We start from the raw sequence: 72,089 nt of genomic DNA on the forward strand, positions 1-72,089 counted from the left end.
CCTATTAAAGGCCAGATGTAAAAGCGATATTTGCAGGTAATTTAAGCGAATGGAGACGTTTTTCTGTGGCTGCCTCCATCCACGTCAGGTAGGCGGGGAGCGATAAAAAGGCTGCAGGTCGATGCGAGTGTGAGGGGCTTTAGCTGCCACACGGTGGAGCAGCGAATAACCGCCCCCCTCCTACTCCAAGCCACTTTGTACCCATTTGTATGCTAATAAACTTCATTTAGTGACAAACTAAGTGTATAACAGTCCAATCTGTGGGGAGTGAAATGGATGTTTAACAGATATCTGGTGTTTTTCTCTCTAAAAAGAGAGAGTCTGTCAGGTTAGGAAAACTTGATGGATCACTCCGCCACAGACACGCTCAGCAAAGTGAAAAGTTAGCAAAGTAGAGTTTTTCCTGTAAACAACACTAACAACTCCACTAAAGCGATTTTGGACTACACCGGGTGGCTCACGGCAATGCTCGTGTCCAACGTGAGCCTGAGCTGCGCGGGCTGCTCCGCCGGCGGCGGTGACGGTGGCGGTGGCACCGGGCGCCTGGGGGGCCCAGCGGCGCCGCCCCACACACTCAGCCCCACCGGCCACCTCGTGGTCGCCGTGTGCCTCGGCTTCATCGGCACCTTCGGCTTCGTGAACAACGCGCTCGTCCTCGTGCTCTTCTGCCGCTACCGGCTGCTGCGCTCGCCCATCAACTGCCTCCTCGTCAGCATCTCGGTGAGCGACCTGCTGGTGTGTGTGCTCGGGACGCCGTTCAGCTTCGCTGCCAGTACGCGCGGACGGTGGCTGATCGGCGGAGCTGGCTGCGTGTGGTACGGCTTCGTCAACTCCTTCTTGGGTGAGTGGGCGGCTTTGAACGCCACGGAGCTGTGAAGTTGTAGCTACAGCAGTCGGTTTGGGTTGGTTCCTGAGGAACGGCTAAGACAACCTCGTTAACTTTCTCTTAAACTGGATTTCGTGTTTCAATTACTTAGCTACGCCGTTTGCCTCCGTGTTATCCGGCTCTCGTACCGGTGCTTAGTGACGGCACATCAAATGTAATGTGAAGAAAATGTCTATTTTTAACGTACGTTTATCTCAAGTTGGACTTCGTATCTAAATCGCTCGTGTTAGTTGATTCGTGTTTTTCAGTTTTTGTACCCTCATTCTGTGAATGTGTTTTATTTAGGACGCGTCTTTTCCGTCTGTATCTCGAACTGGACCATCTAAAGACGTCTGTTCTGCTTTTGTGCCTTCATTTAGCTTCTCAAACCCAGATTATCGCCTAATAAAAATAATAATAATAAAAAATATTTACTTTGTAACTGTGCATATTTTGACGTTTTCTTTTATTAAAATGTTCGGAAGTGGAAAGTTCGCCAAACTCCGCCACACTAAAGCAGGCTGTGTTTTTTTTAGCATTATAGTCAGAAATTTGGACGCAACCGAAGTTGGCATCTTTATTTCCAAGATGTTTATCCGAATTTTCCGTTCCACCTTAAATAGCACAACTGAACGGGCGCCAGACTGTAACTGCTGCACCATTTAAGGTGGAACGGACAATTCCAATAAGCAGGAGGTGAACATGGTAATGTGAGAACCTCTATGGTTTGTCGGGCTGAAAAATGCTTGGCAACATTGCCTTGTTGTAGCTTTACTAATGTGCTCTTCTGGGCAGGATATGCAGTATAAAACTCGCTGTTATGCAGATGCAGGTATGACTTTTCCTGGCAAGATGAACTTCAGGTAGACTGACTCGGTCAGTTAACTACTAATAAGGTTGCCAAAGTCAGCATCATAAAGAATGAGGACCATGTTTTGGAAAGGTGCACTATTTTAGGATCCAAACTCAAAATACATGGATCAGCCATAACATAAGTACCGCTGACAGGTGATTTGAGAAACATTGATTATCCTCATCTACAGTGGCATCTGTCAAGGGGTGGGATATATAATTAGTAGAAAGTGAACAGTCAGTTCTTGAGGGTGGTGTGTTAAAAAGCAGGACAAATGGGCAAACATAAGGATCTGAGCCACTTTGACAAGGGACACATTGTGATGATTTGACAACTGGTTCAGAACATCTCCAAAACATCAGGCAGGTCTTGTTTGTGAGTTTTTTTTCTAGTATGCAGTTCTCTGTACCTTTCAAAAGTGGTCCAAGGAAGGACAGCCGGTGAACTGGCGACAGAGTCATGGGCACCTCATGGGCTGATTGATGTGATCCAAGGAGGCTCTACATCACAACATACAGGACTTAAAGGATCTTGGTGCCAGATGCCACAGAACACTGTTCATGCCTTTGTTGTGGCATCAAGGCACAAGGGGAACCTACTCAATATTTGGTACTTATGTTATGGTTGATCGGTTTGGTGGATGGTTGTACCGTTGGTCTCATAGAAACTCCCTCATCTCCTGATCTATAAGCAGAATTATTCAAAAACGTATGCAGTAGCATGTTTAGGAATTAGCAGTTGTTAAAGAGCTAAATCTCTTTGCTCAGTGTCTGTAACTGAGTTTGATTATAAAGTGAAAGCCTTTAACACTTCATTATGTTGTAGACATTGGCAGATAGAGATTGTCTAGTGAGCATTATTACTTGAAGTGGTCTTTACATATTTTAAGTGCAGAGTGCAGAGATACTTTTCCATTCGCTCCAATCAGTGAGAGACCAGTGAGACTAATAGACAGTGGCTCTCTTGTTCTAAAGAGGCACTTTAACTTGTTTCACTGATTGGCTGTGATTTACCCTTTGTGGTGTAAACTGGACTTAAATCCCTAATCAGTGCTTTGCCTTTTCTAGAATAGTCATGAAATACATGTCAAATTAAGTTAATGTAAGCTTATATAGTCTTCATGTAGGAAACATGTCTCCATTACCTGTTTTATAGAAAAAAGGAGCAAAAATCTGCATAATTCAATCTGGTTGTGTACACAGAGGGGGGGGGGGGGGGGGGGCTTTATGTGAAATGGCTAAATGGCTAAAAGAAGCGTATAGACTTACTGATTTACTTTACAGTGATGGGTGGGTGGTGGGGATGTAGACCAGGGTCATAATGTCTAAAGCTTTAGTCCAAAACCTCATTTCAGAAACTGTCAGAAAACAATGTCACAGGCATCAGATATCTGTGACCTCACTTTCTTCCAATCTTCCAATGTATCATCAAATGAGAATAGACATTCTTTCATGAGTGGGTCAAGCACATCAGCTCAAGAAGGTTTTTTACATGAATGCCGTTAAAAAAGTAAACTGAAACCAATTTGGCCCATTTTCCAATTACATTGAGTGATGTGTTTTCATCAGAATTACAGTTATGCGTCATGGCAGGTCTGCTTGTAGGCTCCTTATATGACTTATATCACAAAAAACAAAGTGCTGCATGATTGACTTATTAGTCAATTATAGGAATGGAAGGAATAGAAGTCTGTGAATGTTAAGGGCTAAACATAAAGTGTATCTGAAGAATAAAGTGTCATTCAGTTACACACAGTCATGGCTTATAATACTGGACCAAACTGCCAGAGGAGTGAAGGACTTTAAGAAGTCAAACAACACTGAAGCGACAAGGCATGAAGCCTCTGGCCCAAAATTGCATTCAAAAAACACAGGTACGGTTTTATATAGAACAAAAACCGAGAACGCTGCTTTGGATTCTTGTTCCTTTTAAATTGCACTATGTGAATAGGCTCTCCGCTCTACAGTGCATCACAGTACAGTGAAAATGTACTGGTACTGGCCATCAAAATCAAGGGCGCATCTCTGTATTATTCCCAAAGCACCTGTGAGTGCTAGAAAATAGGCATTACGTCCATCTGCAAATTGCTGTTCTTTGCATCTTTACAGCAATGAACAAGAGACTGACAAGTGTCTGAGAATCAGAAGTCTGAGAAGTCATATTCCACTACTCCCTGGGTGCTGTTCAGCTTGATGACTGGAATCAAGCTATGGTCACAGTTCAGCAGACATGCTTCTTGTCAGTGTAAGGAGCTACTCAATGAGCCATTCATGAAAGATATATTATTGTAAGCTATCAGCATTGATGTGAATCCCAGACCTGATTCACATTAGTATTTACAATGACTAAAGCATATTCAATCTACCACAGAAACTAGCAGTATGGGTATAAGTGGTTCTTGGTTTGGACATACTGTTCTAGAGGAAAAAAATACTTCATACTTTATACATTCTTCATCTTATTTACACATCTATTGTTTGCATTCACATTTGCACTTTTATTCAGAACAACTTACTATGAATGTAGTGTTAAGAGTCTTGTCCGAGGACTTTTATTGTTATAGCACTTTGTAATTACCCAGGTGTAAACTAAAACCCTTCACTTGGATCACAGTGAAATGCTATACATAATTCTAGGGGTAGGCCATATGACAATTCTTTTCCCTTATTGTGATCAATTTTGTTATGGTGACACAATATGCTTTTCTAAGCGCATTGAGAATATCGTCAGTGCTTAAATAACACTGATCAACTGCATGTTTCTTTACAAACAGTGTATTTAGTCTGGGTTAACTGGATGAAGTGCTGCACATATGCATAAAAATCACTTTGAGTACAGGACAATCTTTTTTCAAATATCTGTGGCTACTGGTGTTTGGCTGTGATCAGGTACATCACAGTAAACAGTGTGTATTGTGGAAATGTCTTTAACATTGTGATTGTGTTGGACTGTAATATATTGTGTAATATCACCCACCTCTACATAAGTCTTCTGAGAAAGACCACCATTCTTTTGACTGCATTGTTGACAGGAGGTTTATGAAGAGAAACATGTAGTGCCTGGGAATTGAACCCTATCCTGCCTATCCTTTAGGTTACTGGTGACCTAAAGCTGCAGAAAGAGCCGCAAAATATTGCAAAAATTCAGTGGGTCAGTGGAGCTGTCTAGGTGCTTACATTCCCAATCTATTATGAATAGTCTCACCAATATTAATCTGGACCTACATTGTAATCATACTAAGATGACAGTAAGATCCAGTAAGAACAGTCTATCCACGATCATATCTTAGACAAAGTCATTAGTGTATAGCATTGTAAATAATGACTGAAGAGTATCAGTAAGCCAAATTTACTCGCAGATCTGACCAGTTCATTTCCTAGGCCTGATGGGGCTGTACATTCGTGTACTATGGTAGCAGCTGTTAAGCATCATGTGCTCTGTTGTACGTGACGTGGATCATTTTCTATATATGAGATCTGGAATTGGGGTCATAGCCACACACAACAGTCTAACGGGACAGAAAGCTAAACGAGAGAGCAGCCAGACGTGCTCGGATACAGGAGCATATTAAGAGCCCCCTTGTGCTTCACACCCCTCAGCTCTCTAAGAGGAGTTCCCATTGAGCTTAATTATTAATGTGTTGATATTATATCTCACATGAGCTCTCAGGTTTTTCAGTGTGAAAATCTAGCTGTGCCGAGTGCTCATAATGTGAGATTATTCCTGCTGTTATTAGATAGTTTGAGTGCTTAGGGAGAACATTAAATAAGTCTAGAGTATTTACTTTTGCTCTGAGAAAGAAAAGAGAGAGAGAGAGTGCGAGCACAAGAAATTACAGGGCCTACGAGATGATGTGCTTTCTGTGTATTTAATTCAACAATGTGCTGCAGCTGATATAGGCCTGTATTGCTACCAGAATCAAGCTTGGAGGCTTCTTTGTCTATAACCTTCAATCTAGGGCAGGAATAGGAGCAGGCATATCTGTCTCACCAGTAACCTACTTCTAGTTAAAGTAGTCCAAATTAACTCTGTGCCAAGCTATTTCAATTTGGCCTTCATGGAATGTTCCTGACGGGCTCTCAACTTCTTTACCATTCATTATGTGGGTTTGGGCAAATTCATGGGTCTGTGTCTGCCCAACTGTTTTACACTCCACAGAAATAGAGCTAGGCACAATGTGCATGGACACACACACACACAAACTGAAACATACATTACTTATGAATTTCCTTTTTAAAGTGGTACTAGAACACTTCAGAAGACCTTTTTAAAGAATAAATTGTGAAAACAACAGGACTATAATTTATTACCTCAAGAGTTGCAACAAGTCCATTTCTTGTTACGATACCATGTTAAAATATATATGGTGGCTGTTACTGATGATATAAAGGCCCTGTTTTATCTCTGGAAACAGCCAGGGTCAGAACGCAGGTTTCATCACCCCTGGAGCAAAATGGGTTAAGTGCCTTGCTCGAGGGCCCAACAGTTGCAGCTCAATGGACCTGGGTAATAAACTCACACTAAAATGTACACTGATCAATATTGAGTCTGTCCTCCTTGTGTCACCACAGCAGATCTGACCATTTGAGGCATGGACTCCACAAGACCAAGACCAAGACGTTAGCAGCAGATCCAATAAGTCCTGTTGTTCGGGGGGGATCCATGGATCCATGAATAACAGAAACCCCTGTCTGAGTTACATTCATGAAGTTCCAGTCAGAATTGGTTTTGGGGGATTGTGTGAATGAAATGCACAACGCAAAAGGAATTTGTTAACAAAAAAATTGTTTGTAGAGCTCTGTTAAATGCATTTCTGGATACGTGGCTCACTCTAATAATAGCTCTGTATATTGATAGAATAGAGTGACTTGCTGTTGAGACAAGGAAGCAGAACGTGCTATACTGCAAGGTGTTATGAGGCTGTAATTCCTCGTTTCATACTCGCTGGGTTTATGTGTATCTCTCCAACAGCCACAGTTTTATTGCATTTCAGTGTATTTCCAGCTCCCGAGCGGCCTCCCTCTATAAGTATGCTGACAGCGTAGGTTTTGCTTTGCACGTAGGCTAGAGCCTGCTTTTATGCACAGCCACAATGCTGAGTTCCAGGAGGCAAAGTGCACTCATGTCTGTGGTGTTCTGTCTTGTTGGCACAGGTATAGTGTCTCTGATCTCCCTGGCAGTGCTGTCCTATGAGCGCTACTGCACTATGATGGGGGCCACTCAGGCTGACGCCACCAACTACAGAAAAGTGACCATGGGCATCACTTTCTCCTGGATTTATTCCATGCTCTGGACTGTGCCCCCACTGTTCGGCTGGAGCCGCTACGGCCCAGAGGGGCCAGGCACAACCTGCAGTGTCAACTGGGCCGCTAAAACAGCCAACAATGTGTCTTACATCATCTGCCTCTTCTTCTTCTGCCTCATCCTTCCCTTTATCGTAATTGTCTACAGCTATGGTAAGCTGCTACAAGCCATCAAGCAGGTAGGTGTTGAGACTGTTTTTCTTCAGTCATGTCATAGCTTAAATGTTTCTTATCCACTTATGACATGTTGGTAGATCTACTTAAAACAGTCATAATACTGGTTTGTGTAAATGAAATATGTGCTTTATTGGCGGACTTGCATTGGGCAGAATAAAAAAAAGTGTCTGAAATATGTAAATAACCTTGTATTCTGTATTTATTTAAAAAACAGTTAAAAAGCAAATTCATAATAACTTTATTGTGAACTTGTTTCTACATTCATTGTCCATTATATGAGCGTCACTTAAAACATAGGACCCCACAAGGCAGGCTTAATTTAGGTGGTAGGTGATTCCCAGCACTGCAGTGATACTAAGGTATTTAAAAACTCCAGCAGCACTGCTGTGTTTGATCCATGCCATGTTACCACCACCTAGCATGAATCAAACACAGCAGTGCTGCTGGGGTTTTTAAACACCTTAGTATCACTGCAGTGGTGAGAATAGCCCACCAACCAGAAATATCCAGCCAGCAGCTTCCTGTTGGCAGTATCCTGTGACACTACATCTACAAGGTGGAGCAACTACGTAGGCGTGTCTAGGAGAGTGGACAGTGACTTTAAAAAAGACAATAATACAGTCAGTAGTACAATAGTTCAGCTTTGCTCATTGGTCATGCTAAATTAGAAATGTTAATAGTAAAGGAAGGCATTCTTATGCTGGTATTGGGAAGTTTTAGCCCTGAACTGCCTGCCAGTGGACATCTTTTAATCCTCCAGATAGACAAAATGAACTGTGTGCACGGTGGTTAACAACAAATATACCACCGCGCTAATTGGGTTAACTGTTCATTTTAGCACAATCCTATCATTGATAAGCTCCTAAATCTGTGAATCCAAGATTTCGAGGGACAGGCTAGTTACCTAAAAATGTGACTACTGGACACAAACTTTTCTTGCTTATGTATGACTTAGACTAATGCACTCCTTTCATTCAAGCAGATGAACTAGCTAAATGGCCTTCTGAATTGCTTTGCCAGCAAGCATACAGTAATTTATGTACTGGCCTAGGCTTCCAGCTGTTAAGAGTCTGGAGCAGTGATGTTAGTAAGGAGGAACAGGAAACAGTTACAGGAAATGAGAAATGGTAGCACTTTTTGTCTGTGAATAATTAATTAGAATTCCACACTTTCGTTTCCAATTCATCCCTTTTTTTGATTCATGCTAAGTGGGAGGTCGTGCTACTTGATGTACTTATTACAACAAGTACCTCCTCTTGTGATAATGAGTAATCCTGATGATTAAAAGATCTTTCCTCACAAATTTGTTAAGGGAATAGTTAGGTGGAAAACATGAATAAATCAAACGAACATGATTTTCCACTTACCCCAAATACAATCAGTCAATGAAGGCATTTGTATCTGAAGTTTGCTTCTTTAGTTTAGATCAGGAGATGTTTCTTTGTTTTCTAAACAGAAGGTATGTGACTTTGGTTTATGCCCCCAGAATGAAACAGATTGTTTTATTTCTAGGGTGGGATTGTGAATAATTTGATGAACTCTGCTCTGATTGGCTGCTTTACACCACTGCATGCACTCACACAGAATTTAAGCATAGCATAGCTTTATTAGCTCAGTAACAAAAATGATGTATTTATCCACGAGTCCTACCAGATAGTGTTGCTTTCCTCTATGATATGATGAGATGTTAAACCCGGTTGACCAGAGTTCTTGTCTAGAATCTTTTAGCCAAATGCTGTGGCACTTCCCTAAGGGGTGCTTTTACGGGCTGTGCTTCCATGAATGGCACCTCCCTGAGCGCTGCTTTCTCAAGAGGCGTGTCCCCGGCAGATGCATTCCCTGAGCTGTGCTTCCAAAAGCGGAACTTTCCCAGCAGCACTTTTCTTGAGCAGTGGTTTCCCTGACTATGCTTCCCGAAGCAGCGCTTCCCTGACAACAATTTTCTTTGTCTTTCCTGAGTGATGGGAACCCCTAGGGTTAGCTTTTAGCCTGGCACCTGCTTGCTTTCCTAGCTTCCTGGCTTACAGAGTTTAATCTCCCCTTCTTTGGACACTGGCACAGGTGAATCCATTGTCACAAGACCTGGTTCATGTGGCAGCTTGTTATCTGATATTGAGTCTAGAAATTATATGCTGTTCTTCTGCGTCACCATATTCTCCCAACATGGAAAAGAACCTTCACGTCCTCTTTTAAAATGTTCTTCAAACACATCTCTGTTAGAAAAATGGCTCTTTATGGAACCAAAAATGGCATTTTTATATTAAGGAACCCATTGTAGCACATTTATTTACAAATTATGGGGACATAAATAAAATCAGGCAAGTCTATTATGTAACAATCTTGGAATTGGTCCAACTGTTTTGGCTAAGCAAGACTTCCTTTGAAAGTGGTCACAACAATGTTTGAGGTTCACGGTATGGCAGGTCCATTCCTTGCTTTTTTTTGCCTTTGCCTTTGCTGTGGTTCTGTAGTAGTGAATGTAAATCTCCCAGGTTTCATATTTACAGAAGCCCATTTCACTGTGCACAGCTAAGCTCCATGTTGGCAGCATATTGCCCAGCGTTACTAGGCCAAATTAAATCCACATCACGCACTGAGATTTAAACCCGCTGCCAGAATCACAGTGAAAAACCTAACATTCAGTCAGCTGGGTTTGGAGTTCAAAACCGTGCTGTATGGATCACAGAGTCAGAGCTGTTTTACAGGAAATGCAGTAAATGCACAGTTTGTGAAGGCAATTCTGGCTCTTTTCAGTGAATCAGATCAATAGACTCGCCAAAGAATAGAGCTCTTTCTGCTCTGTCATTTAATCTAAAAAAAAAAAACATGAACACGAAAATGACTGAAAATGATGATCTTGTTCAGACTGTTCCTTTTAGGATTTGGACAGTGTAGGGAAATCTGGTTGCTGTAATGGACACCCTCTCTTTACTGAGGAAAGGATTCAAGAAAAAATGGAATAAAAAATGAAATGATATGAAATGTGTTCTTCTAACTTTTTGTTTTGCCCAAAATGAGATTCAGCAAGGCTCCATACCATACTGGAGCTGCTTTTCAGAGTCAATAAAGAGATGACTGACTTGTCTCATGCTCCATTCCAAAACCAGTCCAGGGTGAAACTCCATATAATTTTAGTGTGAATGGGTGGGGCTAATAAACTAAATCAGAGAGTTTGTAAACACACAGGTTTCCAGTACTTTTTGGTGGATAACTCAGATGTCCACTCTTGACTCTTGACTTGATATCCCCTCTCTGATTAGTAACAATTGCTATAAAAGCTGCACATCTGTCCAATCCTTTATATGTATGCCAACAGATACCACACAACACTGGCAAAATTAGGGTAAGTGCTTCCCATTTTTCTGCTTCTGAAACCAGTAGCGCTGCGGTAGTGGTGAACCCAGTTAGAGAAAGTGGAAGCACCAGACTTGCTCAACGGCAATGAGTTAAAGGAGCAACTTTAGTTTGTCAAAATGGCAATACTTAGAGGTCCAATATCTCAATGATTTACTATTTACTCAAAAAATCACTAAAAAATATATTGTTTAAAAAAACTCTTGGATTGGTAGAGTTTCCTGTTGTATTACAGCAGTGCTAAGAGTGTGTTCTTTTAAGTAACACCTTTTTTTCATGCGCCCTAACTCACTGAAGCAAGCAAATGATTGACCTGTGTACAATAAAAATCCAGTTAGGGGCTACTTGCATCATATCTACTGAAATACTAATAGCTCTTTCATCTTCAGTTGAAATGTTTTGGATTACAGAATAACATACTTTGTGATTAGAGGGAAAGGGAGAGTCATCCTACCTAGCCAAAGAGAGAGAGAGCAAAGTCAGTTATGCCGCTTCTGTCTCTAGATCACAAATGGCTGTGGCATCACCAGGGATGGGACTTGCGGTCTTCTGATGATAGGGCCAATGCTTAGACAGCCAAGAGCCTTATATAGCAGAGCTGGGCAATATGATGATATTTTATTGTATAGTGATACATTTTGTTATTGTGATAACAATATGCTTTTCTAAGCATACCAAGGATACTGTTAGTGCTTAATACACACTGATCAGCTACAGGTTTCATTACTAACAGTGTAATTAGACTGGTTTAATTAGATGAAGTGCAGCAGATGTTGAATAAAAATCATTCTGTTCAGTACAGGAGAGTATCTGAAAAGTAGTTTGTAAAAATGTGTCGCTACTGATGTTTTTTGCTGGGATTACATATATTGTGATAAAATAAAAAAGTCTTTAAATATCTTGATGTAGTATTAATACTACCGCCCAGTATCGCCCAGCTCTACTATATAGCACATTTCTTAATACACAGTGTAGTTCAAAATGCTTTGCAAAAAGCTAAACATTACATTACATTACGTTACAATTGTAAAATTAATGGTAAAATTTTATATAGAACAAATAAAAGTAAATTAAATAAAGAATGAATAATAAAGTTTAATGACTTAGTCATAAGTCTTGGCTGACTGTTCAGACTATTAAAATATGATGTGGAAACCAAATGAATGTGTTTTGTTTCATTATATAAAAAAATAGGCAAAATCCCTCTGCAAAGTAGGACATTAGTTTTGCACTGTGGTGATGTTTGTGTGGTTAGACTGGATTCAGCCCTAATATAAAGAATAAGCCTGAACACTTGAACCGTGGAAACGATTGACCTGTCCACAATACATGACCAGTTAGGGGCTGCTCACAGCTTAAATACTGAAGCACCAGTAGAGAATTTCATCTTCAGAATGAAAAGCTATTCATATACAAGCACATGGTACAGTAATGTGTATGGAGGTCGGTTTTTGTTCTTGTGAAAGGAAAGTGCTGGAAATAGCGAGCGGACTGGCTCAGGTCTCTTTATTAACCCTGAAAAGCTGCTCCAGTATGGAGCCTCGCTGGATCTCATTTTGGGCAGAAGGTCATCTATAGATGAAGGCACAGTGAGAGCGGCATGTTGAAACGACCCCAAAGCAGCGAAATCAGCTGAAGGCTCATTTGAATGCCTGGTGCCTCCGTTGTGAGCATATTGATCTAGTATGTGTGCCTGAATGTCTGCAGAACAATCGAGCACACTGCAAGGCCACATACTTTAGAAGAATCCCATTACTGTTCTTTACATCACCTTGCTCTCCCTCTCTGAGGAGTCCTCTGAGTTGTTAGGAGAAGAATTCAGCCCATGGTGGTGGACTGAGGTGGAATGCAAAATTAGGATGAGTGCCCAGCATGGATAAGCGTAGCGAACTAAAAGTGAGTGCAGAAAGCATGAATTCTTTTATTAATTACAGGGTTTCAGTAATATGCTTTTCATTGCTTTCATAAAGGACTATATTCCTCATATTTCTGACAATTTTTCAACCTTCAAACACTAATTGTTATGTGTATGTTTGCAGTTTATTCCTATCACATACATTCATTGAAGCTTTTATTAGAAGGGCCTGTACATCTACTCATTCATGTAATTGTCTAAGCAGTTCAGTGCATGAAATCAGGTAGATACAGTCCAACAGTTTCTGGTAATGTTCATTTCCACCACCAGAATCAGGAAAAAGTGACCTCAGTGATTTTGAGCATGGTATGATTATTGGTGCCAGATAGCCTGCTTTGAGTATTTCTAATGCAAGGAAAACCTATAGAACATAATAAAAGATATTCACTGTTACATGTCAAAGAACCCCTTTTCCAGTACTATGTAGTACGTAATGTACTTTTAGATGATTTTAGAAATATTTTAAATATCTGTACAGTAATTTAAACATTCTGTACACATTGACAATGTCTTTTAGAAATCATCTACAGCTCTGTTTATCATTGTGTATACATTTTAAAACTAGATTCAGTACTCATCTTAACTACAGCTTATTTGCATCCTATTCATTATTTGAAAGCTATGATTACACATAGGGTTGCTCCGATATATCGTTGTTAGGAATACCATGCTATGAAAAGAAATGGTTATATATATTGCTGTACATATCCTTAATACTGGTATTGATAAAAGAATCCCACCAATTTCTTACAATTTTAGAGATTAAAACCAAAAAAAAACAAAAAAACTAAACCAAACAACCAATCAATTAATGGAAAAAAAAATAGTCAGCATATTCAAATAAGCTTCACCTCACTTGCAGCTTTCTTATTTGTTTTTTTTTAAAAGGGAGATATTTTACCTTCACCTCCATTAATAAATAGTTTCAAGCTTTAACTATAGAAAAGTAACTTTTGTTTATCCAAAAAACATGTTTTCATTCCTTTAGGGGTCAGTGTATAGTAATAATAATGACAAGCAGAAGAAGAACAACAACAACAAGAGGAAGGATAGTGAAACTGTGTACTGTGTAGAACCATATTGTTATAGAATCAATATTGTAAAACCATGATGTTTTATGAGCCAGTTATAGTGCAGAGCAACATGACCTCAAATCAACATCACAAACATTTTACCTCGATTACGATGAACATAATATAAGCTGTTGGAGTTAATCAATTGGCTCAGTGTTAGAATTCTGTGGTGTGTAGTATGTTTTACAGTGACAGTACATGAACACACATAGTAGAGAAAGTACAGAATTTCAGAATATCAGTACAGTATCAGAATTTTTTATCATTTTAAAAAGAAACAAAATAATCAACATGGGCAAGATTATGTTGATTAGAGGCTCTGAATGTTGGCTATAATTGTCTATTAATTTAATTCATTAAGTCTATTATTAACCTAATACCCTTGCAACTCCACAAGACTAACATATTCATATCTTTTTATACATGTATCTGCAACCAGATTGATTCTATGTATGTAAAGCATTGATTCCAAACTCTTGATTGGCAGCTGTGAATCTGTGTAAAACAAAATAATAATTGATTACAATTTAAATGAGGAATTACTTTTAATGGCTTAGTTGTAACTACTTGAATCTGTAACTATATAAACTCTATATAAACATTTGCCCTGCATTAGATTGTGCTCCACTCTCTCCTACAGTTTGAAACTCTAACCATGTTTAGATTTTACTTCATTAAATTCATCTATTTCAAAAAAGCTAAGACAGTTCTGAGACCTTAATTCCTTTCCGTTTAATCGTCTTAATAGTGTACAATATTAAGACTTCCAGGGTTTATATTTGTTCAAACCCTTTAATCAGAGGCCATGTTTCCTCCCAGTGTCACACTTTATTACCTTTTAATTTTTGTTTTCCATTTTCTGTTTAGGGAAAGCTTAAATGTTGTATAATTTCCTATTATCTAATGCCCATACTCCTTTAAATATTTGAATGTAATCCTGCAAGTAATCACCTCATTTCCATCTCTCTGATTACTGTTTATTTTTGTAACTGTAATGAAATATCATTCCTTATGTTTCATCTTTTAAATAACCTACATAATCCTCTTACATGCCTTCTGTTACACCCCAACCTCATCATTTGGTGCTGGGAAGACTGCTGGAGAAATGGAATATTGCTAACTGTGGCTTTGTTAAGAGCTGGATACACTGTGGTACTGCGGTAGTGTGTCAGTCTACATAAAACTGAAAACCCCAAAAAGCTTTTGCTGTTAGAGTATTGAAAAGCCAGTTACAGTGAGAGAGGGCAGTGTGCTTTGGATCTGGATTCAGGCAGATAACCTTGATCCTGGGGGCCAATCAATAGAGGCAGAGACGAAGGGGGCACTATTAGAGTCAAATGAATGCTCTGGGAGTGGAAATCATTTCCAATTAATGAGGTACAATCAGACACAGGGGCAGAGGAGGAGGACATGGGAGTCTTTAGATTGAGCTCTGATCTAGACCCCTAAGATTTATCACCTGGAGGGTAGATGAAAGATTACACACACATATACACTCTTTTTAGACAACGTTAGGAGGTGAGGTGAGGTGAGGTACGAAAGCCCACATATATTATATGTACACAGGGGTGGACAAAACATAGCTCTTGTACTTGAAGTAGAGATACCCTTTGTGAAAGATCACTTTAGTTGATGTCTTCCATCTGTTTTTGTACTTGAGTAAAAAATACAAAAATACTTAAGCAGTACTCAAACAGGATCTTTCTCAACACCCAGCCTTTTGGTCTTTTGCTTCCACCTGCCTGTACTGTTGACAGAAGGCAGGTTGGCTTCATGGATTTAAGTTGTTGGCACTAAATTCCTGTACACTGAAAATTTGATTTATCAGATCAGGTTACGTTTCTCCAGTCTTCAGCTATCCAGTTTTGGTAAGCATATGCCCACTGCAGCCTCAGCTTTCTATTCGTGACTGACAGAAACTGGAACTGACGTGAGCTTTTGCTGTTGTAGCCCATTCGCCTTTATGGCTTGACATGTACATTCTGAGATGCTTTTCAGCTCACCACAATTGTGACTGAAAGTATAAGATCCTTGAAGAACTGTTTGAGAAACTTCTTAAGGTGCTTTGTGAAACCTTCAAGCAACCTTCTTCTTCTAAAAACCTTTTTTGAAGGGTCCTCAAAGCACCTTAAGAGGTTCATCTACAATGAAGAACCTTCTGAAGAACCTTCAAAATGTCCTCAAGGATCTTATACTTTTAACAGTGTGTCAGCTTGAACCAGTCTGGCCATTCTCAGTTGTGTTCATCAGCAAGGCATTTCAGCCTGCAGAACTGCTTCTTACTGGATGTTTCTTTCTTTAATGCACCATTCTCCACAGACTGTGGTGCTAAAAATCCTGTCTGATGACAACAATGCCACGCTCAGGATCACTGAGATCACCCCCCCCCCCCCCCCCCCAATTCTGATGATTGATGTGAACATTATCTGAAGCTGCTGACCCATGTCTGAATTGCTCTTGCATATAACAGCTATGATCAAAGAAAGAAAGTTCGGCATGTAAGTCCTGGTTTAGGATTTAGTGAAATCTGTGATGTTATCAATTTGCTTCAATTTCCCACTTCAGAGTAAGCAAAAGTGACACTGCAGAATGTAGTGAAGTAAAAATGAGGTGAGTCTTCAGTCTGTGTTTGAAGACAGCAAGCGACTCTGCTGTTCCGACACCCAGGGGAGGTTCGTTCCACCACTTCGGCCCCAGCACAGAAAAAAGGTCTGGAATCTTGCCTTCTGTGGATTCTGTAAATTCACTATTATTTACATTTACGGCATTTAGCAGACGCTCTTATCCAGAGCGACTTACAAAAGTGCTTTGCTATTTACTCAAGAATAACCTCAGCTATTTTAAATAGACTAAAAATTCAAAGATACACTACTGCTCAAAAGTTTGGGATCACAGTGGAATTTTCTTGTTTTCAATGGAAACACACTTAAGATTATGACATAAAGCAAATAAACAGGACATGCAGACATTGTCAGAGTAAGAAATATTGATTTTAATGAAAATGATGACTGTGTACTTCAAATTGTGCCTTCATCAAAGAAGTCACCTTTTGCAGCAGTTACAGTCTGGCAGACTCTAGGCATTCTAGCTGTCAACTTTTCGAGGTAATCTGATGTGATTTCACCCCATACTTTCTGTAGCAAGTCTCATGTTATGACACTTAGGGAAGGTTTGTTCCACCACTTCGGCCCCAGCACAGCAAAACGCCTGGACACTTGGCTTCAAACTCTCTTGCTCACACACCCAAGGGAGTTTTTTTTACATTAATTATATTTGCTGAGTGTGTACAAGCATTCATCTGTTAAGGGTGTTTGTGTGCAAAGTATGCTGTTGGTGAACTTGCAAGGCCTGTTTCTGAACAGAATAATGCTTTCTGCAGGGAGCTCACAGGAATAAGTGCTGCTTTGAATATACAGGATTCAAATGTGTATACGTCATTTCCATATGAATAAAATATACTGCATCAACACAATTTTGTCTTTTTTTAGTTTCCTTGCTGTTGGCCAAAACTGCAGAAAAATATCCATGTGGAAATAATGTACACGAATCAATTTTAGTGCACCACTTTTATTCAGTGCATGTTACTTCTTCTTGTGCCCCTTTTCCTCTGGAAGACACAGCAACACTTTTTAAATAACTTTTTTATATTTTTATATAGTTTTATAAATATTTAAGACATCCTGCTTCAGAAAGAAACGTGTTGTATGTGTTATTATTGTTAGTGTGGTATGTTAGTTGACCCATGGTCCTCAAGATCCATGGTTCTCAAAGTGGGCTCTATGATGTCCATATTGGAAGCACTACTGGAAGATGCTGTGACCAGTAACACACTACCACTGCTGTGCAAACATGACAGAAATGGGACCACAGTGTGTTAGTGTAGTAAAACCAGAGATGCTCTGGTGAACCCACAAATTGTTTGACTAGTTAATTATAATTGTTGCCATTATACTTTTACGATTTCATCGTTCTCTTCACATATCCCAGCTTAGAAAGATGAGATCATCCATACTAAGGTGCCTGTGGGACAGAAAGTGTTCGAGGCCTTTCTCGAGGGTCCAACAGTGGCAGCTTAGCAAACCGGAGAATTGAATCCACATGCCCGTGATATAACCCAGTGCCTAACCACTGGCTGGACCATGCAGTGACCGCATTTTAACTTGTCCACAAAAACAATATTTTGCATGTTCAATATTGTTGCATACTTTATTATTATTGTGGTTTGTCTGAATATTGATTTTATATATACATGATCATCTGCTTACATCTGCTTAAGAGTTCTATTCTGTTGACAGTACTTTCCTATTGGGACTAGCTAAAAGCATTCATTGGAAGGGATGTCTGTGAACATATATGTGCCTTGTGTTGTGTTGAAAGACAGGCATACATGATGACAGACATACAGGCATACATGATGTACATTTATATACACTGGAGTGGATGATGCCACTTTGCATATGCTGTTTACACTCATTACTTGAGTGCAGCGCAACCATTCATGCAGTGCGGTAATGGAGCCCCTCACTGAGCATCAGCTTTAAATTGCAGGAGCCACTTAATGCTATTAAATATTTCACATTGAAAGTCTTTCACAAACAAGTCAGAGAGGACAGATTGTAAGCCACTCTTGGTATTTGTGCATCAATAGAGCACATAAGCCTTCAGAAGTAACAGCTCTCCATGGATTCCAGGGGAGTTTGCAGCAGTGCGCTTTGCCAGTTCCTCATTTTGTTGCAGTCCACCTTTTAGAGAGAGAGGCCACCCTGAGTGCTAATTTGAGTAGACGATCATACGGCATTCTGCACATACTCATATTTATAACTATCCTCTAAAAGGAATTAAATTATTTAATCAGATTTAAAACATGACATTTTGTATCTACAATCTCACTTTTACGATGAATGTGTTCATTAATTATTGGAATTATGTATAGGAAAATTATAGGAGGTATATGATTAATTATAGGAAAATCCTAGCATGAGATCAATTTGAGAACAGAAAACTGCTTCCTCTTGCCTAGTGATAATGGTTTGTCATTTGTAGGGTAATTTTAATTTAATTTAAGTCCACTCAAAATACGCTGCAAAGACAGTGCTGGAATTCTGATGGGCATTGCAATGTGCCTATGAAAACAGCAATGAGGCCTGTATATTTCACTGAGGATTTGCAGATGTAACTCTCCTGCTGCTCGATGCCTAGGGGAGACTGAGACTCTGATTTTGTTCCCCTCACTGCTCCATACGCAAAATGATCTTGGCCATACATGAGGAATGTGTTGCTATGAAAATTTCATGCTGTCAGAAACTCAATGTGGTATGCAGTAGGAGGGCAGTAGTGCTGTAGAAATCTTTAGTGTTGTAAGTCTGTAAAGTCTCAACCCAAGTTTTTTTTTCTGACTCTGACTTGTTTTAGACTTGGCAGTGCTAGTAATCGGACTTCTCTTGGTCTCGGTCATTGGTCTCGCCAAATGAAGTATCTGGTTTAACAAAGAGCAGCCACTGTTAATTAAAAGCTTATTTGTATTTTCTTTCTTTTTGCCTTGTACTCAACTTACAGCTTAAATTCCCAAAGTGTTTTTGTATTAGCCAGTTACCATGTGATCTGCTGTGGCTTTAAGTTAGTGGATTACTGTCAAAATGCTGCGTGGTGCGTTGTGACTCACTGAGAAATTGAAAAGTCCTAGAAGTCTTTCTTATTTATTTATATTGCCAAATCACCCACCTGTACCACTCACATAAAATGACAAACTGAAAATGCTCACACTTGTCAACATACTAGGGAACTTTTAGCATGAAGTCAGTTTACTGACCTCACTGCTGACCACAGCCTGTCCTCCGTCTCTACATTCCGTCTAACTACTACCCATCACCTCATTACCAAGCTTGCTCTGACACGGTAGCATGGGTTCTGCAGTATGACTGTACTTTCCTCTCCTCCTTCTGAAAGTCTTTAAATTCATCCTTCAGATAATGCGGATTACTCTATAGTTTTAACCAGCAGCCCTCTTTATCCTGCAGTTACTCCTATAAATACTCCCTATTTGTTTTTGTGTCTTATCCTGTCCTTCCTATTAACCTTCATCCGATTATCAACTCTCCATTTCTGTATAACCTTCCTCGATGACTGCTGTTTACACTTTTGCTTATCTACAATTTCTAAACAGTTCATTCAGAGCAGCTCTTAACATACTTTTTCACTTTGGATATAAGCAAAATATTAATAAGCCTGTGTACAATTTTATGTGCAATCAGGGTTATCAGCAATTTCAGGGTTTCCAATCTTCCTGATGGGCGCAGTTGCTGCAGGGGATGGACAGAATATGCAAAACAGCATATTGTCGCTGTCTAAAAACAAAATCCACATCTCAGTTTTTTTTTTCTACATCATTTAAATGCAGCACCTGTCCTTCACAGTGTGTGAACATTTCAGAAAATGTGTGCCCCAACAGAAAAGCTCTAAAGCTACTTGGAATAACCTCTATTTATATTTAAAGTTTAGCATGCTTTGCATTTTCAAGTAAAGTTTTATTTTTGAGATTTTTTTTTTTGGACTGTTAAGGTATAGAGGGCGATGATAAAAACGTAGATGTGCAATATTTGTTGAAGTTTTGATCAAATATTTGATCTTCCGGCACAAAGGTGACGCAAATATATAGCCAGTATAGCCATGTGGCCCCATGTATGGTTATCTAACTGTGCTGAGAAAAGCAGGCCCAGCCTGGGCTGTAAGCGTTCCCTGCCGAACTGTGTCTGTGTGGAAAAGCCACCAGGACGGTTACCCTCTGTGTTTAGGACCGTTCGGCCCTGCAGTGGAAAAGCGGCCTATGAATCTCTATACATGCGGCAGTGAGGGAGAGAGACGAGAGAAAAGCAGGTGGGGGTAGTTGATACATAATACCATGCAAAGCCAATGACTTACAGCTTAAGGTTTCTGGGTGGCATGCGTGTTTGTAAAATTATTGTATTTACCGTTACACCACATTACATACTGTTACACCCCTAAATTTGACAATGGATGCCCAAACAGCCATTATACATACAGTTGAAACCAAACGTTTACATACACTATATAAAAAGACACATATGCATTTCTTTCTCACTGTCTGACATAAAATCAGAATAAACTTTTCCTGTTTAAGGTCAATTAGGATGACCAAAATGCCAGAATATTGAGAATATTTTTTAAGGCAATTTCTTTTACTTTCTTTAAAGTCAAAAGTTTAAATACACTAAGATTACTATGCCTTTAATCTTTTTGGGACAGCCCATATAATGATGTCATGTCTTTGAAAACTGATTTATTGGCTAATTAATTAATTAATTAGAGACACACTTGTGGATGTATTTTAAGGCACAACTGAAACACACTGCTTCTTTTTGTAACATCATGGGAAAGTCCAGACCAGGTATCAGGAAAAAATTGTGGACTTGCACAAGTCCAGCTCATCCTTGGGTGCAATTTCCAGATGCCTGAAGGCGCCTCGTTCATCTGTTCAAACAATTACACGCAAGTACAAACAAGATGAAAATGTCCAGCCATCATAGCGCTCAGGAAGGAGACAGGTTCTGTGTCCCAGAGATGAACGTGCTTTGGTACGAAATGCGCAGTTGTAAACTTGCACTATGAAAAACTAAGGATCAGTAAAGTGTTGGAATAACTTACAAGGCCATACTTCTGAATGCTGCATTGCAGTGGTCCCCAACCTTGGTCCTGGAGGCTCACTTCCTAAGACAATTTAGTGCTTTCACTCCTTTCAACTCAAAGCAGGGGATACACCAACATGTGCAAGGCAGTGGGCCCTTAGTTGGGGTACTGCTGTACTGCAAATTATTCTATAGTCATTTCTATACCTCTGATTCAGCTCTTCTGCATGCTCAGCGTGATTTGTCCTTGTAAGCCAGACTGTTTATCTCTCGTAACTCGCTCGGTAAATGTCTGTGGACACTGAAGCTGCTGGCTTAGCATATGGACACTGAAGTGACTGTATGTTGTGTTAGGTTCATGCTGCCCTTTTATCTGAATCTTGTTTCAACAGTCTGTCCCACATAACATTAATTGGCCAATTATCTCCATTGTTCAGATTTGTAGTGCTGCAAAAAATGCAGCCATGCAAATAAACAATTATTTAAACTAGGCAGTGGACTTGGAGATCGAGAGCAGGAATTTCAGTTAGTGAGAAAGTGAGACAGAGTGTGAGAGAGAGGTGTTTCAGTCTGGCAAATGGTGGACAACTGTGTAGGAGTCTCTATCAAATGTTGCTAAATGCCTGTCTGATCTACCTGGCCTAGTGTAATGATGCTCATTATCAGGTATTGTGATTATGAACAGCCACAGACAGACATGCACAGTTACTAGTGAGCCACTGTGAAATGTAGACTGTTATAATTAAATTGAATGTAAATTTTTTTAAGCCCAAGACAAAAAAGGGCCTTTTTTGTCATTTAGCGTACTCTTCTTCTATGATCTATTTGACACATCAGTGCTGTTTTGGCATGAACCTGATATGCAAACAGTGTTAATGTTAATGAAATAATTATTTGTGTCAACAGAATAATTTTCATATTCAGTAAACACATGAATAGGAATACATTTCAGATGTTGCTTGCATTTTATTGTTACGCTGATTAACCTAATTGGCAATAAGCTCGGATCTGGAATTTGGCATCCACATATAAAAGAAAGGCTTATGCTCCTTTTATAAGTGATAGAAAACTGAGCAGAACACAAATTTCCAGTTCTACATGCTGGTACATTATACTTTACTAGTGTGCACATAACTCCCTTGGCATCCTACTGAAATAAGGTAAGGACAAAGACTGTGCATGTAAACTGTATGGCCAAAGGTTGCTGATGCTTGGCTTTGAGCTCTGATGCTGGAGATCATATAAATAGTGTGTGTAGGAAATGAACATTAATGCAGCTGAATTCATCACATAGTACCATCATTCCAGAGAACACTTCCACTGCTCCACAGCTCAATGCAGGGGGGTGGGCGTTTTACCCCTCAAGCCCACACCTAGCATTAGGCATTGGTCACAATAGGTTTATGTTGTTCTGCTTCAGCAGAACTGCTCCAGTCTTATTATATTGGCAGTACTTCTATTCAGGGACTAGATAAGCTGTGAGCAATGGGTGGATATTAAAGTAGCTGAATGTATTCCTTTAGAAGATGTGTCCACAAACATTTGGACATGCATTTGCCATTGAAAATACATGTCAGACACTTTTATTTTTCTGATTTGATAACTTGAAATAGACGGGACATGTGCCAATGTTTAATTATAAGGTATACTGTGATATTCAGCACTCAGTATTCAGTGTGTGATTATCCACACTTTGATTTGTCATCAGTTTTCTGAATGGGTGTGTGTGTGTGTGTGAGGGCCTGTGCGAGAGAGAGAGAGAGAGAGAGAGAGAGAGAGAGAGAGTGTGTGTGTTTGTGCATGCGGAAAAAGGAGAGAGAGTGTGTGTGGGTCTGTGCAGGCTCACACAAGAGAGGGGGAGAAAGAGAGAGGCTGCATCCAGAAACTTTTTCTATGGCTCCTGTCCTCCCACTCATTTCCTACTACTCCCTTCCTACCATGGAAGAATGTGGAGGAGAGGAGCCGGAGGAATGGAGAGAGTGAGCAGTAATTGGGATATTGGGACAGCTGATTCATGTCATTGTCATTAAATATGACAAATATTAATTTTCTCAGCCAGTCACAACATTTGTTTGAAAGCACCCCCCTGCACTATCGGTAGCCAATCACAGTTACTGCACAGGTGCAGCATGATACAGTTATCTTTTAAATTTCATTGTATTATTTTACATCAAGTACAAAACACAAAACACCTCCTCCTTGTCGCTCAACTCTCAAAAGGACTTCCAGGGTAGCGTACACTCATGTCCTCAACTGAAAGCCCCTTAAGTAGCAGTTTGAAACCACTTTTCAACACTCTTGGCTTTTCCAGTGTTTGGACAGCCAACAAGATTGTGTCACAAATTTGTTTTTTGGGGGGGTCACAGAGTAGAGGATGGGAGATTGGTAAGAAAAAGCAGTAACTTGTAGACTTTCTCGATGGAGCCAGAAGGTATGTGCTTGTGGGTGTGATTGTGCACAATGATGCAAGAAGAGGCAGATCCTATCATCTGTAGATCACAAGTTAAGTCTCCTGCAATGCCACTGCTTTCCATTACTGGAAGTCTAAGAGAGCATAATTGGCCTTGTTCACCCCCACCGCTTGTCACTATTTAGTGTGGCCATTTGTTAGCAAACATAAGAATGGTAGAATTGTGTGATGAAGGGAATTCTAGCTGGTTGGTGGGAATTAGCAGTGACAACATTGGGAGTAATTGATGATTTAAACCCTTAACTCACAAGAATAAAGTGTAATCCTAAAAAGCTAAGTCATAAGACTCTTGAGTGGCCCAGCTGTCAAAGCGATGGCTCTGTCATTGGGAAAGTGCAGGTTCGATCCTTCATGATGCCACAGCCATCTGTGGCTGGGAGTTCCAGGGAGTTCTATTAGCTGATGTAACTATCCAGTGTCTGTCCATCTGCCCAGTGACATTGCCTTAGGAGCAAAAAGATGTGTTTTGGATGCTGATAGTGTTGCATAATGGGGGTCTTAATTATTGGTTGGAAATTAGAAATGATAATGAGGAGGGAAAAACTGCACCATAGAGTGTTTCTGTTATTTTTGGTTATTTTAAAAAAATATGTAGTTTATTATTGTGATGATTTCCACAGTTTAAAAGAGCATAGGACTGGACAGTGCCACAGTATAAAATCCAGTATCACAATATCAGATTATATGATGTTCTTCTTTTCTAGTACTAAATGACAAATCTAACATAGTTTTCTTTGATTAGACTGTTTAAATGTTACTAACTAGGCCAGTCCTAGTCCTTGACTGAGGCTAAGTTAGTGTAAGCAGTCAGGCCTGTGCCTGTGCTAATGAAATAATGTAGCACCTGCAGGGAGCGTCATACGTTTTCTCTCTTATATATGCCACTTTAAACAGTCCACTGTTTTCAGCCAGTGGAAGTCTGGAAGAAGTCTAATGTTTTCGAGAATGTGAGACCCTATGAGATCATATGACATCTAGAAAATGATTCACTGCGAAGACTATGTTCAGGTGGCATTTTTATTGGCTTTGATGTTCACACACTGTCTGTGTGGTCCGCCTTATTCCAGTTATGCATAATGACCAAGTAAAGTAAAGTAAAGGAAAAGTTCTTTCTCAGACTGAGCTTTTCAGGCTTTACCACATGTTAATGAACACGTGTATACCCATGGTCTTGTTCGGCTGTTTCTTTCTGCACTGACATCACCTTGATCCTTAACCTATTCACATCATCTCTAAAGGTAAATGTGGCTACCCAAGAACACCCTGTGGAGCTCTCAACCAATTAATGTCATCAATAATGTCACTATAAGAGTATCTGCTCTTAAAGAGTATCTGCTCTAAAGTCTAAAGTCTAAAGAAAATATGAACACCTTCTATGATGCCTTGAAAACTAGTACCTGCGAGGCGGCATTCACTAGGGTATTATTGCTTTTTTTGGCAGTTTTGGCAATTTGAACATAAATAAATTCCAATCCAGAATCAATTTTAAATAGATTTCTATTTTTTTGATAATATTTGTGTATTATGCATTAATTATAGTAAAACATGTCATATCCTCTTGGGTTAATTGAAAATTCCTTTAAATGTGTATACTGAAATTGACTAAATAATTTAGGTGATTCATATTATTTGACTTCAAACAACTGCTGTTAAAAAGTCATAGTATGATGACTTTCATTCCACATTTATTGCACTGAATCCAGTTAAACAGGACTAATGATGCTATTTGTAATGAAATGTTGGTCAGTTTTTTAAAGGAATAGTTTGGCACAATAAACTATTGATCACTCAGATGCATTTGATCAGCTAAGACATTTGATATCAGATTTTAAAATGGGTGATGCTAGGCTAACATTGCTAAGAAACTCTTTAAATATGTACCCAAATTCCTAATTGAATTACAAATATACCAAAAGACTGCTAAAACAAACGTTAAAAAATGGAAACATTTAGGCTAACACTGATTTACTCTGAGAAGTGTATTTTTGTTTTCATAAAATAAATAAAGTAATATTATTTTCTATACTTCATCGATCTGTCTATGTAAATCAAACAAGGAAGATCAAATTAGATTTCAGACCTGTGCTGGCTGGTCGACTGCATCTGGGGTCAGTGATCTGTCTTGTTAATTCGATTTTTCACCAAACTTTGTCCAATGCTTGTGTTGATTGTCTACTTACAATGTACTGTGAATTGCAACACCCCTCCTTACATACAGGTTTTTTATACCTGGTTAAGCAAAAGTTGTTATCAGCATGATCCCGAAGGGAAGTGCCCTGAAGGAGCATCAGGTCAAAATCTTCTGTTGTTCTGAGTGGACCATGGTATGCTGAGTGTAGTGTTACGTAGGTCTAAACAAAGGTGTCACAGAGTGCAGTCCATACGATCTGGAGCATCCCCTCTGTCTTCTCTCTTCATATTCTTTAAGACCCTCCAAAGTGTCACCCAGTTGGAGCTTGACTGCTTGTGTAAAGCACTTCCTCTTTCACCTGGACACAACCTGTCTTGTGTGAAGTTATGCCGGTATATTGTGGCAATGGAGCAAGACATAACACTGAAACAAATCATAGGGTTTGCGGGGATGACAGTGGATTTGCAGAGTTTCTGCCAGCCTTGGAGAGCAAGCAGCTTCCTCAAGGGAAAAATGACTGTTGGGGAAACTGAAATATAGCTACACGGACTGGGGAACATATTTCACATCCAGAACACCTGTGTTTGGCCAGATGCACATTTCTAGGTGATTAATTTTACTGTTGCTTGCAACGGCATGAAATATGTTTAATCAGTTGTGGCAGTTTTACCTTGAAGCTATATAAAACTGCTTCCCCTCATGTTTCTGAGGTCTTAATGGTGTCCATTCCAAATTGCCTGAAGGGTAGCTGCAGTGAGTCACTAATTCTTACGAGTTGTTGTAGTTTGAAAAGGTTGCAATTGACAAGAACTGTGCACAGTTTATTAGTTTGCTCTTAATTTGACAACACATCTTAATTGGGAGCTGTGGCCTTGCATTCATCATAATGAAAGGCCACATCACTCTGAATATGGATTTTCCAAAGCCATTCGGCTTCATTGTCTAACCCAATTCACACCCATGTGTCCATAGTGTAGCATAAGGGGCGTGCAGGAGCCTCTGTGGTTCCAGCTCACACTGCTTCAAACTAACCTCTGTTAGATTGCTGCTTTAAGAAGGAATAAACATGACAGCAGAAATGGATCTGTTTTTTTTTTTAAATAAGTTGATACTGTGGGGTAGCTGCTTTTCAACTACCAGGCCACCCAAATCATAACATTTTAGTAAATTGATGGTTCTTGTCATGGCATGTACGGCCAGACTTAAAGGAATGAACACTCGCAGAGATGGAGATTAAAGCAAGACAGTTTATTAACAAAACCAAATACCAAGCAAAGGGATGAGAAATGTGAAGTGCAGCAACAAAGGGAAAAACCGTGAACAGAATCAGAACATGACAAACAAGACAGCAAACAAAACAAACCTGGTACTGGGAGGAGCAGGGAGTTGGACAGGATGATACAAAACTATGGACAGAGCCGTGCTCTGTGTACAAAAGGGGGGAGGCTGGGGAACCAGCCGCTAGACCAAAAGGCAAGGCCGACCTAACTTGACTTTGCAGCATACTGCCTTGAATGTGGGTTGCCTTGGAACCTGAGCCAGAAGCAAAGGAACCTCGCTTGTCTCTAGAGTAAGGGGGGAGACCTTCTCCCGAACGTGGACCGCAATCTTGAGCCGACCTGAACACGGCGGTAATGCATAAGGAATCTCTGAGCGTCTCAGAGATCCCAATGGAGTCAATTCACGGCAGTGAACAAAGGGGGTAAAGCTCCTTAAGCACTCCCAGTCCCAGGTGAAACACATGAACAGACAATGAATCATGAATCAACACAACGAAACATGAATCAACAGAAATGAACAGAAAGAACTTATATGGACCTGTGGACGGCGGCTTGGGATCGCCCCGGGGAGGGCTTGATAACGAGGGCCTGACAGTTCTAATATAATTTACAATGCTATAAAAAGTTGAAGTTTATTATTTGACTGGTTCTTTAGGATTTTACACATAAAATGTATCAGAAAGGTGTGGAAGGCTGGTATGAACTGAAACATAGATAAAAAGGCAGCAAACTGTGTCCAGTGTTAACTTGTTTTACTGCTCATTATACCAGTTTTTGCCTGTGTTGCATTGCTCTGGGACTGGCAGCACTTGCTATAAGCCTTTGCTGTGAATCATCTCTAATGGTTCAGTGATTGGACGGGTGCATCGCAAAAGAGCTATAATGATCGACTTCATAAATCCAGATCAGGAGCAGAGTTCAGAGCTTGCACTGCTCTGTGTTGACAGTTCAAGCAGAATCAGCCATCTGCTTCCTGACAACGCAACCAGATGCCACCCTCATGTCATTCAGTCTGTGTACACTCCTAAAAGGATCCAGAAAATGGTTCTTTGGAACAGTGCCACAACCGAGCCCATTTTGTCCCCAAGCCCATACATCAATAACTTTTTTGTAGATGTTTCTGTAAAGACCCATTTTTGCAAACAAGTGCAAAGAAGAACCTCTCTATTTAAAACCTTTTAAACATTTAAAGAACATTCCACATTATGTAAAGGTTCTGTACCAATTAAGGTTTTAGTACCATGTACCCAAGCCAAGGACCATTTGGGAACCATTCTTTTTTAAGACTATAGCTGAAATGCCCAGAAAATATACAGGAAAACATCACATTTCAAATCACAAGAACTCTCTAGCTGAAGAGTAGAATGAGTAGAATGAAAGCTCAGACTCATCTCTTAGTGGCCCTCAAACCTCCTGACAAACAGCTCCAGCAGCCAATACATTGTGTGAGAGGTGATTACGCTGTACGTCAGATGAGGTTTGTTCACCTCTTTGCTGGGAAAAGGTGTTATGTTGCTTTGTGGTATTAGATTTCCTTCAGCTCTGTTTTTTAGCAGTGATGCCTTCACTGCCCTTGGTGTACAGCAGCAGTAATTCATATTGATTACAAGGCCTGTACCCGTTAATACCTGTGTTTATTTCTCCTCCCACTGAAACCTAGCACTTGTTTGAGTGTTATTAGGGGAAAGCAGATCCTCAGGTAGAACCTGAATCCATGTGATGTTCACATATGAAGGTAGGCACTCGTTAAAGCAACAAAAAAAACAAGGTCAGACTTAATTGCACAAGGATATTATTATATTGCAGTTATTGCAATACACTGTGCCCTGCAGGCAAGTCTGCAGTCCTTTGGAAATTTCTTCTTAATCGAACCCACAGAGCCTTTGATATGGTCCATGTTTGATTTTCCATCTTTATTTCCCCTAATTTTAAAGTCTTAAATGCTTTGATGGCTCCCTATGTCCATATTTATGGCTCTGGCCTTGGACATTAGATAAGTCTTTCAATTAATTTCCGTGTGTTTTTCGGAGAGGAGGCATCAAGCGGATTTCAATGCCCAGGTTTGTCCCATCTTCATCTCATCAGTGGTTTCTGCTAGAGCCACTAAGTAAGTAGGACCATTAAAGCGAATGAGTCCCATTGGCCTTAAGGTTGTTATGGAGCACTGTCAAGCTGCCCAGCAGCAGGTGTTACTGCAAACAGACTAACCCAGTCCTTCTTGGGAAACCTGGCCTGCCCAGGTCTATATGCATGCTTGACATGTCTCTGTGATAAACCTTTACAGACGTACACTATTCTTGATGCTTACTATTCCCAATTTGGGCCAGAAGCTTCCTGACTGATGGCCCACGGTACCACGGTATTTCTTTTTCAATGCTGGGCACCTACCAGTTACTGGAAAGTTGTGATACCATACAAGCAGCCCTCCAACAATGAAGAGCTGTGGGGGCAAGCATGGCTGAAATTTTGTCATCAACAGTTATTTGTGCATCTGTCTGTCTGGTGTTTTGTACCACACAAAGGATTGCACAATAACAGTTAATCCAATGTTACCAAAATGTGCAAACTTTTAGCAAAAACGTTGAGCAATAAGTCATTACGTCAAAAGTCATTAAATTAATAGAAAGGTAAAAATCAACACTTTTTGTTTCAGCATTAAAGGGTTAAAAGTACGGTTTGGAAATCACTAGCTGTGCATGGAAACTATATATTCATATCATGCCCTCTTTTTGTGTTACCTTGTCTCTAATATTCAACTGCTTTACAAATCTGTGGTTTGACATTTTTACTTGTGTAATTTACAACAGGTCAAAGTGCCCAATAATGATCAATAATTACAGCATTGAAGTGTATGGGTGGAGCCAGCAGTTTAATTATTCGCTGTAAATGAGACAAGGGAGCCAGAGGGCTTTTTCATCAGCCTGGGCAACTACTGGGCCTGTGTGAGGACCCTGAGGTGTATGCAGCCAGAGACATGATTAACTGATTCTGGTGTAATGTTTGCTCCCTGAGCTTGATTAATGTCTGCTGTGGATGGTGGAGGCAGCTATACCTGTTTAAAGAGAGAGGAAGGAGGAGGTAAAAAAGGAGAGAAATAGAGGGAGAAGAGCTACTGAGAGCTATTTAAGCAGCCGCAATTGAAACAGCTCTGCCCCCATGTCAGAGAGAAACTTTAGTGAACCACAGCTGAGAATCTGTTTAGATCAGAAGACACATCCATTTTTGTTCCTCATCAGTCCACATAACATCATCAGGGTCTATTTGATGTGAGTAGGTTGAACATAGGTGAGAAATCTGTGCCCAAATTTGACCAGTTTCTTACTTTTCTTTTCCTTTAATTTCTGTCTCTGACATTCAAACAACGTCCAGTCTTTGTGTCTCCCCCGATTTTCTGAATTCTTTCTCCTTTCAGTCCGTGTTTCCCTCTCTTAGTTTCTGAGTTGCGCTTTCTAATTCTATTACTCTTTGAACCTGATTGTATCCAAACAAAATTGCATCTATAGCCCAATAAAATCTAATCTTGAAAGTAGCCTGAAAAATAAGCCATCAAAAGTTGTCTGATCTTGAATGTACCCTGATAAAATTGTGCCTGAAATCAGCAAAATCTGATCAGGCCAACATAAGCTGTCTGATCTTGACTGCAGCCTGACAAAAATCTGCCTAAAACCATCAAAATTCTGCCTAAAATGGTCAAAATCTGATTAGCCCATTAAAAGCTGTCTGCTCTTGAATGCAGCATGACAAAATTCTGCCTTAAACCATCAAAATCTGATCAGCCCATTCAAAGCTGTCTGATATTGAATGCAGCCTGACACAATTCTGCCTGAAACCGTCAAAATCTGATCAGCCCATTCAAAGCTGTCTGATATTGAATGCAGCCTGACACAATTCTGCCTGAAACCGTCAAAATCTGATCAGCCCATTAAAAGCTGTCTGATATTGAATGCAGCCGGCCAATATTCTGCCTTAAACCATTAAACTCTGATCAGACCATTCAAAGCTGTCTGATATTGAATGCAGCCTGACAAGATTGTAAGATTCTAGCCCAGTGAAATCTGATCTGTTTTTTCTAATTAAACTGAAAAAGGTTGGTTTTCTGGATATCTCTGCCTACATGAGTGTCTTCAGAATGTCGGGTTAAGATTTATATTTATGTTTAGGGTCAAAACAATAGAGGGTACAAAACTAAACCAGGTCAGACACAGTCTGCTACACAACAAATGTGACCCAAGACCGTCAAATATTTCAAGGTTTAGTACTTGTGGCTCAGCATGTGCAGTGTGAAGGATGCAGCTGCCATCTATTGCTGGAGCCTAATCATCTGAACACAAGTGTCCTATTCCTACCATCAAGCCTATGACCACTGATTGCAAGATTTCTGCCAGTATACTGTGCTTTTGATGACTCACACATTGTTTATTCTGCACCTGTAGAGTGTACTGTTGCTGACAACTTAGATATGCAACCTTTTTGCAAGAAGCTGATCATGCACCATTAAAGCTCAATAGTTTTTATGGTGATTTGTTGTGATTTTCTCTTTGTTTTTTATTGTTTGTGTCTGCATACTCGCATTTGTATGCAGCTTGTTGTGAAATGCCAAAAATCCTTTCTAATAAACAAACTGCTGTGTTCTGTATTCTCCCTGTGCTTTGCCCATCCATCTGCTAGGATAAGTCGAACTCTAGAAAGGGCTGTTTTATTATGTGGAAAGAAAAAATAAGAACACATAATAAAATGCACACATTCTGTCTTTTAAAAGGGGGTCTTCAAGGTTTCTTTGGTAAAGGCAGTGGTTCTGTATAGCACATTAACAACTTGGATGTTTAAATGGGTCTCTATAGTGCTTAAACCCCTGGCCTTATAATATGATTCTGCATAACACCCTAAATGTTTTATTTTTTATTATATTTTGTATATTTATGTTGTTTAAAAGATGTAGCCAGTGAGTATACCGTAGATTACTGCCCACATTCCTTTATTTCTATCACCCTAAGCAAAAAGGATCTATATCGTACTGAAGGGGTTCATTCGAATTATTACAGTGGTGGAGTTCTGTCCTTGGAAGGCTTTCTACTAGATTTTGGAGCATTTTGGAGCTGTGAGAATTTGATTGCATTCAGCGATAAGAGTGTTAGTGAAGTCAGGATGTTGGACGATCACCACCGTTCAATGCTGTGGGGCTTTATTCCCCTCTGTGTGTGTATGTGCATTTGCAGATCTGTGTCAGCAATGGGCGCAACTTAAAGTAGCTGAATGCATTCATTAGAAGTGGTGTCTACAAACATTTGGACATAGAGTGTATCTCAAACCGATATATGATGTGTTTACTAAGCAATGCTGTGCTAAAATAACTACAATTTGTTAATTTCACTGCAGAAATAAATGTGACATTTCTGTAGGACTAGATGTTTTATTACTCTGCCATGCTAATCCAGGTAATTCCTGGTTGTTCATTTTATGTCTTTTATGTTCGTTTGCACTGAGCAACAAGAAATATGTGCATGAAAAATGTCACAAACCAGCCACAGCTGAAAATTCCTAAAGAGTGCTGCTATAAATGTTTGTTAATTACTGTTTGTTGAATATCATGACTCCTAATTAAGCAATTATGAGTTAAGTCATGTCTTGTACACAGCTGCGGTTATATTTAATCATGCACTGTCCAGTGGTGTGATTGTCAGTACTGATTAAAGTGATTACAGGTCTTTGTAATCTGTGAATGTGTGTGTGCGTGTGTGAGAGAGGGAGTGTTCTGCAGATGGCTCTGCTGCGTAATGAAGTCTTCGTTCTAATGGACTTATGTGTGAGCTTCAACTCTCCCCTTGGGAGCTGTGTGTGTGTGCGTGCGTCTCCACTATTTACTGCAGCACCTACTCAATCAATTTGATATAAATGAGGAAATTCATGAGTGCAACCTAAACTACGGAGCAGTGCTATAAAGCACAGAGAGTGCTGTTAAATCAGCACAGCCTTTGTTGTCTCTGCCTTTGTTGTCCAGATCACAGATAGAAGAGCAAGTGAGGCCATTTTCGGAAGCCACAAACTAAGAGACGGGAGAAAATGACACAACATAGCATCTCAATACTTTTGGTTTGGTGTTTGACTTAAAGGAGCATTAGTACATTAGTATATTTGTACATCTTTGCCTTTTCTTTCTAATTTAAAACTGTAAAATATTTTCTATAACATTATATAAATTAAACATGAATATTATGGACAAAAGTATTGGGACACCTGCACATTCATCAGTTTTGATGGACTAACCGTCTCTATTGTAAACTCTATAAATCTGTATAATGCACTGAACTATTTGAGTGATAAACTTCACATAATGAATCAATAAGTTAAATCTTTAGCATTTAGAGAAATGAGTAAAGCTTTAGGTAAGCCTCCTTCTAAAAATATACACACAGAGAAATATCAGCCATAACATTAGCACCAGAGGAAGTTAGAAACAATGATTATCTTCATCTACAGTGGCATCTGTCAAAGGGTTGATATATTAGACAGCAAGTGAACAGTCAGTCCTTGAGAGTGATGTGACAAGGGTCAAATTGTGATGGCTAGACTGGGCCAGAATACCTCCAAAACAATCAGGCAGGTCTTGTGGGGTATTTCTGGTATACAATGTTCAGTACCTACCAAATGTAGTCCAAGTAAAGTTTTTTTTTTTTGAAGGTTCATTAGTGCCAAAATGTATCATGGCTCAAGTATCACGACTTATCATATCATATAATATCATATCATCCCTCCTCTACTATGAACTCAGGTGTCCTATCTGCTTTAGATTAAATCTACCTAGCAATGGCATACCTGCCTGGTTGTGCAGTTACCCAGCACTGCGACCTTCAGCGCAGCTGCAGCTGTGCTGCTGGTGCTCTGCCTTGACAGCCTCTTGAGTTGCCATGTCCATTATCATCTCCACTTAGCCTCCTGAAGCCTCCACCCTGCCTGCCAGATATGCACTCACAACATCAGCATGGCATCAGCATGCTCACAGGTTTACATACAGCATCTCTAATAATGCAGCACAGAGGGAGATTAGTCAGTGATGGCAGGAACTGATGTTACTATCAGTTTAGCCTCATTTAGTACTTTTTCTTAGATAAATCCTTTGAAAAAATCCCTAGGAGTTGCTTCTGTAGCTTTGGTGTTCTAGTTAAATTTCATTAAACGTTCGTATAATTACATCATTGATTGTGCAGTTATCTGATCTGCAGATCTGCATTTTGAATAGATCTTTTTAATATTTCTCTCTGCAAAGGCAACAGTAACACAATAAAATATCTCTTCCGCTTTGTACAAACACAACTGTGGCTAAAAGTAAAGAATCTACATATTTAACAGTATTTCTGCTTGCCTTAATATGCTGCCTGTGAGAAATAATCTAAAATTACAACATCCTTTTGTGATAGCCAGTGACTACACTACAGCAGCAGTACAGTAGTAGTAGTGCCCAGGGCTCCCCTCCAGCTTTTTAAGCAAAAAAAATGCTTTGTGTTTATTATGTTGTATTTCTTTGAGTTTGGTTGGTATATATTAAACAGCTGAAAATAAGACAAGACCTTATTTACACCTGATCAGTTCATGTGACTAATATCCTGATAAGATTTTAGTCATGTGCATGTACAGTTGGTAGTCAAGTGCATCTCTGATTAGCCAGACTGAAATCTAGTTGCGTTGTGGGAATTATAAGAAACAACAGGCATATAAGCCTAAACATATCATGGAAAATGCTTCAGTTAGTGATGCCCTGACAATGACTCCAGCTTCTGGTTAGACTTGTTTTTTTTTTTTACTTTTTCTGAACAGGGTTCAAATTCCAACTCTTATAGGACTCTACTTTGCCAGGCACTATAAACAATAAACTTGTAACACAGTAAAATTACATAGTGTAATTTTACTTTAATGTGCCCCTAAATAGAGCCCCTAAAAAGCCCTAATAAAGCTGTGAACCCACAGTTCTGGACATTTACTCAGGGTGGCACAACTGTCTAACTGCCTGCTTCAGTTTAAAACCCAGGAATGCCTCAGTACTCTACAGTCAGGAGGCTACACTGTGGAAATCATGTGATACATCATGCAAGATCTAACCTGCAGGTGGTGATTAGAAGTGAACTAATTGAGCAGCAGAACATGGGGTTACAATCAGACAAAAATGTGTAGGCAATTTTAGCCTCCAGCACTGTTGTTTTTCAAATAAGCTTGACTTAAAATGTTTTGTTGACTGCAGCACTAAAAAAATAGTGAATGTAGAATTTGATGTTTTACAGTGCTGTGCAAACTCTAGTATGCAGAGACAGTACTGTGAACTTGTGGGGATGGACGGCATTTTGAAAACATAATAAAGCATGTTGTAATTTCGGATTCTCACTCATATGCAATTTAAACTTTTACTCTAAATGTTTTTTTGTTTTTTTTGCTGAAAGGTTTTCATGAAGTGACTTTAACTGCTTAACAACATACATGCAGAAGTGCACCGTCGACGTTGTAGACAGCAAATGCCAAACAAATGTGATGTGTAACTGATTGTGTTTAAACACAATGTTATTAAACATGTAATTATGTAATAACATTTAAATAGTATCAGAAAGTAATTAAAAGTAATAGCGTTCTCCAATATCAGCGTCCTGTACTATTTAAGACAACTACATATCAGTACATGCATAATAGATGAATGTAATTGGACAATTTATGAATTGTCATGACCTCAGGGATATTAGGTTTTTTTTTTAAGGATATTATGTATTAAATCTGTCCTTTCAAAGAAGATCTTTTCTTAAGTGCAATGAGTATTAGGTATGTAGGTGGCCTGTTGTATGCGCTGCAGCGTGTCAAAGATAAATTTCTATCATGTAATGATGGACAAAGTTTTGAATCTGAATGTGAATTGTTTTGGGTTTTTTGAGTGTTTTGAGTTAAGCTACTGTTACATTTCATATAGTGAGCTGCCAAGCTCCCCTCCTCTCCTATTCCACACATCTCAACAAGCTGCTTTTATATGTCACCACAAAGATTCCTCTTGCCACTCAAAAGTGAACTGCTCCAGAGCAGCCAATCCGTGAAGCAGCTGTGTTCTTTGCTCGGCTCAGACATACATTTTAACCTGCCTCTGCACGAGCCCTCACCCTTAATTAGAAGTACAGCCACAGCTGTGCCACTGGCAGCAGCATCTGGACTGCACATCCCAGGGCTGTTTCGTGCCTCTCTGGCTGCATGAATTCCCGTCTACATCTTGTCCTCCTGTGCCTCTGTGCTTCATTTTTTGCCTCAATCCAAGATATAGGGGAAAAATAATACAAAGTGTGGTTCAAATCAACAGGGTGCCAATTAATGCCACGTCCATCAATCAGCACAGTGTTGAGTCTCAAAATGTCAAACAGCTTTGGGCCCAAAAGTAAGAATCTGCGAGCAGTGAATTCCTTGACACTACAGACCTGGGAATAAAAAACGCTGCTGCCCCTCTAGACTTTATATCCCCTTGCTATTAATTAGTACTGAAGAGTGCAACTGCATGATTTTGGGACCAGAATCCCAAGTACAGAAAATACAAAATATTATGTAACAAATGAGGGCCTGCAGTATTGATCTTATCTGAGCTGGACGTGTGGTTTAGTTTTATTTTACTAAGTATGTTAAACACACAGGGTTTTTTTAGGAATTTTGCTTAGTAAGTGCAGTAAACATAACACTTTAAATAAAGTAATATAAAGTAATATAAATTAAACACTTCCAGGGTTTCAAGATGTGCCATTATTATTTCAGTGCATATTGTACAGATATGAAAAATAAGCTGAAAACATTGTTACAAATAAACCTAGGCATTTGAATATCAGTCTTTGCAGTTGACAGCAGTTTAGCTCCGCCTATGCTTGCTGAAGTTAAATGGAGTGTTTCAGTCCAACCTGCCTTTTGAATGAGTCACAATACAGGGTGGCCAATCTGAGCAGAGCCCATTTCAAAATATCTCTCTTAAAGGCACAATCCGATGCAGTGCGAGAAATTTAAAAAAATAATTGGACATACACTATATGGACAAAAGTATTGGGACACTAACTCATTCATTGTTTCTCACCAAGGGTAATTAAAAAAAAGAATGTATCCCGTTTTTGTTGGAGCAACTGTGTCTACTGTCCAGGGAAGGCTTTTTTTACTGGATTTTGGAACATTGCTGTGAGGATTAACTGCATTCAGCAACAAGAGGGTTAGTAAGGTCAGGATGTTAGGAAGTACTGGATGGAGCACTATTCCTGGGGGTTTTATACCACTCTAGTCCACACCTGGCATTGTTTATCTGCTCCAGAGTCCTATTCTACTGGCAGTTCAGGGGCTAGACAAGCTGTGCGTGTCTAGCCCCTGTGTATCTATGGGGGCAACTTGAAATAGCTGAATGCATTCATAAGAAGGGGTGTCACTGTCCACAAACATCTGGACATATAGTATATGTAAGAAATGTAACTGAGGGATAAATATTATCAATATAAAATGCACTCTCCTAATAAATCAAGTGATTCAAGCAATCCAGAACCAGCATCTAGGTTTCGGTTTATTACCTCACTGTTCCATTATATGCAGGTCAGTGTTATTATTCCTGAGTAATTGCTTCTAATTTTCTAGGCTTGCCAGGCACTAGAAGCCTTTTGTTTTTGTATCTTGTGTCTGGGCTGAAATTTCTGAGTAGAATACATATTTGTGATGCTTAGTCAGTGTTGGTTGAAGGGTCTGAACTCCTCCACACATATTAGTTTTTTGCTTTTTTTTATCTCTCGGCCTCTCATTCACACAGAAACAGTGCTTTAGGTCACTGAGAAAAAATGCTTTCCAGGATGGACATTTTTGAAAACTCAGTACTCAGCACAAAAGTTTCAACACACTTTACTGAAGGGCAGTGATAGAGCAAAAGGCTACATGACACCTTTCAGGACAACTGACAAACACCTACATAAAAATTTATAAAGTTTTATTCCAAAAAGCATCAGTTGTCATGAAGGCTGTGTTGGTCGTTTTTGTTATTTCAGCTCAGTGGAGGTTCTAAACCCCCTCTTTCAGCTTTTTTGATGTGTCACACATAAGCCTTTACAATGTTATGTGGACTTAAGTTCTCATGGAAGGCATTTGTAGGTAGTTATGTTATCTTATGAACTATGCACTTCAGAATGTCTTCAGTAATCTTGTTTTCAGACATTGGACATGACTGAGTTTCAGTATGGTTGGTAGTATTAGTTTATCAATTTTTTACAAAGTTGGTCTTTATGTTATCAGTGAGCTCTCAGTCACTGTCATGCAAATGTCTTGCATTTCTTCAATAATGGCAACTGTACAGGAGAAGGAAATCCTTGGAAATCTTTTTAAGAAATCAGTTTCTGTGTGTTCAAGGAGGTCTCAGAAATGGAACAAAGCATGGCAGACTTAAGCCAACTATGAATGAAAATCTTTGTGACATTAGTGTCCTGCCCTTGGCATGAATGGTACTTAGTCTGTTCCAACCTAAAGCCAGTATAGTGCAGCTGTACTGCTGAAATCAAGAAAACCCACTGTATGTTTTGAGCCAGAAATGTAGACTTGAGATCAACAACCCAACACTACGGAGGCATTTGGTAATTAATATGAGGTTCAATGCTGCTTGTAAAACTAATGAAGTAGAGGCCCAAAGTGAATACCTTTTGAACAAATTTCTTTCCTTCCCACAGAGGATTGCTTTTTCAGCTGCACTTCATTCAAAAGCTTTCTTAGTGATGTTTTTTTTAATTATTTTGAGTGTTGTCTGATTGAACATAATTGATTTGTGGATGTAGTCATTGCCATTAGGCACAGGGATACAAAATACAAAAATTAATCAAGTTGAGACTTTCTTTGAAGCATTTGCCTTGGTTGTTCGGTTACATATCAAAAGGCTTAGTTATGTTTGAACTGCAGACAGGAGCAAAGAGTAAGCAGAGTTAGCGGCTAGACGTTTTATTCTTTTATAGCTCCACTATGCACTTTACAACATTAGCAACCATAAAGCTGCCCGTGTTATTTTCCTGATTGTTTCTTTCTCCAACTCTTCCTAATGAAGGTGAGCAGGATCAACACGGTTGTGAGTCGTAAGCGGGAGCAGCGCGTGCTCTTCTTGGTGATCACCATGGTGGTGTGCTACCTCCTGTGCTGGCTGCCCTACGGCATCATGGCCTTGTTGGCCACCTTTGGGCATCCCGGACTGGTCACTCCAGAGGCCAGCATTGTGCCCTCTTTGCTCGCCAAAGCCAGCACAGTCATCAACCCAGTCATCTACATCTTCATGAACAAACAGGTGAGTACAGTCTGAGGAATGTCTATATTCTCTATGGATTGTCTATATGGAATGTCTACATAATCTATCAATATTCTCAGATTGCTTGTATGTGCTTGTGAAAATGAATGAAAAGTCCAGTAATGCGTATTAGTTCCATTATTCAGCTCATCACTTCAAATACGTTACAATCAGGTAAATCAGTCATTCCTGAGTCATTATATGGAGAGTAGTAGTAATGGAACCAGTGAGCAGTTATATCAAATCAAGCAACAGTTCATTTAAATTAAAATTTTAATATTAATGCCATGCTTTTGTTGATAAAGCAAAAGATCTTCAAATGCAATATACCATCATCTAAAAGTAAATATAGGAAGAAGAAGAAGAAGAAGAAGAAGAAAAACTTTAAAGATGAATTGTTGGAGGTTGAACAGTTATAGAAAAAGAAATAAAACACATAAATTTGGTTAATGAGCACAGAGCTAAAACCACTGGACTAAAGTAATATGGTCTGGTGGGTTCTGTTTCATTGCAAATCTGGACGGGTTTTATTTAAGTCTCAAGAGAACCCACTCTACCTGCTCCTACCTCTTAAACGTAATGAGTCTGTTTGAAGAATGGTGAAATGTCCCTCTGAAATGTGTATAGCAGCACTGCAAGGACTGAAGACTGACATCTGAGAGCCTGACATCTAATTAGCAGTAGATCCATACACTGACTGGTGTTTCTCTTTGTATTCTAATTGTTTCTTATAAATAATTCCTCTTAGAAGCCTGAATCCTCAAACTTAACTATCGTTATGCACCCCACAAACCAAAGTGCATTATTCTATTCTAAATACAAAGTCTGTCCATGTGTCTCTAAATGGGGGTTATGTAAAGCATTCAGATTGAGTACTTTTAGTAACCTTCTTAAAAATCCCTTTTTATAAATCATCTAGAACTGCATTCAGCAATGTCAATCTTTAATTCCTTATAGTCTTATTAAGTTTTATTCACCTTATTACACCACGGCCACGGTATTGTATTCAAAGTGGGTGCTGTCTGAGGTAGACGACTGCTATGGACACAAATCTTAAAGTAGCTAGCTATGCTAACTCAGCATTCCAGCAGGCAATTTAGATTATTAGAGCATAGCTAACTAGCTTTCTAACACAAAACAAAAAGATCGGAGTCCTGTGGAGTGCACCATATAATGTATATCCACTGCCTTCCAGAGAAGAAGACCTACGTTAGTGGTTCAAGTTATACGTTTTTAAGCTAAATTTAAAACATCCACACAAATGTTTATTCATGTGTTTTGAACTAACCAAAGAGCCTCACAAGCACCCAACGCATCCCTTTCACCAGAGCTTCATAATAATGTTCTGGTGTTGGTTATACATTATTGGTTATTTATAATGTGACATGTTAGTTGCTGTAGTTAATAAACACTGTCTTGAAATGAATAACTGAATGATTTCCCTGCAGTTAAATTCAAGTTCATGAGTATATTCTGTTCTGTTAAACGCAGATCTGTGTCCCTTAAGGCTACCACACACTAAATGGACTACATGACATGTGAAAATGTGAAACCATTGTTTTTAATGCCGGTGCACACACTGTCATTTGCTGTTGATGCAGGTCACTGCCCTGCAACTTCCACCACTGCTTCCATCACTGAGCTCTACTCAGGTGAAAACAAATAACTCCAGAACTAGCCTATAAAAATGATAGCAAATGGCTTGACATGAAAAATTCACAGAGAAAATTGGTTAAACTAATAAAGCACAATGTTAAAGCATCAGTCTTACTGTTTGTAGATGGCAAGTTCAATTCACAGTTCCATCCCGGGTAAGTCACCATAACAGAATAGGCAGTTGAGCTGTCCAATGATGACATTAGCAGCAGTTCAAAGCTATGGGACGGTGTTAGAGATCACACAAATTCTTTTTTTCAGATACCAATGATAAAAATACAAAAGTCAAGACAATGCAACTGTTTTTCTTTAAAAACTTCTAAGCCTTAAAATGTGTTTTTAATCATAGCACTTTACCTAAGAATCAGAAGTCGGCTGCCATACTCAAGCTACTTAAACACTACCCCACAGAAAGAAATACACAGCTAAAATAAAGCCCAGTGAGAGTGTGTGCTACGTCAGGATAGATTTCTTACAGGATGTGATGTTTATTGTTCTCCAATCCAATATCTGATCCAGCATTTTCTGCTGATATTGGCCTGGTAACAATACCCATCAATAGTCATTTCCAGCTGGGGCTTCACATGTTTTGGAAGAAACCTGTATGATACATTCACCCTCCCAGCACTGGTAACATCATTAATTATGTGGTATATGGTAGGGTTGGGCAGTATCCACTTTTTTCATATCATCATACCATCTTTAAATATTATTGCGGTACACAGTACTAGGGGTGGAGAGCACTGTAAGAATTTCAAATAGATGGTTCTAGATTTACATGACTGTCCCATCTCATACCGCATTATTCCAAAACCGAAAAATGGTCAAATGCAAAGTTCAGTTTGCTCACACAGTCTGCAGTCTGCACATGCTGCAGATCGTGCTGTTGGAAAGTAGACTTTTTCTCCTGTGGTGCTGGTTCTGTAGCCAAGTTTGCTTAGCTAGCTCAGCTACAGATCCACTGATTACCAATTAATTACCTGCTATTTTCAATTTCTTAACTTCTGCACCAATTAGTTGATTATTAAAATTGTGAGAGAGCAATGTCTAGAGCACAAAGTTGAGTGAATGGTCTTAGGAGTGTTTTCTACTGCTGAGGCATATTTAGCAGGTTTGTTTACTCTCCCTTTTTTTCACCAATCAGTCAGCTCCCACAGCGTCCCCACCCTGTGACCCTATTACAAAAGCTTTTTTGCTACATAGACACAGAACAGAAATTTTAAACACCAGATACTACACCATCTTAAAGTATAATTTTCCCATACTATATTGTATACTAGGGGCTACATCATTCTGCATGGTGTGGTGCGTCCAGTGTGTGGTAGCCTTTAGGCATTGCTGTTGCCTCATTCCATCAAAATAAAGTTCTCAACACTTTGGAATGTGTGGGTTTATTGAACTAAGAATTTACTTTCCATTTTCTCTCACATGTATTCATCGTTTTTGTGTTTGATTTTGCATGAATTCTTATGTCACTATATGGACCTAATGCAATCCATGCAGACCATGTGGGCAAGGCAAGAATTTTATATTGCCTTGTAACTTGGTGCATATTCTCTGGCCAATGTTTGTGTGCGCATGTGATAAGCAATAATGAAGACGTTCAGCCGAACTCATCGAAGAAGACACCGGTTCCCCTGTATGTCATTTTCAGTCTTCAATTCCTCCCAGCCCGTAACCATGGAAACTGTGAGTTGAGGCGAGTTGAAGACTTAAAGTGCTGTACAGATTCAAGTATCCACCTGGTCGGTGTCTCCAAGCCTGGCAGAGATGGAGTGACAGCAGGAGAGGAGATGAGGAAGGAAGAAGGAGCGAGTATGAGAGGGGCACAAAAAGTGATTGAGTGCTACTTTCTGCTTTAGGAATGAGGTGGGAAGCTCCTGAGCTGGTAAGTAAACAGGGGAAAGTCTCGTATTGCTTGCGTCGGGGAGCTGTCATGGCGTGTGGTAATTACGTTTGCTGATTCTTCCTTCGTGCCCCTGAGAGCTGACGAACACTGGCGTGCAGCGAGGCTTCCTCAGTTAGCATTCTCTCTTTTATTAAGTGCACATTGTGTGCTCGCGAGTCAAACCCTCAGGCAGAATAACTCTATTATTCTCCAGGAGCTTTTAGCAGTGGCAGCTGCACTCGAAAATTGAAAAGCGATGGAGATTGACACATGTTAAAATAAGTCATAGTGACAGCAGGTTGGAAAATAATGCTCACGTTGAGGCAGGGCTCTCCTAAGAGATACAGCAGTTACATAGGCACATTAGCATGTAGGACAGTGCCCCCCGCCTCCCTGGGCCCTCACTTTTCTGGGCTACCTGTAAACCAGTGTAATTGGTGTGGAAAATCAGTTCTTTCTCATGTTCTCACTTTTTCCCCTTGGTGACCCAGCTCATCTCAGGACCGTAGAGTCGTACACTCATTAGGTTAACATTGCCTCACTTTGTATAGAACCCTGAGACTTACATACCAGACACCCTCAACTGAATATTAAATCATGCAGCATTAATGTCAGCATCAGCTGTCATTTGTGTTGTTACTTAATGAGCGAAAAACAATTCCCAGAGCATCTTCCTGTTAGGTCAAGTACGCCACTGTGGGAGGTTGTTAAAAATTTCTTGAGCTCTCTTTACATTATATTCTTGTTATGCATTCCCAGGAGTCTGTCTCTGACCATAGTTGTATTCTGTTTCTCCATACCTTTCATTATACCATCCTTAAAATGTGGATGTATCATTCTGTAATCATGTGCAGACTAGCTGTCATAAATATGGAGATTCTATACGTCCATTCTGTTGTCCCATGTGTCTTGACAGTTCTGTCATTCAGGCTAGCTTTAGGGAAGCTGTTGTACATTGTATTTCCCCATACCTATCATTATACCATGCAAATAGAATCTTTAAAAATGCACAAATACATGAATCTGTAATTATGGACAGTTCTTAGCCATGAATATAGATTTACAACACATACACATTACAGTTTATACCTATACCTTGAATTGTACCTTTGTAACCACACTGTAAAAAGAGAGAAGCCAAAACTTTAATGTGGCAAACAACTATTGAACTAGATTGATTGGACTCAAATTAATATGTGTAATCAGTCAGTAGAATAACCATTTCTTGTCACCACATAAAGTTATTTCTATGCTCAGCTGTCAGAATCCTTTAGATGCCAGTAGAATTATACAACACGTTTATTCTTACCATTTTTTTGCACATTTTATCATAAGACCAAAAGAAAATGGCAACTACTACAAAAAGGACTTAATATTGGGCTGTAAAAATAAATGTAAAGTCAACTAAAAACTAAACATAATGTAACATTAGCTAAAAATGTAATATATTTTTGTTCGTGGCAATTTGTCAAAAGACATATCAAACATTCTCTTTGTTTGAATATAAAGTCATGTGAAAAACAAAGTACACCTTCTTTGAATTATATGGTTTTATGTATCAGGGTATAAAACAACAGCTGGTCCTCAGCAGGTTTTAAATTTAGGTAAACATAACCTCAAATGAACAGCAATAAACAGAATTCACAGATTCCATTGTGTTATTTATTTAACATGGCATCAAAATGGAAAAGCCATCCGTAAAAAAAAACTAAGTACACCCCATGAATCAATAGCTTGTAGAGCCACCTTTATCAGCAATTACTTGAAGTAATGGTTTTCTTTATGACTTTATCAGTCTCTCATATCCTTCTAGATGGAAGATTGGACCACTCTTCTTGCTTCAGTGCTTTGAGGTTTGTGGGCATTCATTTATGCACAGCTCTCTTAAGGTCCCACCAAAGCATTTCAGTTGGGTTGAGGTCTGGATTTTGATTGGGCCATTGAAACCTTGATTATTTTCTTTTTCAGCTATTCTGTAATGTAGATTTGTTGGTTTGCTTGGGATCATTGTACTGTTGCATGACCCAATTTCGGTCAAGCTTTAGCTGTTGAATAGCCCCAGAGGCCTCACAGAGAAACATACAGAAGAGTTCATGGTCGACACAATGACTGGAAGGTGCCCAGATCCTGCGGCTGCAAAACAAATCAAATCATCATCCCTCCACCACAGTTGATATGAGGTGTCTGTGCAGATATGCTGTATTTGTTTTTTTTGCTGTGCAGTATGACCAATAAATCTCTTTTTAGTTAATTTAATTTGTTATATGTTGTTCATCTGAGACTGCACTTACCTAATTTTGAGACCTTCAAAAGACCAGATTTTTCTTTTTACTATTATTATATCCTTACATGTAAAACCATAGAATTCAGAGATGTTGTACTTAGTTTTTTACATGACTGTTGTTTTGACTGTTGCAAAATATTTAGCCAAGAAAGCTGAGAGCGTGTTCCATAACTCCACTGCTGCAGAGAGATGCATATCCACCACAGAGCTGAGAGACAGTGATAGCAGGCTAGCTAATTGACGGATTCCTGTAGAACATGAACTGAATCTATAAATCCATTATTTATAATCAGCATGAGAACAAACTTTATTATTTTGAAGAAAACCTATAACCTAAAGCACTAGTCTGCTCTGCACCCATTCTACAGTATTATTTATCATTATGTGAGACTATATATCTTGAATATTTATATCTGAGAACTGATCATTGACAGTTAACAGTTGATTATCACGCCATTCAGTAAAGCCTGTGTAATGTGTGACCACATTAAATATTATCTGTCTATATTATTGGTCATCAGAATTTTTAGCTCCATATTTTTTTTATTAATCAGGAAATTGTCATTTTAAGTAAGACCCCAGGTGTTTATATTGACTTGCACCGGCTTATGCTAAGAACATCACACATTCCTGCATTTCCATATTTCCATGTGATGCCATGGTTTATTTTGAGTAATAGCTATTTTAAGCCATGTTGTAGTAAAATGATTGATTGGGCTAAAACCAAAGTGTTAACTAGCTGAAGGAACGTCCAGATGTCCTGTTGATGAGTGTTCCCCTAGCACCTTTACCTTCTCTGCGGGAGTGGTGGGCTCCCCTCTGTGCACTGTAATGAGCCTGTGAGTCAGAGCCCATTTCTAGGCCCTTTACACTCATATCACAACCACACACATCACTCACCGTCAGACCCTATCAGAACTGTATACACCACACTGGGAAGCAGTGAGGGGGTCAGCTCCAGGGCTTCCTTCTCAAATTGTGTTTGATCCAGAGCTTGTACATACTGACTGCATGTGCACTTTATAACATGGGGCCAAAAAATGTTGTTGCTTAATTTCTTAAATTTTGTTGTCTAATAAAATTGTGTTGCTGATTTGCATTACATTCACTGAACAAGCACTCTCGGTGCTGAATCCAATGAGCTGGAGAAAACAACTTTTAATTTATCTTATAATATGGCAGAATATTAGTTTGTTGAGAGAACAATGTTTTTAGTGTTTTAGTTTTAGCTAACGCCAGAGTTACTAGATTCAATAGAGTAAAATTGAATCTTCCTAATGGTGCCCTAACAATAAATCCATGGAAACACATTAAATAACCTGATAACAAAAATGAATATACTTACTGGTAAATATGAGCAAAACTGTGATTTCACTGCAGTTAATAAAAATGCTTCAGGAAAAACAGGCTATTTTCCATTCCATTGTATTCATAACTATTAAGGCTATTAATTGGTTTGCCAAGATATCATTTTTAAAAACAAAAAGTGAAGATACCACAGGTGGCATCAGTAGCCCAAAATTGTGACACGTTTCAGCCTTACTAAGTGGAAGACGTACAGAAAAAAAAGAAGAAATATATAAAATACACAAAATTAAAAGTGTGTTTTAGCAGGGAATCTATGCATATACACAGATATTTAGTGTACCGAACTAAATACCTGTGTACTAGTGGGGAAACCTAAGGAATCTAGAGCTAGTGATTTCTAGGAATACATGTCTGTATTTTTTGTTATTTTAATTTTTATTTGCTATTTTATTTGTAATTTTTTTATTCAAACTCTGTATTACAGAACTGATCATATTCTATTGTAAATAGTTTTTGAACTGCCCAGCAGAGCATTTCAATTAACAAATCCAGCTTTTACTTTAGTACTTTTTTACAAGCAAAACCAAAGGTGTAATGCATCAGCTTTACCACCAACAAAATCAGAAAGCGTGAGTAATCAGATTTTGTTATACAATGAGTGTAAAAATGACCTCATTCTGCCCTTCTCCTGGATACATTACTGACTGGTTTGTATTTAATCTAGAATGAGCAAAATATGTTGCATTGCTGTTCAGCACTAACATTGTCCTAGAAACAATGTTAGGAGAAATTAGCATTATCACAGTGGTGTGTTTTGTTGTTGTTAACATTTATGGTCTGAACAGAAAGCCTAGCTGTAATAGCCATCATAGCTCAAGTGTCTGTTTTCAGTGATCTATTTTGATTGCGTCATTAACCTGGAGAACAAAGATACCTTCTAATCAGTTGAAGGATTACCAGCACACAGCTTTATAGTTGCAATACTTCCTTTCCAATCTCCTCTCCCAATTTTTGGCAGAACCTAGTATCCATGTATCCTAGTATCCATGTGGTAATCAATCAAAACAACAAAAAATTAAATAATTGACATGGGACAAGATTACATCGATAAACAGTCTTTCAGATACGTACAAGGTGTTAGCCAATATGGATACATAGTAAATGGTGACTCCTGGAGGAAAAGTGCAGCAGCTTTAGTTTAGTCTCTGAATATCCTCTATCAGCATCACTGAAAGACCCATATAGCATATTTCTGTATTAATGGAAGGTACGCCAATGCAGAAATGAGAGTTGGCCACCAGGGACAGATATAAGCAAACAATGACAATAATAACTATAGTTTGCATTCATTTTAAAACATCACATTAAATTCCCTTTTCTCTGTTTGTTCTCGTCTGTGTTATTCGCAGCTCTGTGAAAATGTGTTCTCTTAAAGATTCCTCTAGATGCTCCATAAACACCCTGTATCCATGCACTCTCTGAGGCAATATTTGTTATCTCACAAAGGGTTCCCATATGACTTCTATGAAAGATTTATTTTACAAATAGCTGACAAGCCTGCTGTTACTGCAGTGCAGCACTGTTTTCTAAACAAGAGTTTAATGAAAGACACTGCTGTCTGTTGTAGGAACCTACAACACTCAGCCATAACATTAGCACCATGCCTAATATTTAGAAGGTCCCCCTTGGGCTGCCACAACAGATTTGACCATTTGAGGCATGGACTCCACAGGCCCTTTGTGTGTATCTGGTACCAAGACGTTTGCAGCTGATGTTCTGACCCAGTGTTTTATCACAATTTGGATCTTGTCAAAGTGGCTCAGATAATTATTTTTGCCCATGTGTCCTGCTTTCAACACCACCTTCAAGAACTGTTTACTTGCTGTCTGAAATAATCCATATTTTCATTTACATTTAAATGTAATTACACTAACATATAATTATGTTTGCTGTAAGAAATAGCATGTAAATTTGATGTACATACTGTATCGATAGGTTTCAAGTCTGCACTTCCAACTTCTGTTTGTTTCACTGTGAACAAATGACAAACATAGCTTTTACAAGTTTTAATTTTGGGATAAAATAGCTAATCATTTCTTTCTAAAAACACAGATACTAATACATAAACATGCTTTCAACAGATAAAATCAGTTGTCATGTTTTAGTGAACAATGAGTGAGAAATAATGCATTTTGTATTACAATAATAACTGCAGCTTCTGAGGGTTAAGCAGTTCTTTTACTAAGTCTTCTTATCACATATATAATACTAGAAGTCTTGATACAAGGCATTATCTCAGTCATTGCCATCCTTTCACTGGCTTTTGCCCTGATTTTTTTTTTAAGATGACTCAAAACTGCAGCAGCAAAGACTACTCTGTTCACAGTATGCTTCTGATCTATTCTTATCGATTTGTAACCTATTGATTACTTCTGTTCTTGAGAGATTATCTGCCAGGTTTTGGGAGCATGCAGCAAAGCCAAGAGAGCATGAACAGACATATCTGATTTAAGCAGTGGTGAACTGCTAATCGAGCTAGGCCATTAGTTTCGCTTAGGGCCCAACGCTTTAAAAAAAAAATGAGTTGTAGGAAATGGGATCTTTCTAGATTAAATATCTACATGAAGCTTGAAGCTTGTAAAAGACATTTGAGGCATGCGACAATTATGTTAGTATAGAATGCACGTGTGTAGCAGTTTTCCACAGACGTTTTCTTTAATGATCCCTGTTACGCCCTGCACACTGTAATGCTTCTGGTGTACAGTAAGTTTCATATCTGACTGAAACCTGGTTAGACTGCAGTTCAGATTTGCAGTGAGTGTTGTATGCTGAAGAGCTGCATGGGAATGAGGATAGCAGTATCATTAGAAGTTTCTACATGCATGGGGATAAACGTGGAACAGTAACAAAATGGCTAACACTGTGGTAAGGGTTATTTATGTACTCCTTTTTTTCAGATGCTAAAGTCAGATCTCAATGTTAATTTCTGTGTGGTAAACCTCACCATCAACTGAAAACACTAAAGAAGATTTGGTAAAACCTTGGTTTGCTCTACAGTCAATCATTTTAGTAAATCATTTTAGTTAATTTGGTAAATGATATGATGTGACTGAATGAGAAGCTGTGAAGTGAGATTTAAATCTTTGTTCAAGTGAAATGAGGATTAATTACTTTTATTTGCAACTTCTAGAATGCCCCACAGATATTTACCCAATCCTGTTGTGTCAGAGTTTACCGGCCCTATACACTGTGTATTAAACCCCAAAGGTAATTCTAAATTAAATATATTTTGCAAAAAATTATGCAAATTCACAGAGAAATGTTTCAACATCCTCCATTTTCTGTTTTGGTGTAATGAAAAATCAAGTTATCCACATCCTCCCACATTCCCTCCAGCTATGTGCTCTCTTTTCCCATGTTCTTTACCATTAATGCCTTAATTTAAGATATCAATCCTTTGTGGAATTTAGACTGATAAGATCCAATAAGTAACTTGAATATATGATCATTATTGTTGAGTAGACTCCTTTTAGTTGTTTCTCAAACTAGTGTCTGGAGATATCTGGAGACAGTGGTGATAATCTTGATTATTAAGGCTGTATGTTTCCGGTCAAACTGTGGCTGTAATTTGTAAACAGTTAATGCAAATGTTTTGTCAGCCTCTTGAATTAAAGCAACTCTGTGGATCTTATTCTCCTGGGCTCCCCCTACAGACAGGAACTGTAAGTTATCCTTTCAGCCACCCCTAAAGAACCATATGGGAGATACAGAACCGTCACTGAAAGTGGAGGAATTATGTGGACTGAGGCAGACTGCATTTTACACAAATATGTCTCAAGTTAAGCAGAGTTGCACAGTTCTCTACTGTCCTCCATTCACACTGTTTTACAGCGTTCTCTTCTATTCACACTGTTTTTACACTGTTCTCTGTTCTCTTTTACAGCGTTTTTCCTCCACTCACACTATTTCACAGCGTTCTCCTCCATTCACACTGTTTTATGATCTTCTCCTCCATTCACACTATTTTACAGCGTTTTCCTCCACTCACACTATTTTACAGCGTTCTCTTCCATTCACACTGTTTTACAGCATTCTCTTCCATTCAAACTGTTTTACAGCGTTCTCCTCCATTCACACTGTTTTACAGCGTTTTCCTCCATTCACACTGTTTTACAGCGTTCTCCTCCATTCACATTGTTTTACAGCGTTCTCCTCCATTCACACTGTTCTACAGCATTCACTTCCATTCACATTGTTTTACAGCGTTCTCCTCCATTCACACTTTTACAGCATTCTCCTCCATTCACACTGTTTTACAGCGTTCTCTTCCATTCACACTGTTCTACAGTGTTCTCTTCCATTCACACTGTTCTACAGCGTTCTCCGCCATTCACTGTTCTACAGCGTTCTCCATCATTCACACTGTTTTACATCATTCTTTTCAATTCACACTGTTTTACAGCGTTCTCCTCCATTCACACTGTTCTACAGCGTTCTCCTCCATTCAGACTGTTCTACAGCGTTCTCCTTCATTCACACTGGTTTACAGCTTTCTTTTCAATTTACACTGTTTTATAGCATTCTCCTCCAGTCACATTATTTTACAGCGTTCTCCTCCATTCACACTGTTCTACAGCATTCTCCTCCATTCACACTGTTTTACAGCTTTCTCCTCCATTCACACTGTTTTACAGCGTTCTCCTCCATTCAGACTGTTTTACAGCATTCTCCTCCATTCACACTGTTTTACAGCGTTCTCCTCCATTCACACTGTTTCACAACGTTCTCCTCCATTTACACTGTTCTGAAGCGTTCTCCTCCATTCACACTGTGCTACAATTTTCTTCTCCATTCACACTGTTTTACGATCTTCTCCTCCATTCACATTATTTTACAGCGTTCTCCTCCATTCACACTCTTCTGGAAAATGTTCCATTCACACTATTTTACGATCTTCTCCTCCATTCACATTATTTTACAGCGTTCTCCTCCATTGAAATTTTCCTGTTTGTTGGGCGTTAGATTAGCTGTGAGCTGTTGTGCACCTTTCTCTTATTTCTCACAATAATAACACAGTCAATTGATGGTGAGTGTTTGTTGTTCTCTTGTGGATGGGATGAGTTTATAGTGGATGGATTGAGAAGGGTTTGTAGAGGAGTGCATGAGGGCATTGCAGTCACGCTTGGTTGCATCTCAGGCTTGCTAACTGAACACTGAACAGCCATTTACACCATTACTGAAGAACTGTGTGTCCTGGGATGTAAGTGTCAGTGCAACCCAACTGCAGTTACCCGTGACCTCCGGAATCAGCCACCAAACCTCACAGCTTTTTTTTCTTTCTCTCTCTGTATTCCTTCCTCTGATGTTGTAGTGTGTTTGTGTGTTCTCCACAGGCTCCTGGGATATTACAGGTACTTGGGCTTAAATTTTATCTGTTCAAAACAGCAATTAGAAGCTAACCTTCACAGGAATGGCTTGGGATGGAATGTTTGTGACATCCCCTGAGAAAATGTAGTTGACTATAAGTATACGTTGGACTTGGGAGTATACTAAGTTCACTACGTTTTCACAAGTGGTGTAATGTCCTGTATTGTTGTGTGTATTGGTTTATTTGTTTTTCTTCATGATTATGTGAATCAGCATTCATAAACATATATAAACAAGTCCTGTATACAACTTTGGATGGTAATTTTATTACCATACAATATAGATAGACAAAATACAGCAGTTACATAGATCAAAATGTAACTAATACGCTAATCATTATAATCAGCAAGGTCATGATAGTAGCTGACTAGCTGACCCCTACTGCTATCTGGTTATCATTATTCTTAGAGATGTTATTCTGTGCTGTTTTCTTGTTCATAATGTGCTGATATAATTGTAAATGTAAGTTATCAGTGTTTTGATTGGCTGTTTCATGTATGATCTGGGAAATACCATTTAATTATGTGGACTGAGGCAGCAGAGTAATATTACTGGATTTACCACAAATATGACTCCGGTTAAGCAGCATTGTGTTGTCCACTGTGTTGTTCAAACAGTATATCTTCATAACTCTATATCAGACTCAAAACCTTATTTGCTAGTTTGGACCATGCCTTCATGGGAGGAAACTGTTAGAGAGGGTTAGTTTTGAGCAGCCAGAAATTATAAATGACAGGGTTAAAAGGGAGATGACGGGTCGTGGAGGCTTGTGCAGACTTGTTTTAGACACATGAATAAGATGGAGATGTAATTTATGTGATTAGGGAAGAGGGGCTTAAGCCATGTAGGATTATTTTCATGTTGGTGTTGCGAGGTAATATATCAGGAATACCAACATTTAGCTCTCATAAAGTTAATTTATTATAGTGGTTAATTGACTAGCTGGCAAACATCATTTTGTACAAGACTGAAATACATACAATCTAAGCAGTCTACATTATTTGAACCCTTTTAGTGCTATATAGAATGATTTTTTAAAGATTCTATCAAGAACCAACTACAAGACATTTTCCTTGTAGATGAACTATTTAAACAGACAGAGAAATGTAATGTTCTTTGAGTTGCCATGGTCTATATAGAATCATTGCTTTTTCTGAAGAACCCTTGAAGAACTGTTTTTTTAAGCGTATATGTTTATAGAGTTTATTCACCAATATTAACCGAACGAGTATGGAACCCTGAACTCCAGAATTCCTCCACTATGGAAACCTTAGTATTTAAAAACTCCCTACAACAAAGTCAGTCAAATCTCTACCTTCAAAGCGAGTCCAGGTAGTTTTGTATGGAAGCAGCGACTATCGGTTCCATATTAGATGAAAAGCTTCCCTGGAAAATGTATTCTACTCCTGGCGCACCCACACACCATTTAATTAGGAAAGCCTTTATCTATAATGAAACAAATAGAGCTGGAAAACAATGCCTTGGCTGGACAACAATGGAGGCCCCCCGAGTGCATTTGCATGGATCCGAACCCCTGCTAAACCAGAACTGCAATTTGTCATCCATTTTCAGGGGGAAGCACAGGAGGGGGTCCAATCGTGGTTTCATTTCAAATGGCCTAATGAATCATTAGCGTACACATGCGCATGAGATCTGCATGCACCTAGCGTGGCACCACAGGCCACGCTGAAAGACATGCACACTTACTGGAGAGCTGACACCTTCAAACGGGTGCTGCTATCTCAGATAATCACTGCCTCCACCCTCGCCAAGAGGTCCTGCAACAAGTTTATGAATTTCCAGCACAGAAAGCCTTTAATTTTTCAAATGATCCAGCCCACATTATAGGACCCAGAAGCGTCAGCTGGGCTTTGAGTGCTTTAATTATTTTCTCATCCTCTATTTGGTTTCCAGTTTATTGTTTAGCACTCTGTGAGACTCCCAATCCGTAACAATAGCACAAGCAAATAAACACAAGACAAAAGACAGACTTTCCAGTCTCCCCGTTTCAGTTAAAAGGGATGATTACTGACTTCAGCGAGCACACAGACTATTACAGCAGAATGTTTCTTTGGACAGGGCTGATGTTGTGCCATGCATCTTAACTACATAGGCATAGGTAAACCCTTAGAAGTTGCCTTCTCTTTCTTTATGGGTAACATTATCATTTTATGTATTAAAAATGAAAAGTAATTGTTGTCAAATTTTGTGTCTTTACATATACATGCTGTTTTATTGGTATATTGGTATATATAGTGTATAAGGAATATATAACGCTCTAACAAATTTACACAACAAATTCACTGATCATAGCCACCTGTTATTTGTGTTCCAGTGTAAGACATATATGAAATTCTGTTGAATCTTTCAATCAACAGCTCAACTGTACTTATGAGGACTTAGAGCAGAAATCTCTCCATCACTGTCTTTCTCCCTTTGTGTGTGTGTGTCAGTTCTACAGATGTTTCCGAGCCCTGTTGATGTGTTCAACTCCAGAGAGAGGCTCCAGTTACAAAAACTCATCCAAGGGCACCAAGATCCTCAGGACATTGCGACATGCCAATGGACACAATGCGACCTTTATGGTAGCCACAGCTGGCCACCCCACTGGCCATGCTGCAGACAGTGTCAGGCCAAAGGACGGTTCTGAAGGTGAGGGTCAGTCACCCACAGCAGGCCCAGTTCCAGGAACAGTAAAGCCAACCGTTTCACTCGTGGCCTATTACAACGGCTGAGTATGAAGATTTGGCAAAGATAGTTGACCTCATAGTGCTGCTGCAGTGGAGGTGAAGAAGAGGCCAGTAATGAGACCAGGGAGCTGTAGGCAGTGATCCGATGGAGCTGCAGATCAAAGAAAGTCAAGAAAAAGCCTTCATGCTGAGGGAAGAGTAAGGTGAAGACTGAGGGATGACAGATCAATCTGTGCTGTAGACAAGTGTTGAATTCAAGGGGGAACTATCCTTTTAAACATCATGCATTCTGTTGGATACATTTTCTATGTGCATATTACACCTCAGGGCCTGACTATTATAACAGTTGATATTATCCCATAGATAAAACACCAGAATTACATGGCTTGTTTTTAGGGTTGGCCATAATTATTTTACATTAGGACTATTAGCAGTAGCCAAAAAAAAAGTTCACCGCTGCTTTCATTTGATTTGCACCATCACCATGACTGTTAATTGCTTCTGCTGAGTATATTGTGGACTGCAGTAACAAACATTCTTAAAATTGTGATTAATTATATAAAAAAAATAGTTTATCAAGGTTCCTTTGATTTTAGTATTCTTTTTCTTTGGGGGGGGGGGGGGGGGTACTATTCAAAGCCTGTAAAATTCTGTTTGCGATTTGCAAGTTGTTTTGTATTTCTTTAATTTTTTTTTTCAACCCCATCTTCTACCCAACATGGAAGGCCAATTCATGTAAACTCTCTGTATCACAAAAAATTCCCCCAACACTAGGAGGGAGAAGACAAGCACGTCTCCTCCGACACATGTAAAGTCAGCCACCGCCTTTTTTGGAACTGCTGCTGAGGCAGCATTGCTCAGAAAAATGTGTGGCTCCTCAGCTTCGATACAACAGCTAAAAGACACCTGTGCCAACCAACATAACACTACAAGTGATGTGGGGAGGAAATGCCATCAACCCACCTCTGAGAGAGCAAGGCCAATCATACTCTTTTTTGCACTCAAGCAGCATGGCCATAGTGGCAGTGCCTTAGTATCTATAATAAATTCACCTCAATGTCGCCAAACTAATCTTAATCCCAATTTTAAACCTATCTGTACAAATCATAGCCCTCACCATGACATTGTTAAGAATCAGCTAATTTTCTTTAGACCTGTCATTACCAATCTCCATTTGAGTACTGACAGTCGTATCACCCAGTACATCACTTGTTGAACTAAATCTATGTTTAATGTTTGACAGTATTATATTGCTGATATCATTTTTGTATGTCAATCCTTCATATAATTGTCCACAACTCTCTATGGAAAAAGCATGATTGGTTAGAGGATGAAAGGAGAGCTAGATAGCTTAAGATATTCACATTGCAATTATTCTGTTAAGTGCTTGTTGCATTCCCTTTAGACAATAAATGCACTTTGGCCTACATTTATCCTTCTAAATTTGTATGTATATAAAAATACGATATATTTCATATGTACATAATTTCTTAGCTTTTGTGTAGGCCAAATTGGATCAGGGTCTCGTTTCGATATTCAGAAAGCTATAATACCTTAAAGTAAATTTTTCTGTAAAATATTTGTCTTAAAGGCAAACAGAGATTTTGCAGCTGTTCAGTCACACGTTAAGCCATCAGGGCTATGTTATTGTGGCCCTTTTTATGTGGATATTCATAACTTTTTCAGTTGTAGCCTGAATAGTTTTAAGTATTTCTTATGTCCAAAACCTAAAGTAAGAAGAGAGTTCACTAGACTCTATGTGTTTTTAAGTGTTTTCTATGATTTTTTCTGTTTATTCTGCCAATGAAGGGCACAACTCCTTGGCACCATGTAGACTGTTAAAGTCTCAAGCCTTTGCTGAATCATGAGGGCTTGGATCTAGAGGACCTGGGCTGGACATGCAGGCCTGGCTGCGTTCAGATCATATTCTGTCATAACTGTAATTCTGCAGAGCCTAGAAACAAACACAAGAAAGAGGACTAGCATGCTTCAGGGGATTACACAGCCATAGCTAAAACCTAATACAAGAACATATGAGATTTAGGGCTAGAAATCCTGTTAAAAAATAAACATTGTTATGGTTTAGCGTAATGCCTTTATTACGCGGAATGAGAATGGGGAGAATCGCTGGATTTGCATTTTAACCAGTTGCATTGTGATCGTCATGGTTTAGTTCTGAACCATGAACTAAACTACTTGAATAATGTTGTCAATCCTTGACTGTAGGTGTTTATTTATTTATTTTTAAGAAAATGTTCATATTATGTCACGCCAATATTACTATTATCATTATTATTCAGTATTGTAAGCATTTCAGTCTTAGTTTATTTAAGTCTAAGTCTGTTTGAAAGTTATGGTGTCTGAAGGAGCTAAACTGCAGAATGCAGCACATAATTAGAGTTGTGTGCTTCGTTATTTTAGGTTAAAGGACATTGGTTTGAAAATTAGCACTCTAGCACTTTATGTCTCTAAATAGAAAGAAGGATTTCAGCAGTGTAACAGTTAAACAGATGGTTTAAATATGGATATATATTTCTATTATATTGTTTATTCATGTAAATCGTTATGTATGAAAATAACATAGAAATTGTTTCATAACATGAATAAGCAATTATGATGTCACTTTGATCAAACAGTATTTGCATACTGTTGTGCAAATATGTGGAGTTATGGTGGTGGATATTGTATTTTTGTATATTTGTGAGTAAGCTTGGTGATCTTACGTGACTTATTTTAATGTGCGCAGTGCAAATGTCTGTGACTATCTACACTGACACCTCAGAATCAGTTCCAAGAGGACAAAATATTATACATACTTTAAGAACTTGTTGGTTGTTGAATTTAAATATTAGATTTTACATCAGACAATGTCTGCAGAGGTGTTATACAGCTGCAAATAGTGAACCTTTAGTTATACTTACTAGCCCCCATAATTAAAGGGACAGTTCTGCGAAAAACAAATCAAAACATAAAGAAGCTACACAACAATCTGTTAATAACGGGCCTGTCAGCTTTAACTTTGATTTGAGAATCTGAGGATTTCTAGCTATTGAAATAATGGTAGGTAGCTTTGAGTAAAACAGCTGGTAATTCAGTTAAAATCCCAATGAAAACTGGGGGGAAGATTATAAAGCTCTCTTCTTCCTCTTATATATTTAGTCTGTTTTTGTCTAGATTAATCACAGTAAATACAAATGGGGCTGTGTGCTAACTGCCTAAGTGATCTACTTGAATCTTCACATGCTTTCTCAAACATGTTCAGTTGTTAAGCAATCTCTAATAGACTTTCTAATTCTGTATGACGTATGCTGTATGCTGTTTTTAAAAAACATGGTCAACAGTTTGAACAAAATTCAAATGTTAAAGATGTCTGTTGTTACTGTGGTATAATTTTGTCCATTAATATAACTGTGTCAAACTGTCCGAAAACACATAAGAAAGTCTGTGAGATTTCTTAAATGTTTGGAGGCACGTGTGGGATTTGGTCATGTAGATGCTAATGCTAATTAGTGGGTTAACCCACTACCGTTACCTGTTAGTTATGTTAGCGTTGTAGCTCTAGTGAAAACCTGAAGCAGAGAACAGGCAGTCAACATGTCTTGCCTAATCGACCACACAAACTGAGAGTGGTTGCTGATCTTCACATAGAAGGAAGCAAAAGACATTTTTTTCCAGCAGTGTTTCTTCCCATAAATAGGCAAAACAACCCCAAGACACTTGAATATGGAATAATGCATGATTATTCCAACCCAGTAAGCACTAACACCTCACAAAGTTTGACGTCAGATTTTTCAAGAGTGAGTGTAACGGCCATAACAGACCTAACACTGCAGTTATAGCCACGAGAATGAAGCACATTTTCTGACAAAAGTTTTTTCACTGTGTTGTTAAAACAGCTGACCTGCTCTATCCGATCTCTCCCACAGACCTGAAATCCAAATAGTGCCTGCAAAAAAAAAAGCTTTTCACGTATATGTGGTAACACCACTATCTTGTTAGTTTTGTGGACTGGGCCTTAATCAAACCTGTCCTGTAGTGTCTTCTATAACTGGACTGTACAGCTGGCAAGATATCGCAAATTTACAGTTTCTCAAGGGTAAAGGGGAAACTACATTTTGGGGAAACTGTACTCTTTTGGTTAGTTGAGCAGTTTAGAGTTCAGTCAGATAAATTAGGTTGGATAGGACATACAGCAGGTTATTTGATAGTAAGTGTAGATTGTGTAGTAGTGTAGTAGTTTTATATATATAGCAGTACAACCCTATTCTTCACGCCAGCGCAAATACTTTTCAGATTGTTTCTGGCAGGTTTTTCAAACTTGAAATAGATAACAGGAGATGTCTGATTATGTCTGATTACTCTTAAAACCTTTCTGTTTCTATATATCTATTTCAAATGACACCAGCACACTGCAGTGATGTTCTCCTTGGAGTTTTTTCAGTGTACCTCAATGAATGCATTAAGCAGCATCTGGCCATTTGATAGAATGGCTCTGAATCTTATTTGTGTGTGTGTGTGTGTGTGTGTGTGTGTGTGTGTGTGTGTGTGTGTGTGTGTGTGTGTGCGTGCGTGTTTGTTTGTGAGAGAGAGCAAGAGATTAATGTGTCCACACAGCAGAAGAATGTGTAGATCTCCTTGAGTTCACAAAGCAAAAAAATACATATTTGACTTTATAAACCACACAAACATCTCACCTCAATTATACAATGTCTTTGTTCATAAGTTATTTTGTTGTGGTCTCGTTTGTGGTAAACTACTTGTGATTTGCTGTAGCTTTTAAATCACGCACAGGGCAATAAAGGTATTCCTAAAAGTAAGTGTTTATTTTTTCAAATGAAACAAATTCCTTCCATTACAAACACTGTAGTTGAGTCAAGGCAGTCGGTTAGCTTATGTTTAAATTTTTATGTCACTTAGTTTCCAAATGTGTTTAGTTTTACACTAAAGATTTAAAGAAAGGTGGTTATTATTGTGTCTGTGATTTTGTATGGCTGGACTTTAATTGTATTGAAAAGTATAGAATTGTGCTTTTTTGTAATATTGCCCTCTCAATAAAGAAATATGAATATGGCATGTGCCTCTCGATTCTGAATTTAATTTATATGTTTTTTTAAAATTAATTTTTCAGTCGTTCAGAGGTTCAGTCCTAATTACAGTAAAACCCTGCTAGAGCGATCTGTGAATGGTATTTATTGAAACATTTTCATACACCTATGTAATATCCAAACATCATATGACCAGTGTTAAAACTGGACAAGTGTTCTTACTGGTCTAAAGTGTTTTTTCTATAGTTATATAGGTTTTTAAAGTGGGTTTCTATAGTTATATGTTGGATTAGCATCTAACAGGATTCATTTGAATGTTTTGGACTACATATACTTCTTAGTGATTTCTTTTATTAACAATCAGGTTGGATTTTCTATTATTCTTTAAAAAGTCAATAGTCCCACAGGATCCAGAGCCTAAATTTAATATGATCAGTTAAACCTTTTATTTTTGTATTTCAGGTTTTAGGTATGTGCATTAGTGGATTAAAAAAGCATGTGTTCTCGAGTGTCAGCTCAATTACTGAATTTTCAGGATTTTTTACTCTTAATAAAATTGTAAAAACAATGATCCTAATAAAAGGCAATATTAAAAATCACTTACTAACCTGGTTGCCTTCAATGTTGAGCTCAACAAATTGAGCAGTGCCAGAGGCAGCAAGAGGGCACTCCTAAGGGGTGCCCACAGTCATGACCAAAAGAGAAGAAAAAAAAACAGAAAGAGATTAACTTCAATTGAACCATGGTTTTATTCACTTTTCTTCATTTTGTTCTCGACTAAAGTTTCAAACTCCAAACAGAATTGATGATTGGATATGTTGGTAAAATGGTACATACATATCAGCTGCTGCTGGTAGAGGCCCACTACAGAAGTTTACCCCCCATTGGGTAAGAGCAATGGGGTTCCAATGCCACTGACAGTTTGCAATGCAAACAGAGCAAAACCAGAATTTGATGTCAACTGAATAAGAGTAGATCAGAAACCAAACCCCTGTAGTGAGCTCAGACAGCTTTGGCCCTAGTATAAAGCGCCATCACCCATCATCTGTGCTCTTCTGACTCTCTAATGATGCATCATGTATAGCGCTTGTACAGCAATGATTGCCACTTGCAATCAAATTTGAAAAACACTGTAGGGCTTTCAAACAAACTAAATATTTGTTGTTTCGGTTGCTAATAATGATGCTTTACACAAATTAACCCATTTTCATCCAAGGCGCAACGTCAGTTCAGAAAACGTTGGGGCAGTATGTTATACAATATAACAGCACATTTTATACATTTTACCTCATGAATTTTATTGTTTGTTTGTTTTTCAAAAGATTTTTTTTCGTTTGTTTGTTTGTTTTTTGAGGTCAATAGTTTTTGGGTCAGTAAAGCAATTGCCGAAAATGTCAAAAATGTTTTGGTGCAAATGTCATGAAAAAATGTCTAAATAGGCTTTTATTTTAAGGACCATAAATGGGAAGATTCAATGTAAAGAACTCATTACACACACTAAAAAGAACCCCCTAAATATGTAAAGGATCTCTAGCCATTTAAGGTTTTCTTAGAACTGTGCACCTTAAACAAGAATCCTTTAGGAACCTTTAAATTTAGAAGCACAGAGACATTGTGATACTTTCACCAGTTTCACATTCTCCTGTCTCTGCCATAAAGCCAATGCTTGGCAAAGTTGGTAAAGTCACTAATTCACTCTGAAGATGGTTAGAATTTCCTCCTCTGTCCACATCTTTGGCTTCTTCCTTCGATCATGTTGCACCTGCTTGTGCTCAGACTCCACTTCTTTAGACCAGGTGTGACCTCTCTCTATCTTCACCGCTCCAAATATTGATTCATCTTTGCTGCTGGGAAAATTTATCAGCTCACAGTGAGACGTCCCATTTCCCCAAATCACATCCCAGGACATCAAAATGACGCGACAGAAATAGAGAAAGCTCGCATCCGTCATCAGACGAATGATGAAGGAGATTCTATCCTTTGTGTTTTAGCCAAGCAGAACATCCGCCGCAAATCCATCATGTGTTTTGTAGAACAGGGGCGAGACAGGAAGACATCAGGAGATCTGCCACAATCAGGGAGTTCTAAGGGATTTGGAAAAGTGAAGAAAAGGAAAACCTAACCGCTGCGATGTGTCTGTGGACAGCCTTTAGGAATATGTGGGAATGATTTGCTTTATCTGATATTAAATATATTAATATATTAATATATATTAATAATATTATGCCCGAAAGTATTCATACCCCTGGCAAAGTTTGACTTAAATTTACTTTTATTTAACCAGAAATTATATTTTTGCCTGGAAATGACACAGGCATCTCCCAGGAGATAACATGATGATGTACAAGAGGCATCATTGTGGGAAAAAGTATTTCTCAGCTTTTATACACATTTGAACAAAAAGTGGCATGTCCAAAATTATTCATACCCTTCTCAATAATTAATAGAAAAGCCTTTATTGGCTATTACAGCAATCAAACGCTTCCTGTAATTGCTGACCAGCTTTTTGCATGTCTCCACTGGTATTTTTGCCCATTCATCTTTAGTTATGAGCTCCAACTCTTTGAGGTTCGAGGGTCTCCTTGCCATCACCCTGATCTTTAGCTCCCTCCACAGATTCTCAATTGGATTCAAGTCAGGACTCTGGCTGGGCCACTGCAAAACATTAATGTTTTTGTCTGCTAACCATTTCTTCACCACTTTGGCTGTGTGTTTTGGGTTGTTGTCGTGCTGAAATGTCCACCGGTTCCCAAGGCCAAGTTTCTCTGCAGACTGCCTGATGTTGTTGTTGAGAATCTTGATGTATTGCTCTTTTTTCATGGTGCCATTTACTGCGATCAAGTTCCCTGGTCCATTGGCTGAAAAACACCCCCAAAACATTAGGTTCCCACCACCATGTTTGACAGTGGGGATGGTGTTCTTAGGGTTGAAGGCTTCTCCTTTTTTACGCCAAATGGTGCACACATCATTGTGGCCAAACAATTCAATTTTTGTTTCATCTGACCATAAAACAGAACACCAGAAGTCTTCTTCTTTGTCCAGATGAGCATTTGCAAAGGTCAAGCGGGCTTTTGTGTGCCTTTTCTGGAGAAGTGGTGTCCTCCTTGGCCTGCGTCCGTGGAACCCAGCAGTGTGCAGTGTCCGTTGAACTGTCTGCCTTGAGATGTCGCCACCAGCAGAGTCCAGATTCACCAGGATGGCCTTGGTGGTGATCCTTGGATTTTTCTTCACATCTCTCACTATTCTCCTGGCCAGCACAGGTGTCACTTTTGGCTTCCGACCACATCTTCTGAGATTTTCCACAGTGCGGAACTTCTTGTATTTTTTAATAATACTTTGCACTGTAGCCACTGGAACTTGAAAACATTTTGATATGGCTTTATAGCCCTTTCCTGACTTGTGAGCGGCCACAATGCACAGCCGCAGGTCCTTAGTGAGCTCCTTTGTCTTAGCCATGACTGTCCACAAACCAACTGCAGAGAGCTGCTGTTTTTCTCCTGTTGAGTTGATTAAAACAGCTGTTCCCAATGAATCAGGGTAATTAGGATGCTTTAAAACAGCTTGGACTATTTGGAATGGTATAGAACTTTGGATTTTCCCATATACTGTGACAGTTTTCAAAGGGTATGAATAATTTTGGACATGCCACTTTTTGTTCAAATGTGTATAAAAGCTGAGAAATACTTTTTCCCACAATGATGCCTCTTGTACATCATCGTGTTATCTCCTGGGAGATGCCTGTGTCGTTTCAAGGCAAAAATATAACTTCTGGTTAAATAAAAGTAAATTTAAGTCAAACTTTGCCAGGGGTATGAATACTTTCGGGCATGACTGTATATGTATAATATATATATATATATATATATATATATATATATATATATATGTGTGTGTGTGTGTGTGTGTGTGTGTGTGTGTGTGTGTGTTCCTGACATGGTTTCTAGTATGAGATATGACTGATCTGACCAAAAGTCTTCTTTAAAACTTTTTAAAAAGTCCAAAAATAACTGTTTGGATTACCTTTCACTTAAGATGAGCATCTAAACGTAGGCTACCATGCTAAAACTACTCAAACACTGTTGCTACTACTACTACAATACAGGAAGAAACACACTGCTAAATATATCACATCACAAAAATGCTACTGTTTGAAGATAGATTTGTTAGAAGATTGGGTTGGATTAATTTGGATTTCCCTCTGACAGTCTTCTATCACTGTTTTGGTGGCATTGTACCCGCTGCAACCTCAGCTTTCAGTTCTTGGCAGGCGGAATTCTTATAATTAGTACAAAAATATTTGGTGCATTTTTGGTCCATACAACTCACACTACAGCTCTCGTCCACTGGTGACACTGTTTTGCCAAATACACACAGCCTGCCTGTTTGCCATGTACTCAAAGATAACAAAAAACAGTGCTGCTACAGATGTCGGTATGGAGCTTCTAAAAAAACTTTAATGGACAGAAACTCTGTAAGAGTTTTACATTCTACTTTGGTTAAGCTTAGGGTTAGGGTTAGAGCAGGGGGGGGGGGAAGGGATCGGCATCCAGCACAGTTTGCTGATTTCCCTGCTCTAGCAGACCTGTTACACTTGGCAATTAACAGGAGAGTTGAACCAGGTGTGTTTCAGTAGGAAACTACTGCAGGTATCCGGCCCTCTAGGAGAGGGGTCCCACCTGTGGCTTAGAGGTAGGGTAAGATTAAGTTTAGGTTAGGTTAAGGCTAAGGAGGTTTAGATTTATGTTTAAATTAAGGTGTTGGTTCAGGTGATGCAATTTCACCAGTTGCTTTGTATCATTCTCTGTTCAAATTGTTTGTTTTCTGTGTGTCTGGGTGGTGTCAGTAATTTGTGCAAATGCATGATGGTTAGTGCACATTCCACAAATGCTATATATGTAACGGTCTTTTAGCAAAAGGTTCTCTAGAGACCAGGCATGGAACCTGACTTGCCTGAGTTCCTGAAGCCTTTCTTTTAGCTCCAAGTAAACATTACCTGAAGCTGATGGCCCGTTTCTGCATGACTGTATGCACTGACGGATTAGATGATGGCATGAATGAGTAGATGTACAGGCCTGCGTAACTAAGTACTTGGCGAGTGTCTGTATATCTTAATAAACTATTAGCACTGGCTTCCACAACCACAGACAATGCAAATGTTATGTTATCTAAATGTAGTTTCAGACACAGTCCATGTGTCATGTGCTCATCTGTAATGAAAGTCAAAAATCTACACTGTTTATTCTTTTAATTATTTACATATTTTTCTTTTTTTTATTATATTTTTCGGTGTATAAGCTGTTAAATTCTGAGCTAACCATGTGAAAAAGCTGACTATCACTCACAGCAGCTGTTAAGGTGAATATGACATGTTTGTTGGGTAAACTTCAGTCAGAGACCCTCCCTGGTGTGAATACTGAGAGTTCTTAGTTGTCTGTTTACTGTGTTTTCTGTTGCTGAGTGTCAGTGTTTCTCTTGGACTGTTGGCATAGATGTGTGAAGCTGAACATCCAGCATTCCAATCCTCCCCAGTAGTTTTGGCACTCAGGCAGTAAACTACACTCTGACCTTCCAGTGGAAATATGGAAATGTGTGGATATGTAGAGAGAGTCAGTCTGAGTGTGCGTGTGTGTGTGTGATATGTCAGGTTTCCCTGCAGCAGTCAGACTGTCAGAGGCAGGGGGGCTCACAGGGCCGCAGGGGGGGAGTGCAGTCAGGACGGGGCACTGCGCTCATCACACTGGGGGATGGAGCTGTTGACAGCCCACCTGTATTTTTAGCCATGCTCACACATTGTAAGAGCTCAATTAATGTTCCCAGTCTTTCTTAGTGAGTGTGTGTGTGTGTGTGTGTGTGTGGGTGTGTGATGTTTGCACACACACATGTACATCATGGTGTCATCATTGATGACTCTTTTAAAGACGCATGAAGCATTCATTCGACTGGGAACAAGGAGTAACGGATTCAACCAGCAACAACTCACAGAGCTTGTAAAACACACATAGCCTGAACAAAACGTGCTAACACAACATAGTCTGCAATGACAAAACATCTAGTCCCCAAGTAAAATGGCACAAAAATGGCACAAATAGCGCACAACACACACTACAGAAACCCAGGAGCAGGCAAAACTCCTAAACAACAGTCAGACAGAGAATTTCCTGCAACTTCTGTATAATTCCCCAGGTCACCAGTTGCTGTGGCAAGTAAAAGACAGTGGAACTTTCAGCACCACTTAATTCATATCCAAGTGGCTTTATGTACATGTTTGAGCCTGAATGTATCATTTTGATCCTGTTTTAGTTTTGGAAAACCCCATAAAAATAGAAACTTGTGCTCCACATTACACAAACCTAGACTTTTCATCAGGACCTTTTTTTTAAGAACAAATGTAAGAAAATTCTTATGAAGATGTTGGTGGATTAAGTCCAATGATTCCAAACTTTTGAACACATATAGGGTATTTAAAGTATCTGAGCTATATTGCTGCTCTCCAATGAAAAACATGTCTCTCCATTTTTGTTCATTTTTTTTTTGTTTTTAGTTCCGTGGCTCAAACTGTAGCTGCTCTGTACACTGTGTAAATCATTCTGGATGAATAGATCGATAGAAATGCTCTAAACTATTCAGACTACTTAAACTATTATTTTACACTAACTTCCACTCAGAGTTAAGAACCTTTTTTGTCTTCTCCTGTAAAGTCACCATTTTGGGTGATGCATTTAGACCAGGATTGGACAGCGACAATATTGGACAGCGACAATATGCATGGCCCAAGTCCTGACATTGTATAATGTGCGTGTGTTCATGGGGGTTTATAAATAGCCTGAAGCAGAGGGGCAGATGTTGTTAGATATGTGCAGAATATGATCCAGCTCCACTACAGATGAGCCCTTCCCACTTTCACTTTCATAAAAAATCTCCATATACAAGCGCGGATGGTGATCAGTGCGCATTTCTCCTCTACTTCAGATCTATCAAGGCTATGGAATTCCCATCGTTGCGATTGATGCGGGAGCCGTGCGCTACTGCAATCAAACACAGGGGAAATTATTGATTGTTCCGTGTGTATGGACCATAGATCATGCAGGCCATTTACTGTCGCTGAACAGATTACATGGAGAAATATGCTAAAATTAGCCGCTACCTGCTCCTGTCACAGCACATTTTTAACAAAACCTGCACACTTTCTCTCTCTCATTATTATTAACTTATACTGTATAGTGTGGATTTAAAACTTAGTAGGCACCCATCATTAATGATGGTTTATTCAATCTTTCAACTAATGAGACATAACTATAAACCAGGCTGCACACTGGATTGAGTATCACAATACAGTACTTATAAATGACCAAATTACTTTAACACCACTGAGTCAGTCAGTCAACAACATTCCTCAGGGCCTCAGTTCAACATACACATATAGCCTGTGTTTCACAGGACTATGCTGGACAAGGGAGAAGAACAAACTATATTTACACAAAACAATGCAGTGTCTTACCAACTACAGCACAATCAATATGCATAATAATATAACAGTCCCTGAGTGGGACATATCGACAGGCCAGGAATAGAGGCTGTCACACATTAAAATGAGAATGTGTGAGAATGTGAGTAGGACAGAATTCATTTAGTACCAAATATCTAACTCTAAGTAGTCAGTGTTATCAACATCGCTATAACAGTTTTCTGTACTTTAAATCCAGTGTTGTTTCCAGAGTGGCACCACTGTCTAAGCGCTGGCACCATCAGTGGAAGATCAGGAGTTCAGTCTCTGACAATGTTGTGATCAAAGAAAGCATTCTCTCTCTCAATGTTTTTCTCACTCTTTCTTTCAGTTTGAAAGAGAATTGCCCGTTAGTGTTCCCCAAGTGTGTTGAGCTCCAATGATGTTGCATTAGCAGCAGTTTGAATGTGATGTGGTAAGCTTGTTTCTAGTGCCTCAAAAAAACATGTGTTGGCCTTTTGACCCTCCCTGTAATGGTAGCATTGATGTGGGGTCCAATTTAGCGAGTGAAAAAATCACAATGACATTGAGAAATCGGTCAAAGTATCAGTAAATTCAAAGTATCAGAGGCACAGTGGCGCCACAAGTAGTGCATGTGTCACATAGCTGCAGTGGTTGTAGGCTCGCTCCAGTCACTGTCTGTGAGTTCTCCCTGTGTCCTTCCACCTACCAAAAATGGTAGGTAAATTGACTGTGCTAAATTGCCCCTAGGTGTGAGTGAATGAGTGTGCATGGTACCCTTCGACCGACTGGCACCCTGTCCAGGGGGTATTGCTGCCTTGCACCCAGTGACTCTGGGTAGGCTTTTGACCTATCGCGACCCTGACCAGGAAGATGGATGGACGGATGGATGAATGGATAGATAGATATTAGTAACATTGTGTAACAGTGTAACATTCTTAAAAATTGTACTTAGCCCCATTTCCACGTATTAATATACATTTACAATATACACAATTTTATAAAGAAATATATAGAGTGCTGTGACACTTTCCCCACTGCGGGACTAATAAAGGATTATCTTATCTTATCTTAGATAGAAATAGATTTGAAATATGATAACAGAAACGTAAACAGTAAAATGGCAAAGGCAACACAAAGAAAAGTAACCAAACATGTTTAAAAAACATTATAGAGAAGATAACTGGGTCCATCTCAGCTTCTTCCCAGGACATTTACCAACACAATCGTTCAGGTTCATGCAAATGAAGGAAAAGCACAATAGTGCCTCTTCGTGACTAAGCAAAAGAGTTACAGAGATGCTATTTCCTCTTAACGTCATGGTAAATCTGGCACTGCGCTTTATGATTGTTCCCCAATAGCTTTTCTGTTACTTTCAGAGCACAGGGAGACACATTGAAGTGCTTGTCTGTGGTAATCAGTATGATCCAGAGGGTGGAAAAAACTGGAGTACTCCTTCAAATAGCGTTTACAAATGACTGTTGAACCCCTGCAGTCAAAAAGATTATTTTTCTTGTGTACTCCCTCACAAAACAACACAGCTGTGTTGTGTATGTGGCCTTAATGAGTGCCTCACACCACATTGTCATATTTTCATAATGCTTTCCTAAAATTATCTATCTTATCTATATTATAAGAAGTGCTTCCATACATTTTTCACCGCTGTTCACACACCTCCTGTAGTGGTTTCTCCACACACAGTCTCACAAGTTCCTGAATGGTTTTTAAATCTGATGATTGCAATGCCATGACACCACCTGACTTCATCAATTTGCAACCCACTCTATAACTAACCCACATCTTGTCTTGTTGGCAGATCATTTAACATTACATTTACATTTACGGCATTTAGCAGACGCTCTTATCCAGAGCGACTTACAAAAGTGCTTCACAATTTACTCAGAAATAACCTCAGCTAGTTTGAATAGACTAAAAATTCAAAGATGCCTCTAAGTTTAGACACTACTAAACACAAGTCAATAAGGAGACCATAATACCCAAGTAATCTCGGAAGAGGTGGGTCTTCAGTCTGCGTTTGAAGACTGAAGCGAGCGACTCTGCCGTTCGGACACCCAGGAGAAGTTTGAGTCACACTTGAAACTCAAAAGATCCTTGTTGCATTTCGGCTTTTGACCTGATGTTGTACAGGAGAAATCTGCACGACCGAGTTAGGACTGCAACATGACTTGAGAACAATAACTGATCATCCATGACTTCACACAGGCTTTGTGCTTTTGTAGATGGAGTAACCAGTGAGGAGATGGCAAGGTCATTGTCCAGCAAGTCCAGCAGTTCCCAGGATGTACAACAGCTCTGTCTTGCTGGGGTTGAGTTTAAAGAGGTGAGCCGCCATCCAAGAAGAGACGTCAGCGAGACACACTGAGATGCGGGTAGAAACCTGTGTGTCAGACGGTGGGAAGGTTGAGTTGAGTGCTATTGGCGTAGCAGTGGTAAGATAATACACGGGAGGATTTTACTTTAGCAAGAGAGCCAAATCAGGTTGTTTCTTGTGTTTTTTCTTATAAAAGGAAGAGACAGACACCTTTAAATCATTGAAGCCAGCTGCTAAACATCAGTGTATGACATGTGAACATTGTTCTGTTTGACTGTCAGTGTAATCAATAAATGCACAGTTCACTCTCTCTGCAGATTCTTAATAAAACTCTCTCTAATTCTCTCTATGTCTCTTCATGGTCTCTGTGTCTCTTCATGGTCTGCTATGAGTGAGGTACATCTGTGATGTGGCTCTCCTCAGGCAGGAGGCAGCTGCCCTCAGAAAGGAAGTGAGAGAGGGAGTTAGCCTCAGTGGAAGCTCTGCCGCCAGACTGGCATATGGGAGCAAGAAAACCATGATATGTTGAGAGGGGTCTGCCATAGCTCTGCCCCGCAGCCTACATAGAGGCCTCCTGCAAAACACGTGCACACACCCAAGCAGGGGGCAAAATAGCTGGAGCCATCCAGACTGAGAACACTAAAGGTTTGAGTTGTGAGGACCCACACTAGTGCTGCATCTCAGAATACCAAAAAAATATACTTAATAAATTAATAATTCTGGTAGCAACAGCAACTGAAAATCTACATTTTTAACACATTTTCTAAACGTTTTAGCAAGCTACTATAAATATCAGCACGCTTTAACTCCTTAAACAGTCTATGACCCCCTAGCAGGGCCAAAGGATTTATTACAAACCTCTGTTACCAAAGAATAGCCCCACCAGTTTGTATGGAAGTCAAGAAAGTTATGGAATAATATGCCTAGTGTGTAATAAGCCTTGCTACATTAAGGGTTTAAAGCACCTTTTTGTGGTATTTCACCTTAAAATAACAGCTTTCAAATCATGCTGATGCTCCACTGACCTGTCATAAGGAGAATAGCTCCTTATCACTTTTACTCTGGGCTCAACATGCTGCTAACTGTACTATGTAACTCTGCTGAAGTGGGCAGGACAGTCATCGTATTTATGTAAAATCCTGTAATATTACTGTACCTCGACATTCCACATACACTTTAGATGCCAGTTCTTTATCTCTCAGCTCTCCAGCATTACTGGTGTCTTTTTGGGGTGGCTTAAAGCACAATTTACATGTCCTGACTGTACAGGGAGACCAGAAGCAAACATATCAGTTCTCCATAATGCTGCTTTAAATGTAATTGCAACTTCTAAGGGTTAACAAGTGCACAAATTACCTCCCTTTCCTCCTAGCCTGCATTGTGATGCTGGCCAACACTGATCTAACAGAATTTGTAGCTAGCGACTTCAGCATTTCAGAAAGATGCAGTGGCGCTTCAGCTTCCTTGTGCTGTAAGTATTGCGTGTGATGTGGACAGGTCGGACTTGCAAAAAACGTTAGGATTTTCTCATTCTGTTCGTATTTCGGTAGTGGGTGCTAGCTAGATACTAACTGCCTAAAGTACTAGATGCTTTTAGCTGGGCAACTGCTATCTGTTTTAATGGATTGATCCACCTGTGACGCTACAGCTAAGATAACCTCTTGTATATCTGTATATAAGCTATATAATGCCAGCACTGGGAAAATAAACATTACACTAATAGTGTTTTGGCTATTTATAAAAGTGTTTTGGCCATTTGGCCTGGACATGGTAGACAGAAGACGGGACAGCAGTGGGGAGACTAGCAGTGAGTTATGCATATTTCTTTCCAGACAGCTTTTTTTTTTTTTTTTGGAGGCCCTGTCCAAAACATACACTTACGCTAGTAGGGTTTGACACAGAAATTATCCTGACTGTACCAAATAAGCCTGTCAAGGAAAGCTATTCTAAAAGCATACGAGTACAAACATGGAATTTTTACAGAGGCCCACTGTTTAATGGGCTACATGACAAAAAGCATTGAAGCCCATACTCTGCAAATTATTGTTCACACTCAGTCGTTGTCATGTAATTGTAGGATGTCCCAGCTTCAATTCCCCCAGGGAAAACTAACAGCTGGACAGCTAATCAATCATGTGTCTGCAGTTATGAAAATTATATAGTTGTTCAGCTAGAGGTAATTGTAGTCTGTGTTACTGCTATTGTGCTCATTCTTGCAAACAATTTGCAGAACAGTTTTGCAGCCTAAAATGATAACATGCTATAGTTGTCATGCCATTACCATGTGCCTTTTCGCAACTTAAGTGCAATAATCCCTTCATCTTCAAAGGTTTCCAATGATCTGTAATAATAATAATTGGCAGACTGTCACACGGCTTCAGATCTGTTCAGAAAGGCTAAGTGTTTGTTGCTCTCACAAAATATGGCTTGGTGTGTTTCTTTCCAGTGACATTTTTACATGCAGTGCAAATATGCCGATAATGCTGGGGCTTTTAGTGCTGTGGACGCCTTAATGCATGTGTGTGTGTGTGTGTGTTTGTGTGTGTGGTTTATAGCATACTAATGCCTTCCCTGTGATGTCTTATGTAGCTGCGGGTTTACACCCAAGACTTATGAGTAGCTACAGTTAATACTTAGT

At 39.2% G+C, this 72,089-nt stretch overlaps 1 protein-coding gene across 1 annotated transcript; it reads left to right on the top strand.

Moving 5' to 3' along the window:
- Positions 1-465: 465 nt before the first annotated feature.
- On the top strand, positions 466-59,668 carry tmtopsb (teleost multiple tissue opsin b). Its single transcript, XM_072690312.1, has 4 exons — positions 466-841; positions 6,872-7,200; positions 39,123-39,356; positions 54,373-59,668. Exons 1-4 carry the CDS (start codon positions 466-468, stop codon positions 54,652-54,654), a joined length of 1,221 nt encoding a protein of 406 aa, XP_072546413.1. The 3' UTR covers positions 54,655-59,668.
- Positions 59,669-72,089: the final 12,421 nt, after the last annotated feature.

This window comes from Salminus brasiliensis, chromosome 1, assembly GCF_030463535.1.
Source record: "Salminus brasiliensis chromosome 1, fSalBra1.hap2, whole genome shotgun sequence".
NCBI lineage: Eukaryota > Metazoa > Chordata > Actinopteri > Characiformes > Bryconidae > Salminus > Salminus brasiliensis.

Coding starts and splice junctions, on each gene's coding strand:
- tmtopsb (XM_072690312.1), top strand. CDS start 466: ATGCTCGTGTCCAACGTGAGCCTGAGCTGCGCGGGCTGCTCCGCCGGC. Junction 7,201..39,122: donor TGCTACAAGCCATCAAGCAG/GTAGGTGTTGAG, acceptor TTCCTAATGAAG/GTGAGCAGGATCAACACGGT. Junction 39,357..54,372: donor ACATCTTCATGAACAAACAG/GTGAGTACAGTC, acceptor TGTGTGTGTCAG/TTCTACAGATGTTTCCGAGC.